Below are 55356 nucleotides of genomic sequence, written 5' to 3' on the forward strand. Positions count from 1 at the left end.
ACGCAAAAAGGGTTAGGGTTAAATTTAAAAACTGTACTTTTGAGTTAAAATATATATTTATAATTTTAATAAATGACAAATTAAAAAGGCATGAAAAAAATTTTTGTATCGAAAAAATATCGAACCGTGACACCAAAGTATCGAACCGAACCGTGAATTTTGTGTATCGTTGCACCCCTACTGTTTACCTATGTGAAAGACTGACCTATTTGTCTTGTATGTGGAGCTAATGTGGCTATAACCAAGGAGTACATTAGACGACACTATGAAACGACACACCAAGACAAGAACCTGGACAATGTCCAGGTTCTTGAACCTGGACATGATTCAAAGGCGTCGGAAAACAGAAGAGATGAAAAGAAGTTTTGTTTGAAAACAGACTATGTTCAAAAAAGCCATATCACAAAGTGAGGCTGCTGTAAAGGCTAGTTTTATTGTGGTAGCAGAGATCGCAAAATCAGCCCGGCCCTTCAATGAGGGAGAGTTTGTGAAAAGGCGAATGATCAAAGTTTGTGACCTTGTGTGCCCAGAGAAAAAAGCAAACATTTTCAAATGTGAGCCTGAGCAAAAACACAGTAGCTGATTGCACACGTGAACTTGCCACCAATCTATATAACCAGCTGATGGAGAAGGGAAACCATTTCGTTGCATTCTCTCTCGCTGTGGATGAGAGCAGTGACGCCTCTGATACTGCCCAGCTTTCAGTCTTCATCCGTGGGGTGGACTCAAATCTCTGTGTTATGGAGGAACTTCTAGGATTAAAATCAATGCATTGCACAACCACAGGGAAGGAAATATTTGAAGAGGTTTCCAAATGTGTAACTGAAATTAAGTTGCCATGGGAAAACCTTGTGGGGCTAATGACAGATGGTGCACCAGCGATGTGGAGTCAACGGAGTGGACTGGTGGGCAGGGTACGGGAGAAGATGCGAGCGGAGAACTGTGCAGGTGAGCTAAATGTTTATCACTGCATCTAGTGCTGGGCGATATGACGATATATATCGTTTGGACGATAGAAAAGTGTCTATCGTGCCATTTGTCTTCTATCGTTTCTAACCTAATTTTATAAATTATGACATAAAATATATCATTAACCCTTTAAAACCGGTCGGAGCGGGCATGCTCCGTTTTGCCTAATTATTTTTAAATCCCTGTAGAACTGGAACCATGTAAGCTAGCGCAATAATTATTTTTTTTGCATAGGAAACTGGAGGAGTTGTACTTACATCTCATGCCATCAGCTTGTCCTAGGTCACAGTTTCTTTCCACATATAGCTTTGCAAAAATTGCATAAAAAGCACTTGCAGCAACAAAAACATAATATTCCAGAATCACGCTTTGCCGATCTGATCAGCTATTCATAACACTTCCTATGTTGGAAGTGTTGTTGTTGGTCAGCGTGAACTATTCCTTGTCCGCCATTACCTGCCCGAAACCAGAAGTGACGTCATTTTTGCAGAAAATTTCGTTTTTTACCTTCAGGGCCTTATAAGCCTATGCTGGTGTTTTTAAAAGTTATGTTTGACTTTATGCTTTTCTGTATCATTTCTGGGATGCTTAGAACTCAAATTACACTGTTGGAAATAGTTTATTTTGATGCACATGCTGTTTCTTTGCAGCAAGTTGGGAAAAGAAAAACTATAGCCAGCCGAAGATACAGCAGTCTTTCATACAAGGCTCTTATGAGAAAACGTCCCAGCGCCATAAACAAACCACAGCGAGCCATCTCGCGTTACATTTGTAAAGGCATGGCCCCTGTTTATGTAGTTGAGAAGGACAGCTTTCGTGACCTCGTCAAAGTCCTTGATCCGAGGTACGTTATGCCCAGTCGTAAGCACTTCAGGAAAGTTGAGTTGCCTCGCTTATATGACGCATGCCAGACCAAAGTAGAGAAGGATGTTTGCAGTGTTGTGCACTATGCCTTGACGACTGACCTATGGACGAGCGGAGATACGCAGCCCTACATGAGTGTAACCATCCATTTCATTAACAAAGACTCCACCCGCTGCGCTTGCTGTTCACAGACAGCGTACTTTCCAGATGACCACAGGTCAGGTGGTATATCGTTATATATATCGTTATCGTGATATAAAATAATTCATATCGTGATAAATATTTTTTTCCATATCACCCAGCACTAACTGCATCAAACATCAAGAATCGCATTGTGGCACAGCCCTAAAGATGGATTATGTTATGACCCCAGTAACACGAGTAGTTAACTTTATGAGAGCCAAAGGTCCGAATCAGCACCAGTTCAAATCTTTTTTTGAGGAGTGTGGTTTGGAATACGCAGATGTGCCGTATCACACAGAGGTGAGATGGTTAAGTCGAGGAAAAGTACTGAACAGGTATTTCGAGCTACGTGAGGAAATATTTCAGTTTCTGGAAAGCAAAGGGCAAGACACCGCTGAGCTCAGGAAGCAAGAGTTTCTGTGTGAGCTGGCCTTTATGTGTGACATCACAAACCATCTCGATGCGCTGAACCTACAGCTTCAGGGACGGGGGCGTATCATCACGTGTACACTGCAGTGAGGGCTTTTAAAACTAAATTGTGCCTGTGGCAGAATCCGATGCTACAAGGAAACCTGGACCATTTTCCCTGCTGCCACACGATGAACATGCAGATCTGCTGTGCTCCCATGTGCACAGTTTGCTGAAAAACTCTGTGTACTCAGTGCTGAGTTTACCCAGCGATTTGCCGACTCTGATGCCCAGAAATGTCAATTTGAACTGCTCAGTAATCCTTTTGCATGCATCAAGATGGTTGCAAACGCACCAACAAACTTCCAAATGGAGCTGATTGAACTTCACACGCTGAAGTCAAAGTATGATCCCTGACACAGTGTCTGACCGATGAACACCTTCACTCGATCCTGATGATTTCCTCAGCTCAGAGCCTGAGCCCAGAAATTGAGGATGTGTCTAAGCCAGATAATTAACATGTTTTGTGCACATTTTCTTACTACTCCCAGACATGGGCTTGAATGGTTTCACGTTCAATGATACTTTTATTATTTAATTGCTTTTTAAAAATTTTTTTTTTATATTTACTATTAGCCTGTGGAAAAAGTTTACTGTTAAAATTTAATTCAGAAGGCTGCAAATACAATTTTTATTTAAGAAATGAATTCCACTGATGTGGAGTCAAAGGAGTGGACTGGTGGGCAGGGTACGGGAGAAATTTAAGTGGAATTTCGGTTTTACATGTGTGCAATATTAAGTTATATATATGTTTATATAAGTTATATATAGTTTAGTATTAAGCTTTACTTGTTCTACATTGAGTTTTCAGCAAAACTTGTTTGAGTCCATAAGAAAAGATTCATTCTTATATCTGGAGGAAGATTTTTTTTCAATAAATATTAATGTTAGCCCACGACTTTGTTCCAGTTTTGAATTTTGGCCCACTGTGTATTTGAGTTCGACACCCCTGCCTTAAGACATCTATAATAATTGTAAAAAATGAAGTTGGCTACTTCACGGATTTCACCTGTCTCAGGTTATTTTTAGAATGTAACTTTCGCGAAATACGAGGGACCACTGTATCGAGAAACGGCCTAACAGTCTGCAGTGAACTAACCACACCTAACACCAGCTAACAATGTTAGCTCGGTGGAGAGTATCCTTCATTAATAGTAATAAAAATCACACAGCAATAGTACATACTGAAGTTTCGCACATTACATTCTTCTTATGAAGTGGTGTCGGAAATGCATTCCTGCCTGTGGACTGCTGGCTCTGGGTCCATTATGTAAATGACGCCACCAGCATTAACAGGACCCTTACATTACAGCCTCTAATTACGTGTTTTGTTTGGGTTTCCAGCAATTAGAATCAGAGAAACTGCATTAATCCCAGATAGAAATTGAGTAAAAAAAAAATTTAAAAAAAACAAAAACACTACTCGAACGTGGCCCGCTCTCAGCCAAGCAATATATGACTACATTATGGGTAGAACTTTGTGCATATTGAAAGAATGTCTCATCCTAGGAGGTCTGTAACATTCTAGGGTGTTCACCCCCACATATAGGAGCATGAGAGAGGTCGTAGCTTGTCTTATTGTTTTACGGTAGGATTAACGTAGCTATGTCAGTTTTAGTTTAAGTGCCTTCTTTACATATGGATGAACTGTTGGATTTTCCAGACCAGCAGGTTAAGGGAAGTCGTTTATGGGGCCACACTCTGACCCCCCCCCCCCCCCCCCCCACACACACACACACGTACACCTCCACATTCCAATGTAAGGAACAAATGCTTACTGAAGTATAAATAAAGACCGGGGCAGTTTCTCAGCGCGAGTCTCAGTTCTGGAGGCTGCCCTTGCTAGCAAGAAGTTCTGTGTGTTTCTCTTCTCTGAGTCTTTACTGAAGAAGTGTTTTAGAGTATATTTCTTGACAATGTGTAAAAACAAATGGATTTACGCAGGTATTTTAGTTCTGCTGAGCCAAAAAAGACAGGTCAGGATGAAGAAGGGACAGGCAAAGAAAGGCCTACCACAAAGCGGAAAAGTTACGACAAATCAGACTACGAGGCAAAAAGAAAGCGCAGTTTTTTGGTTTCATGGACAAAAGAATTTCTGTGGCTGGAATATGACAAGGTGAATAACATGATGTTCTGCCGGGTGTGTTGGGACCAGTAATTTTAGGAAAGACCCCATCAGAACCCATGAGAAATTTCTGCATCACAAGAAATGCATTGGTGCTCAGTCTGCAGCATCTTTCCCAGAACAAACACCCATTGCAAAAAACATGCTAAAAATAAACCAAGCACAACAAGAAGTCCTGAAAAAGCTGTTTAGAACTGCGTACTATGTGGTAAAGAGTGAACTACCATTGGCAAAATTTAGCAGTCTTTGCAAACTTCAAATAGCAAATGGCCTAGATCTTGGTTCCACAATGACCATGCTTGCAGAGAGTTTATTGGAGCAGTAGCACAAACTTCAAGAGACTAGAATAAAAAGGAAATTCAAGAAAGCAGGTTCTTATCCATTCTTGCAGATGGCAGTACAGACACTGGTATAATAGAACAGGAGTTGGTTCATGTCAGGTATGTGAGAGATAATAGTGACATAGCTACATACATGATCAAATTTCAGCCAGTCAAGAGTACAAATGCTGCAGGTATTTTAGAGGCTATTGAGAAGCAGTGAACACCATGGGTATCACAGAAGACACGTGGAAAAAGAAAGTAGTGTGTGCAAATGTTGATGGTGCTGCAGTGATGATGGGTGAGAAAACAGAAGTAGCTGGGAGACTGAAACAGAGGATACCCCACATCATAACAATCCACTGTGTGGCACACAAACTAGAGCTAGCTGTGCTGGGTAGCGTGAAAAGCTGTGACTGTCTGGTAAAATTTGAAGTTACACTGAAAACCATCTTAAAGGTGTACTACTATTCCCCAAAGAAGCGAAGAGAGCTGACAGAAATAAGTGAACTGCTAAATGAGAAGCTGCCACATTTCAATGGCCTGAAGAGCACACAGTGGGTTCCAAGCTGGCTGAGATGCCTGAAGGCTGTGGAAAAAAAATTACACTCCCACTGTTGTTCATATGGAGAACATGGCAGAAGGAAGTGATGTCAAAGCCGAGGATGCAGCCAAGGATAAGGGGGTGGTGCAGAAAATGAAGACTGTTTCTGCATTCTGCATTCCTGCATTTCATGTTGGACTACAGTACCATCTTATCCAAGTGCTGTACTGATTTTCAGCATGAAAACCTAACACCCCCCCCCCCCCCCCCAAAACAAAAAAAACAAAAACCTAAACATTACACCTAAACAAATCAGTTAGTTGAGAGCACCACATCACGCTTACTCAGCCTGAAAACAAAACCAGGAGAATATCAGAAACCCTTGGACACAAAGTTCACAGCGAACCAGGATGGTAGCATTTGCTACTGTGGAACTCAGCTAACAAAAAGTCAGCGACCTACTAGAAGAGGTGAGGGCACAGACAGAGACACCTTTGGTGCAGAGATTCAGAAGATTATTGACAACACAGTCAAGTACATGGACAACAGATTTAAAAATCTGCGTGGAAAAACCTCTCTCTAGTTTCAAGGTTTTTGACCCTCCCACTCTTCCCTACCCTAGAAAAGAGTTGGCGAATTATGGGGATGAAGAGGTGGATTATCTTGTCACACATTTTGCCTGTTTGCTAGATGCAGAATAGAAAGAGAAAATTCCACAAGAGCAGATGGATCTAAAAATGTGGCTTGCAGAACACCGGGGTAGCAAAGTATATTGCTTGTACAGAGATCTCCTCTCTGAGAATCCAGAACACCTCTCTCATATCTTGTTGCTGTTGAAATTAATGCTGACACTTAGTCCATCAACAGCCATCTGTGAGAGAGGACTTTCTTGCATGAACCGAGTGAAGAAAACACATCTCTACACCCTGAAACACTGAATGACTGCATGCAAGTCTCCATTAATGGGGAAACAGTTGAATCTTTTTGCCCTGACAAGTCGATTCATGTCTGGATGCTTTCTGGAAAAGGTTCAAGACACCTGGATCATCAAGGAAAGGAAAAAAGAAGAAAAAAAAGACAAATGAATTCTGAAGTCTTAATCCAGCTCCAGCTCAAGATGCTATAGATTCCTGACAGTAACACGTTCGGTCCACTGGTAAAACGTAGTTCTATTAACCTGTGCTCGATTGCTCTGGAACAGGTGTTGTGTCAAAAAGTGATCGCCTGCCAAAAACTGATTTCTAATGTTTCCATGTGTTTTTATGTCTTTTTAATTATTTACCAACATACGTAAAGATGACTTCGGTGAACATGGTTTACAAAGGGGTTATATATAAAATTTAAAAATGACCTGTTTTTCAACTATCTTTATAACTCTGTTATTGTACTTACATTATAACCAATCCGGTCCTTTTTGTCCACTTAAAATATATTTACAGAATGATTGTAATATTTGTTGCAATTTCTGCTTTCTTCTTGGCCAGTTTACTCTCACAAAAGACATTTTTAATGTCAACGAGACATTCTTTTAACTGCATAAATAAAATATATACAAAAGTCACTGCCAAAAACTGATTGCAGCTTTAGCAGTTTAAATACGAGCAATCAGTTTTTGGCACAACACCGGAACCAGATGTAAGTCCCAAAAAAACTGAATTTTGGAACTGAAATTGAATTTTAGAAATGAAACTGAATGGTGAGAAGTGAAACTGAAATTATTTGAAAGCTACATTTTTAAAGGATAAAATACAGTTTCAAAGCAAATGAATTCATTTTCTAAATATAAAATTCAATTTCAATTTAGTGACAATCATTTTCAAACCAATATATTAAATTTCAAATTAGGCTAATTCAAATTTAGTTTTAAAAAGCATTTATTCAAGTTACAATTCAGATTCAATCTGAGCAATTCAAATTCGAATTTAACTTATTCAAATTCAGTTTCTGGTGGCACAAAGTTCTACCCACCACTACTACATGCTCACCCAACTAAGCTAAACTTACGCCCGACCACATTAATCACCAAGGGGATAGCCTAACATATGAAACAGGAAATGACCGCCGTGTATTCCATTTATTCCAACAAAGCAACTGTATTCTGATTACCACCTATTTAAACTGCAACGGAATACAGTTACTCATATTTTGTATGTTAAATATGTAACCCCGGTACATGTATTTCATTACTCCCGCTTCACGGGGAATTGAAGCCTGGAGTTCCCCACCCCTGCTCTAAGTACTCACGGCATCACTCCGAGTCAGGCTCAGTGCCTTTGATACCCTCTGCTAGATTTGTTTAGCAGGTAATAAAACAGAGGCCTAGAAGCTCGTTCAGCACATCTAGCTATCTTTCTGTTACGCCTGTTCACAGGTAGTTTTTTGTAGCTCACCTTGTGCGCATACTTTTTCACGCTCAACAAGCTCGCTGAGCAGCTGCGACACGTTCTGGTTCAGCTCGGAGATTCCGCGTATCAAAGAGCTAAGGTCTGTTTCTACCTGCACGCTGACCGTCTGCCTCTGCCCATCTCTGAGTCTCAGCTCTGTCCGCAGCGACGCCATCTTCCTCGATGACGTCATCGCGGACATCTACTACTTTCAGGTTCGCTTTATGATTTATTTATCAAAAAATCCTCGTCATGTGGAACTCTGATCTACACACCGGAACTGAGTAATAGTTTACAATAACGGGCTTTAAAGTTTCAGGGGTCAAACTTTGCTGATGAGTCATGTTTGGAATGAAAGCTGCGCTTTAATCAGTTGTAGGAGGACATTCGTTAAACACGTGAACGCGACACAGCGCTTAGCTTATTTTTTATTTTATTTATCAGGTAATTATTATAAACTTTATTAATATTCAGACTCAGTATATAATATTTATATTGTACGAACGTGATCCTATATTTTACGAACGTGATAATTATGTATATTGTAATAACGTGATATTATGTTGTTCAAACGTGAAAAGTATATTGTACAAACATGATAGTATATTGTACAAACAGGAAAAGTATCTTGTTAGAACAATAAACCTTTCACGTTATAACGTGATACACTTGTATTTTTCTTTTGCCTGGGTGGCAGCATACGCTTCCGTACAGTGGAGCTTGACCTGTTTACTAATTTTATTTGTGTTTTTGTTCCGGTGACGTCTCGCCTCACCGTCCCGCCAAATACGATCTGAAGAAGTGAACCGGAAGTTGTCATTGGTTAATGGTAGCTAGCAGCTCGATGACACACATCAGAACATCGGACTTGATTATTTATTCTTGGTGCTTCATCGACTAGTTCACAGTCAAGCGGAGCAATCTGACCCTAGATCGGTGAGTGTTTTTGTTCTCAGAGCGAGCAGCCTTAGCATTAAGCACGCTGCCCGTTCGTATTTACCGAGGATGCGGGCTGGTGCTAACTGGCGCTAACCGTTAACATGCTTATTGATTGTCGCCGGTGTTCCAGATCTACTGGCGTTTAGATCAACTGGCGTTGGTCGAACAGATGTGTGGCAGTCTTGCGTTTCAGGAGCTGCTACCGACAAACCAGCAAAAAAACGCCAAATGTGTCACCTGTGACACTTGTGAGGTTATCTCAAACACACTCCGTCAGTCTTGATGCTGTTGAACAACAAAATGTTTAAAAATGTGGCGAGTTTATCTGGTGATATCCTCATTCGCGACACGATCGCGAAAACAGCAAACAATTAATACCACGCCGATGTTGTTCACAGGACAGCAAGAGTAAACGATCGGGAGACTCTTGTCGTCGTTATCGTTCCCCTCGCACGTTTTATTTCTCCGGTTTCAGCGTTTTTGCTTCACAACTAAAGCGAGCAGTTTACTTTGTGCACTAACATGGAGTCGAGTCAACCAGCGCCACCTCTGGCCAAGTGCCACAGCCTACAGCCAGATCAACCTGTGACACACATCTGCACCACGTTTGATTTCGTTTCTTGCACAACACATTTGTACCTTTCAATTGTGTCTGTTTGTGCGTCATGCAAATAAACCTTTGAAATGAATAAAATGATATCATATATTCCTTATTGGCCTACATTTGTACAAAATTCCAAATTATATACACAAAGTCATAGAAATCACCACTCCAATTGGTCATCATGATTTTGATATTCTCTTTTCCCATAACAATGAAATACACCTTGGACAAATATGACACATCAATATTTCATTAGTGTTGTCACATCACATCATGTAAGCATCGTCTGCCTGTGTCCTTTCCCTGGAAATTAATATTTCCAGCCAATATACGCAATTCATCAACATGGCTGGAGAGTTGGTAGTTATATATAAAGTCAGTGACTCAGGTGTGTCGCTTGGTTTGTCATCTGTTTGTGAGACTGGAGGAGACGTAGAAATCTTTTGTTTTAAATCTTAGTTGGGAAGATTCCTGTTTTAAAACAAGCACTTTTTGTGAGAAATGCAAGAAGTACATCTGCAGAAAGCACACAGTTACATTCTGTCCATCATGTGGACAAAATCGAAAATGTTGAGCATTGAAAAACTGAGAACGTTGGGCAAGTTCAAAATACGTGTTTGTAAGAACGAAAAACCAAATTGTTCCTAAAATAGTTATGTTGTATGTCTGTGTTCTACATGTTTATCTGATGGGAAATAAAGTTGCTATTGTTTTATTGCAGTTTTTGGATAATTCTGAGTGGATTTACACAGTACGGATCTAAATGACCCGCAATAAAATCAATGTCAATTGTTTGTTCTTCAACATAATACAAGGGTTAATTTCCAAAACTTGCTTATGATCTTCAATTTGTAGCAGATCCACTATCACGCAGCAGCTGGAGCAGTTTCAAATGGAGCTCAGTCCACTACTGCCATAGCCTACTACTAGATTAACTTGTGACACATCTGCACCTGCTGCTATGATCACATTGAGTAGAGGCTGAGTGGCTGCACTAACCCCTGGTACATCCAAATCTACCAACAAACATGTTGAAAGATGCAATGCCAGCAATGTGGATTGTCAACACTGAAAACAATCAGTAAGCAAAGACAACAGGGATCATTTTTTTCTGTTTATTTAGCACCCACAACATTTGTAGTCGCCTTCTGCACAGGGGAAGTCCACACACACTGTGTGGTACCACTTTCCACAGAAGGTGCATTCATTCTGCAAGACTGAATGAGATTGTCAGAGTCATTGTCTGACTGTTTATTACTAATCACCTGCTGTACATTCACAGTAACTGCCATCTCCTTACAAATGTTTATTAGATTGACCACACTTATGCAGACTGTATATCACAACCAACTCTTACATGTTCGTTTGCAGAGGGAAGACACAGGCAGACTATGCTAACGACATGTGATGTTACAACACTGGTGAAATGTTAGTGTGTCATATATTTGTTCACCACATTTTTCTTATGGGCCAAAGTATTGATATCAGGATGGTGATTCTTATGACTATGTGTATGTCATTTGGCATTTTGTACAAATGTAGGCTGATAATAAATACATGATATCATTTCATTAATTTCAAAGGTTTATTTGCATGACGCACAAACAGACACAATTGAAAGGTACAAATGTGCATGACACGAATTCAAACGTGCTGCAGATGTGTGTCACCAGTTGATCTGGCTGTAGGCTGTGGCACTTGGCCAGAGGTGGCGCTGGTTGACTCGACTCCATGTTAGTGCACAAAGTAAACTGCACGCTGTAGTTATGAAGCAAAAACGCTGAATTCGGAGAAATAAACCGTGCCAGGAGAACGATAATGACGACAAGAGTCTCCCGATCGTTTACTCTTGCTGTCCTGTGAACAACATCGGCGTGGTGTTAATTGTTTGCTGTTTTCGCGATCGCGTCGCGCGTGAGGATATCACCAGGTAAACTCGCCACATTTTTAAACATTTTGTTGTTCAACAGCATCAAGACTGACGGAGTGTGTTTGAGATAACCTCACAAGTGTCACAGGTGACACATTTGGCGTTTTTTTTGCTGGTTTGTCGGTAGCAGCTCCTGAAACGCAAGACTGCCACACATCTGTTCGACCAACGCCAGTTGATCTAAACGCCAGTAGATCTGGAACACCGTACGCTTCGTAGTACGCGCACTTCGCTGACTACGTACAGAGGCAGCAATATAACATAGCTAACATTAACAGTGCAGTGAATCCTGCTTGTGCCGTGACATTCAGGACTGCAAACCAAGCAGCATTCACTGACTTTCAGCTAGTTGTGTTTGTGGATATATTACTGACTGTATATTGATCTGTGTCTAGCCAGTAATTCTTACTGCTCTGCCCCTCACCATGGTGACCTATTTGTGTACCTGAGCAGAGGAGGATGTGTGAGGAACAGACGGTGTCTCTGGTTGATGTTCTGGAGGAAGATGAGGAGCTAGAGGAAGAAGCTTCAGCTGTGCTGGCAGGAAGTGACTCTGACCACTGCTCCTATCCTCAGGTGAGTAAAACGTCTGGCAAAACATCCCCACAGACTGATAAACCTATCTCCACTAAGGTTGGGCATATGTAAAAATTTTCCAGCCGACAATCTTCAGTCCAATAGGTGATATATTTGCGGAGACTTTTTGCTGGGTGGTGCAATATAATCATTCACAGTAGGGCTGCCACAAATGATTATTTTGATAATCAACTAGTCACTGCATTACAGTATACAATATTATTGTCACTGCTACATTTCCGTAACGTATACCAGAAATTATTTCCACTACTAATTAATTACCGTTGGGCTCAAAGGTCCTATTAATAAACTGTTAACAAATGTGTATTTATGAAGACGATTTGTGAGACTGGTAAACTTATGATATGTACGATGGTCTTTCGTTCTACACGGTGCATTTCAAGGTCCTGTACCCATCCTTCGGTAAACTGTACCTGGGCTTGTTGCAGTGACCTGAAGTTACTAAAAACTTCATGAGTGTATGCACTCACTCCAAGAACTGTATAATTATAAATCTGAGCATGGTGAAAGTTGGGCAGCACGCTAACGTCTTTTGTCCACTCTGTGTGCTCATAAGGGTCTAACCCTTTCACTCCTTTGATTTTTTTCCTCGTATCTTTTTTTGACTTTTCATCAAGTCTGTCTTTGTACGGACCGGCATTGTTCTCCTTCGTTTTGTACATACCTTTTTGGGGGCCAAAGAAAAAGCAAGAATGTATTGGAACCGGAGAATGAACGTTTCGCGGTGCTGCAAATGCTTGCATTTGATGCGGTACTTGGATTGTTTTGCCACGAGTTCCCGGCATGCAATGCGCGAAAGTCACGTGGTCTGTCAGCCTCTATAAGTGCTACCTCCGAAGGATGTGGCCCCTGAATTTGGACACAAATACCGGAATTTGGACATACGATACCGAAGACTGCTGCTTCTTCTTCTTCTTTGGCGTTTAATGGCAGCTGGCATCCTTGTAGATGGACTGCTGCCATCTTCTGTCCGTTATTACACTCTTAAATCCTACTACTTATTCCTGCGTCTTTCAGGATATTGCCAAGCTTCAAACGACGCCTCGACTATTAAATAACCTGTAAACATGGTTATAGTTTCTCCTTGTTTCCCTCCCCATCACTGTTTTTTTTTTTGTTTGTTTGTTTGTTTTTTTATGTAAATAAAGTGTTTGGGGCTTTTTTCTGAACATAGGCTACTTGCCTTTCTTTCTTTCTGTTATGAGTTTCAGTAAATGAATTGTTGCATTTTGGCGCAGCTGGAAGAGGGTGCTGTTAAAAACAGCTATTATTTTTCAGTTAACTGCTTCTCTTAGCTTCAACCAATATTATTAGCAAACTTACTGTGGGAGGACTCGACTTAAGCGGTCAAAGAAGTGCAGGAGATGATGCTGTCCAGTGTAGCAAGTGATTTATTCACCATTTTGTGACCCAAACAATATTTACAAAGAAACAAATAAGAAACTCAACTCTATAATTAACTCAGTTCAAATAAACATAACTGAACTTAAATCAATGGAAATTAAGGTCAAACTGCACACAGCTACACTGACCTGAACCTTTCTTTTGAAACACCTGAGTTCTTCTGCTTAAATACTCCACATAACCAAACAATTTGTCCTCTGGACTATTCCATTCAGTAGGTAGATAAGATCAACATGATTATATTCAAACCTCTACTACTCCTCTTTACTGGCAACATGAACTCAGTGGTGTAATCAATACATATTACAACAATAAATCTATTTCTTCATAAACCCTCTAAAATCAACTTTATTAAATTATAAGAGTTCTTCCCCGTCTGCACTTGGTCTCTTCCTGTGACCTCAGATGAACCCAGAAGGTATAAAGGAGGAATTAAAACTACATTTCCTCCTTTTGTTTCTGGAAGACAGGTAGGTAAGGTAAGTTCTAAACAATACAAATTAACAGTTGAAATAAAGAACATGTTAACTTAACAAACTTGTAGGAATTGATTTAAACCAAGATGTTATATTATATAATCTGTAAAAGTGCAAAACATAAACAAAGCCGGGATAGTAGATGTTTGCCTATTGCAGACTATATATGAAATATGGTTAAATCAAAACAATAATGTTGACTAAGAATATAGACAAATGGTCTTCTCACCCACTTTGTCACACTTACTCTTGGGCAAATAAATAAATAAATCTCTCTTGTAAAAATGATCGATGATAGGGTCAGTCTATCATCTACTGCTGATTATGGGTTTGAGGGTAAAGGTTTGATGCATTCTCAATCATCCAGGTAAGTAAATCTCCAAAAGTTGATTCTGTTCATCTGGACGTAGCGTCCAGATGAACAGAATCAACTTTTGAAGAGGGTAAAGGTTAAATAGAATTCAAACATAGCCTGTGTACAGATCTGATTTGAAGTCAGCAGGTACAGTGTAGGTGTTCTGTTTTAGGATCAGATATAAATTAATTAATGAACAATGAAACTGTTCGAAAATTGTTTGCTGCTAACAGAGAAAATTAAAATAAAAAATAGAGTTCCATCTATTATTTATTATCTATTTACTGATGCTCATTAGAAAAACACAAAGACGTTACATAATACGTCCGGAGGCAGCCGACAGGTATCAACAGGCCAAGCGGAATGCGGCTCGGGCAGTGGCTGAAGCAAAAACTCGGGTGTGGGAGGAGTTCGGAGAGGCCATGGAAAAAGACTTTCGGACTGCCTCGAAGAGATTCTGGCAAACCGTCAGACGTCTCAGGAGGGGAAAGCGTTGCTCTACCTGCACTGTGTATAGTGCTGGCGGAGCGCTGCTGACGTCGACTGAGAAAATTGTCAGGCGGTGGAAGGAATACTTCGAGGACCTCCTTAATCCCACTGACACGTCTTCCGAGGAGGAAGCAGAGTCTGGGGATGAGGGGAATGACCCGCCAATTTCCGGGGGCGAGGTCACTGAGGCAGTTAAACAACTCCTTGGTGGCAGAGCCCCTGGTGTTGATGAGGTCCGCCCCGAGTTCCTGAAGGCTCTGGATGTTGTAGGGCTGTCCTGGTTGACACGCCTCTGCAATGTTGCGTGGAGATCAGGGGCAGTACCTGTGGACTGGCAGACCGGGGTGGTGGTCCCCATCTTTAAGAAAGGGGACCGGAGGGTGTGTTCCAACTACAGGGGGATCATACTCCTCAGCCTCCCTGGGAAAGTCTATGCCAGGGTGCTGGAAAGGAGAGTTCGTCCGTTAGTCGAACCTCGGATACAGGAGGAACAATGCGGTTTTCGTCCTGGTCGCGGAACACTGGACCAGCTCTTTATCCTCTCCAGGATACTTGAGGGTGCATGGGAGTTTGCCCAACCAGTCTACATGTGTTTTGTGGACTTGGAGAAGGCATTCAACCGTGTCCCTCGGGGTGTCCTGTGGGAGGTGTTGCGGGAATATGGGGTGTCTGGCCCATTGCTACGGGCCATTCGATCCCTATACAACCGTTGCAAGAGCTTGGTTCGCATTGCCGGCAATAAGTCGGACTCGTTCCCGGTGGGTGATGGGCTTCGCCAGGGCTGCCCTTTGTCTCCGGTTCTGTTCATAATTTTTATGGACAGGATTTCTAGGCGCAGCCAAGTGGCGGAGGGCTTTCGCTTTGGTGGCCTCAGAATCTCATCTCTGATTTTTGCAGATGATGTGGTTCTGTTGGCCTCATCGGGTGAGGGCCTCCAGCTCGCACTGGAACGGTTCGCAGCCGAGTGTGAAGCAGCGGGAATGAGGATCAGCACCTCCAAATCTGAGGCCATGGTTCTCAGCCGGAAAAGGGTGGAGTGCCCACTCTGGGTCGGGGATGAGTTCCTGCCACAAGTGGAGGAGTTCAAGTATCTCGGGGTCTTGTTCGCGAGTGATGGGAGAAGGGAGCCGGAGATCGACAGACGGATTGGGGCTGCAGCTGCAGTAATGCGGACGCTGCACCGGTCCGTCGTGGTGAAGAGGGAGCTGAGTGTAAAAGCGAAGCTCTCAATTTACCGGTCGGTCTATGTCCCTACCCTCATCTATGGCCACGAGCTGTGGGTAGTGACCGAAAGAACGAGATCGCGGATACAAGCGGCAGAAATGAGCTTCCTCCGAAGGGTGGCTGGCCTCTCCCTTAGAGATAGGGTGAGAAGTTCGGCCATCCGGGAGGGGCTCAGAGTAGAGCAGCTGCTGCTCCACATCGAAAGGAGCCAGCTGAGGTGGTTCGGGCATCTGACAAGGATGCCCCCTGGGCGCCTCCTGGGTGAGGTGTTCCAGGCATGTCCCACCGGGAGGAGGCCCCGGGGCAGACCCAGGACACGCTGGAGAGATTATATCTCTCGGCTGGCCTGGGAACGCCTTGGTATTCCCCCGGATAAGCTGGAGGAGGTGGCTGGGGAGAGGGAGGTCTGGGCCTCTTTGCTTAGGCTGCTGCCCCCGCGACCCGGCCCCGGACAAAGCGGATGAAGATGGATGGATGGACGTTACATAATATATAAAAAGCTTAGGAATCTTCTAGCAATAGTGATGCTATTTTCCAGAGATCCAATCGGTCAGTAAGTGGTGATGTCATAGCTGTTAATCTCTAATCTGTAAATTAGCATCTGTAAATACGTAAATTTAAAAAAAAAAGAAAAAAGTAAAAGTTGGTTCAACTTAAGAATAAGTGAACCATCTTTATAGTACAGAAGATTCAGGGTTATCTCTGAAGTTACCTGGACTGGAATAAATCCTTCCTTGTAGTGCAGACCTCAGGTGACCATGTGACCAGACATCTCTCTCTCTCTCAGGGCTATGTGAAGCGGCAGGCTCTGTATGCCTGTAACACCTGCACGCCAAAGGGCAGCGAGGCGGCCGGCATCTGTTTGGCGTGCTCCTACAAATGTCACGAAGGTCATGACCTCTTTGAACTGTACACTAAGAGGTGATCAATGCTTTTATTGATAAGTTAGTGACTGACCAGAAACTACTGGTCAGTTTCTGCAGTTATCAGTTCACACGGTGAGGTGGTCAATACAACTGTCTCTTATTCTGGTGCAGGAACTTCCGCTGTGACTGTGGAAACGGGAAGTTCTCGGAGCTGCAGTGTAAACTCCATCCGGTGAGTCCTCATTGACCTGAGTCACTAGCAGGAGGTACCTCAGAGCACAGACATTTGTGTTTACCTGACAGATCACCATGATAACTGATGCTGATCACTTGGTTGGGAGCGTGTCTGATTCTGTGTGTGTGTGTGTGTGTGTGTGTGTGTGTGTGTGTGTTCCAGGACAAAGATGAGGTAAACAGTCTGAATAAATACAGTCAGAATTTCTTTGGAGTTTACTGCACCTGCGGCCGACCGTACCCGGACCCAGAGGATCAGGTAACCTCTCTCACCTGAGAAATCAGACCACTACTGACCCTTATACACAGATCTATAACCCAGTATGAGCACGTTTCAGTGACCTAAGGCTTTTGCACACCAAACGCAAATCCATGTGAATATTTTGCTTGTTGAAAATATTGTTTGGACTCGTACTTTTTTTTTTTTTACCCTCTTTTTTTTATGTAAATAAATGGTTCTGACCAATCAGACTATTTGGAAACCACTGCTATTATAGCTGGATCAAACTAGAAGTGTTGCTGTCTGCTCCTGAAATTCAGATAAACCATGCTTCATGTCCACTTCATTTCTTTCATAGTCCATTCTTTTAAAGGGAAAACTTTTCCAAAAAACGCAACACCTTAAGTGTGTACATGTGTCACATGAGAAATTCAAATCCAAAAAATTATTTTTGTCATTTTTTTTTTTCTCAGCGCAGTCGGTTTTAAAGGCCTTTAGAAATTTAGAAATAAAGACTGTTAATGACATAAAGAAGAAGGAAGTGCCTCGGTGGAGAATGAGAGAATAATGTCTGGTGATAAACTTCACCCTGATGATGTCCTTCACAAAACCTTAACCCATCCTCAGACAGTAAAACAAATCAGTACTTTACTGATCTGGGCCTGTTCCAGGAAGCAGGTTCGGCAAACTCTGAGTTTAAAAATACATTCTGAGTTTCATTTTCAGAACTTGATCAGAGTCCATTAACAACTGGCTATGCCGACTCTTGAGTTACGCATGTGTGTGAGTAGAAACAGCCATCATCAATGAATCCCTCAAATGATTCACTATGGTAAAGGATAAATAGAGAGCAGAGCTGCTATTTCAGTCCAGCAGACAAAGGAATTTGAACATGTGTCAGTGCTGACTCATATTTATTTATAAAAACGGGATGGGGGAAAAAAGGGTCATTTTAATCAGTTTGGGCAACTCTCATCATATCAGTGGAACAAAGTTGGTTATAAAATATATAATTTTATTATAATGTTCTTGTTCATTAATTTGACCTTAACAACTTGAGGTTTTATTAGATGAGCGTGAATCCTAACTTTACATCTGGTTTTAAATCAAATAATTAAACTGTAATGTGACAGATCACTGATGTACCTGTGAGATTAGTTACCCATGACAATAGACTACAGAGTGGATCTGCCCTCAAGTCTGTTTATGCCCATTTCATTATTTCAGTAATTCCAACAATAATAGTAATGCTAATAAAGAGTTACATTATTTCTGCCATTATTAGATAAAAATGCTTTAAAAATTCTTCAAACGCAAATGAAACTGACTAAAGAGAGGTTCAGGTGCTCCTGGGCTAATCAGATTTTTCAGTCGGCATTCTGGAGAATGTCAACTGAAAAATCTGATTAGCCCAAGTGGCTATATTGATCCGAAGAACAGTCCCATTTAGACATGAGCCCACGGTTAGTGATCAGAATGGTCGATTTGTTCTGGTGATGGGCCATATTCATGCAACCCATGTTACTTTATTGAATTTATATGGTCCTAATTTTGATAGCCCAGCTTTCTTTCAACAAATATTTTATTTATTACCTAGTCTCGCTGATACTCATGTAATTTTAGGAGGCAATTTTAATTGTGTACTTGATAAACACTTGGATAGATCTACTCAAACCTCCCAGTTGTTTAACGCTTCGACTGTTCTGAATAATATGTTGAGTTCTACTAACCTAGTTGATGTTTGGAGACTGTGTAATCCTACTGGTAGAGATTACTCTTATTTTTCACAAGTGCACAAATCGTACTCCAGAATAGATTTTTTTTTTTTTTTTGCTTGATTCTAAATTGATGTCTAACGTTGTATGCTCAACTTATCACAACATCTTGATCTCCAACCTCTTTAGTCCTGGACTTCTGTGGTACGAAACAACAGGGTAACTGGCGTTTTTACCCGTCAGTCCTGTCTGAGACATCCTTTTGCCAATTTATGACAACTAAAATATCAGAATTCTTGGAAACTAATGATAAACAAGACGTTTCTGATTCGATTTTATGGGAATCCTTTAAAATGGTAATGCGAGGAGAAATTATTTCTTTTGAATCTTCATTAAAAAAAGAACGCCGGAAATGCCTGTTAGAAATAGAAACTGAATTAACACAGTTAGAACAGGACCACAAGGCCTCCTCTTGTCCCTCTTTGTTTCAAGACATCATTAAAAGGAAGTTTGAGTATAACACAATTTTATCTAGTCAAGTAACAGATCAGCTATTTAGGATCAGACAGAAGCATTTAGAGTTTGGAGATAAGCCCCATAAGCTTCTTTCTCGGTAGCTGAGAGGCCTACAGGCCAGTAGGGCTATACACAAAATTAAGTCAAGATCAGGCGAAATTTTAATCAGCCCTAAAGCTATTAATGAGCAATATAGAGAATATTATGAAGATTATGTCGAAATCTTGGGGCAATATTTCTGATTGGTTAGGGAAGCTGGATCTCCCGAAAATGAATGACGCTGCTCGAGAGGCTTTAAACCCAGATATTACTATTGAAGAAGTTTCGAAAGCTATTAAGTCATTCCCCCATGGAAAGTCCCCAGGCCCAGATAGGTTTGGCATTGAATTGTATAAGAAATACTCTGAAAAGGTGGCCCCGCTTTTATTGAGAATGTTTAAGCATTCTTTCCATACTCAAGCATTTCCCCGTACGCTATATAAAGCTAATATTTCGTTGTTATTGAAAGAAGGAAAGGATGAAACAGAATGTTCCTCTTATTGACCTATTGCTTTGTTGAATTTGGATATGAAAATTTTCACTAAAATTTCGTCACTCAAAATAAGCGTCACACTCGCGGAAGCTGGTGTACCCGCCGAAACGCCGTGCATTTACTGAGACTTTCAGCCCCAGATAGGCCAATTATGGATTTTTGGATCCACATTATGTCAGCAGCTCCACCACGAACCATGTTAAAAGCAAACACCGCTCACGCCTCACAGATGACGGCTTACAGTCCTGCGTAAAGCTGAAAGTGACTTCACTGTGCGCAGAGGTTCAGGAGCAGAAGTTCCATTGTAAACATATCACGGCAGACCCGACGATGTTTCCATGAACATGCTTTTCAGCATCTCTTTATTGACCACTTTTCACACACGGTTGCTGTACACATACAGCCGGCTGTAGCTTTTCAGCTCACAGCCCGACAACACAACAGCAAAGAGAGCACAGACTTTAAGGGGGCGAGGCGTGATTGCGGGTGCCGCTCAGGTGCGTCCGACTCGCATGGGAGTCGGGTTTTGGTAATCGATTAAAATCGATTCTGGCTTGGATAACGTGATATCGATTCATTAAAATCCTGAATCGATTTTTAAATATAAATTTATTTTGCCCGAAATGCCAGAATCTCAGGTGAAACCTCACAAAATTTCGACAACCACCAAACAGCTAAAACAGTGGGGGCGGGCCCCACACTTTGGGAAGGTCTGGGTTATACAATTAATTGGCAGAAGAGTGAGTTTGTGGCCTTAACTGCAAACTTGGATGTTGATTTTTTTTTTTTTTTAAATTTTGCCTTTTAAAATTACAGACAGATTGAAATACTTGGGTGTTATTTTGCCTAAGGATCCTAAATTGATCTTTAAGTTGAATTATCTTGAACAAGTTGAAAAATTGAAACGGGACATTGAGAAATGGAGGGCTCTTCCTATTTCCATGGTAGGTCGCATTAATGTAATCAAAATGGTTTCCCTTCTTAAATTTCTATATTTATTTTTAAACTTACCTGTTTTTTTGAATAAGCAATTTTTTAAAGTGATCGACTCAGTAGTATTACCATTTGTTTGGAGCTTTAAAACTGACAGGACATCAAAAGTTTATCTATGTAAGTCTAAACTTAAGGGTGGATTTGGTCTGCCACTGTTTCAGTTTTATTATTGGGCTGCAAATGCTAGAACTCTTGCTAGACAGGAAGGGTACAAAAAGGTCATGTCTGCCGATACCCCCCCTGGGTGGTCATAGAGAGTGGTGGGGTTGAGAATGGTTTCCTCCCTGCACTTCTTTTTTCGTCCTCTAATCCGTGAACCAAGGTCAATAATTTTATAGTTTCGAACTGCGTTAAAATCTTTAGTCAGATCAAAAAAGGTTGTGCTCTACCAGACACTTCGACCCATACTCCAATATATTGTATATATTTCCACCCTCATGTTTAGATGCCTCTTTTGAGGTCTGGACACAGAAAGCTATTGTTACTCTCAAAGACGTATATATTGACAGGCAGTTTTTGTCGTTGCAGCGTAATCTTTTGCCTTATTTGTGTGTTTTTTGCCCTTGCTGTTGTGCTGTTTGTTGTTGGTTTTTTTTGTTTTTGTTTTTTTGTGTGTGTCTTTTGTGTCTTTTTTTCCCCTCTTATATCAAAAAATCTCAATAAACATACTTAAAAAAAAACAAAAAAAAAAAACTCTTCAAATTACAATTGCTGTGTAAGCAATTGTAATTTGAAGAGTTTTTTTTTTTTTTGTGGAACATTAAAGCCGAACATTGATCTCATATCAGTCTTTACTGATAGATGACACATTTTCATCTTAAAGGCAAACATATTAGAAATCTTTTAACTTTTACGTATTTTGGATATTTCAGGGTAGTTTTCAGCAACCTATTTTTATTCCCTGGCTTTTAACTCTGTGGGTAACTGACATTTTTATTTTATTTTTATTTTTTATTTTTTTTATTTTTTATTTATTTTTTAATTGTTTTTTTTAAACTTTATTGCTATGTCTGATTTTATTACTATGTGCATATTAGTATTGTACAGCACTTTGGTCTACCAGGTGTGTTTTTAAAGTGCTATATAAATAAATAAATGATGATGATGATGATGAATATGGCTCATAAATGCAAAATAGGATGAATCCAGGTGGGATGAGCTGGGAAATGACCGGAGCCAGTCTGGGACTGAATCTAAAATGTGATCCGGTTGATGTGTGCCTGGGTTGACCCGCTCAGCCTGATTTAAAAGACAACACATCCTCACTAATGCTGTCTGATATTAAATGACTGAACCGCAATCAGTGAACACATTTCAACGTAAAGCGTAATCAGATTACAATCAGACTCTCTGCAGTCTACATTTTAAATGTTACTTAAAACACATTTGGTTCAGTTTCAGTCTTAAAATCATTTCAGCCTCAACATGAATATTTGAGTGAAGTTATCTGCAAGATCCAAATGTGACACATTTTTTCCATCAGTATGATTGATTATAATAAGACAAACAATTGGTCATTGATCAGTGTGTAACATACTAGGGCTGGGTATCGTCACTGATTTCTAGAATCGATTCAATTCCGATTCACAAGGTCCCGAATCGATTCGGTCCACGATTCGATTTAATTCGATTCGAATCTGGGAAATTTTGACAGTCAGAAATATTATAATTCAGATCAGTACATTTACATATTTTTGTATCTATTAAAAGGAAGCTGACACACGCAAGACTTTATCAAAGGTGTGAGCATCACAGCAGAGGCCTTTGTGTCAAAGTAGCTGAAGATAAAACACAGAAAAACATGAAGGTGATTTTCCTGGCCTGGGATTTTATAAAAATAATCTGCAGTACATCACAAACGAAAGAAAACCATTAATCAACACATGAACATTACCTCTGAAGTTACAGCGGTTTTATTAGAGACACGGCTAAGCGTTTTGCATTTTGCTTAATTTTAAAAAGTTTAAATTTGTTCAATATTGAACGGCAGAAATTAGGTTTACTTTTCGGAAGTAAGTAAAAGGGGGAAAAAAAACGTCTGCCGACAGCGCTGTAAACAACGGTAGACTTGTGCGTAACAAGCAAGCGAATAATGCAGAAGAGAGAGAGAGAGAGAGAGAGCTGTGCATGAAGTGTGATTTTTATCCTGAAAAGTCAGCAGAAGTCAGAGGGAATTCATGACGATGTTTATGTGAAGCGTAGTTTGGATCTTCTTTTGCTGCTGGTTCGGTCAATATTGTTTGGAGAGAGATAAAACTAAGAGCCATATGATCAGCGCAAAAAGGGCATAAACACACAGCGCGGACCCGCGGATCAGAATCAGCGAGCTGTCGGCTTTCAGCCCCGACCATCAGGTGAGAAAGGCGACATCTCACTGATTCTGATCCGCGGGTCCACGCTGTGTGTTTACGTCTTTGTGCAGAAGCCGTGTACCTGCTCTCATTTTACTGTCTTAGCTGTTTGGTGGTTGTTGAAATTTTGTGATCTTTCACCTGGGATTCTGGCATTTCGGGCAAAATAAATTAATATTAAAAAAATCGATTCAGGATTTTAATGAATCAATTTTACGTTATCCAAGCCAGAATCGATTTTAATAAAAACCCACCCCTATAACATACCATAAATATTTACATAGCAAAGGAACTGGGATTCTGACAGCATCACTATCCACAAAGTCAAGTTGGAGGCTATAGATCAGCAGTCCCCAACCTTTTTTGTGCTGCCACGGACCGGTTTATTCCCGACAATGTTTTCATGGACCGGCCTTTAAGGTGTCGCGGATAAATACAACAAAATAAAACTAGTACCGGTACCGAAAAAAAGGAGGTTTATTCATAACACACGTGAAAAGACCCAGGAAAACCGAGTAAACGATAAAAACGATAACAAAATAACGCTGAAAACCGATTAAAAACCCTGAAAACTATACATTTCACACCTGGGCCTCAACTCTCGCGGCCCGGTACCAAACGACTCACGGACCGGTACCGGTCCGAGGCCCGGGGGTTGGGGACCGCTGCTATAGATTTTATTCTGAGCTGATAATAAATCTGTTAATGTTCATCTTTAGTACACAAATGTGGTTACAGATTTTGCAAGAACATGAACGAAAAACGTGAAGTTAACGTAAGTTAATTTCTTTTTGCACTTTGACAGCTTTTACTATCTGTAAGGAAATGACTCAGTGTCAGTCAGCTGGTTTAGGTGCAGCAAGAAGGGAGGAGTTGGAACTCAGAGTTTGTTGAAGAAAACCTGCTAGCGAGTGGGTTTAGTTCACTGTTATCATGGTAACTGACTCAGAGTTAACGTCGATGCTTTGTCTGGAACAAAAAAATCAGAGTTTCTCTTATCTTGGGATTAACAAACTCAGATATGTTAGCTAAACCTGCTTCTCGGAATAGTTCCCTGCGCTGGCAGGTATTCTTGTAAACAACTAAACTACTCCTGTTAATGTCTCACCTGATGGTTTTAGCTCCTCCTCCTGTGCTGGTTTCGCTTTACTTAAGCTGTTTGTGTCTGCAGGTGGAGGATGAGATGATTCAGTGTGTGGTGTGTGAGGACTGGCTGCACGGCCGGGTGAGTCATCAGTTTACCTGTTCCTGCACTTGTCTGGTGTGCCTCTCCTGACTCTTCTCCAAAAGTTGATTCTGTTCATCTGGTTTCAGTCATTATGCAAATGTATTTGTAGCACTTACGTGGAGTTACATAAAGTACCAATGGATAATTACCAAAGTAATGAGTAATTTGGGCTAGTGTCAGAAGACTGAGAACGACTCTTAGAGCTCTGGTACACGAATGACAGAGAAACCAGACAAACACAGTTGTGTGGCTTTTAAAAATACTTTAGTGATGTTAAGCCTTGTAAAATAAATTTGTAAACAACACAGTATCACAACAGGTTTTAACAGAATGTCAAGTATAAAAATTTTTCCCCAAAGTAGCAAAAATCTACAATCCTACAATCCTACAATCTACAATCCTCTACTTGTTACAGTAGAGGATTGTAGTCCATCAATGTGAAAATGAGTGTGCGTGTATATGTATTTCGTCTCCTAGGATCTTGGGTTGGCTCGCCATCCAGTGAACACTGGAACACTCTGGGTTCTGGAATCGCTGACCTGGTCTTTGGATTCGTCCCATATAAAAACCTGACCTATAAACAATGGCCAAATATATGTCACGTGCCCTTTAAGGATAACTTTCACAAATTAAACTAAAGTAGTGTCACAGTGCAGTAACAACTATTCAGATCAGCTATCATCAATTCAATCATCATCAGTTCAGTCACGTTGTACAACATTAAAATATCAAATTTCAAAGTTCAAAGTATCAATATCCAAAATTTCACAGTATCAAGGTTCAATTATTTGTAACCTGCAGTAACATTAAAGATTATCTACAAGGTTTTAAACATTCAGGAATTATAGTCACCATATAATTCACTTTCATTGTAAACATTAATTACATCCATCAAAAAAACTCACTGTACATATATATCCAATCACAAATAAATAAGTATATTACCCCTTTTAAGAAATGGAATAATATGCAAATGCTTATCAGAAATTGAACAAAGTGCAAATAATCACTTTCAATAACACGTAAACACAAGGGCTCAGTCCACAAATAGGAGTACTAAAATAGACGTGCTTAATCCCGCTTGTACCATAGGCCTACTAGTACAGGTGGAAATACACTAAAAATTACCTCCAAGTGTTCAATACTGAGTATTGTAAAACAACCGATTGACATCAAAATTTAAACAGGAAGTAGGATAAAGTCTGCTTACAATTATCTCTCATAAAGTTATTTTTAGCTGCTTTAACCATTTACAGCTTTTCACATGTTAATGACTTAGTTAATGATCTAACTAGCATAACAACAGTGCGTTTCAGAGACATGCAACAACTGTACCCACACTCCGCACATCACGTGTCTGATTAGCCACATTTAGCTTACCGCCGTCGAGTGGATGCTCAGCGTTTATGTGAAGCCACAGCTCAGTAAACCTTCCGGTTTCGCTCTGCCCTTGACGACAACAAGTGCAAATACATAATTTGTGAAAAATATCAGTTTAGATGGTATTTTTTTTTAACTCGTTAGAGATTAATTTCTCCAGCTTACCGATAACAAAAGTTTTAGTCCGTCTGCTCTGTTCGGCTGTAGAAGCAAGAGACTGAAAACTTGGGAGCTGGTACTAAGGAGGGATAAGAGCTGCCTAGAGCTTCACCGATTGGGTGACATGCGAGGAGTGGAGTAAAACAATAGGCTCTCATCAGAGCTCATCAATCCTCTGAAAAAACTTAACCCTTGTTTGACCAGAGCATATCATATATAATCTGCGTCCCTTCTACGTTTAAATAAATATTTTGATCTCATTTCACTTTCATTAACAGGGACAGTAAGAACAGAACAATGAACATTAAATGTTTTAATTTTTCTTCTCTTTTTGTTTGAGATGATTTTAGGAACTGGGTTACATATTGTTTATAAGATTGGGGAAAACTGCAGTCAACTGAGACTGAAGAAGTCACTTGGATGAGTGACAAAACGTTTCTCCCACAAAACGCTACGTCCAGATGAACAGAATTTACTTTTGGAGATTTACTTTCCTGGATGATTGAGAATGCATCAAGATCTCCTGACTCTTGTACCTGTATATTGTTGCAGCACCTGGGCTGTGTGGTTCCAGACTGCGTGGAGCTTCAGGAGATGATCTGCGAGTCCTGTATGAAAACACACTCGTTTCTCTGGACCTACGCTTCGCACCTAGCAGGTAAAGCGTCCTGTTATCTTACAGTACTAACCTGGCACAAACATACTGTCATACACATGTTGTGCACTTCCTGTGTGTCTATGTTTGTGTGTGTGATGCACTTCCTGTTTTAGTACCGGGTGGAGCAGCGGAGGTGAAGGAGGAAACGGCAAAAGAGCCCACCATTCCCATCAAAGAAGAAGAGGTGAGGGGGTCACAGCAGTTTGCATCACACTCACTGATCAGGGTTGATTAATCAATAATCCAAAATCTGGCAGGTTGATGATGCCATTGAGCCTAGCTGCAAGCGGAGCCATGAGGAAGTGGAGCCGAGGTGCAGACTGAAGGAGCTGCAGGTAATTGGTCAGAAAAGAGTCCAATCAGGAGCTGTGTTCTGGCCTTCACCGTGGCGTTCCAAACTCTGCTCCTGCAGAATTTGCCAGGTACTGTGTCTGTGTTTAGTGTGTCTGAGCATGCTCTGATTGATATATAATGAGATTTTACTGAAGAGATTTATTTATTAATTTCCCCCAGGGATCAATAAAGTATTCTGATTCTGATTATTTATTTATTTTATTTTATTTTTTTTTTACTCGCCTGGCGGACCGACCTGTGTGCTTAGCTGCGCCTGCTTGAAGCTGGTCTGTCCTTCCTGTTGGACGAGTCAGACACAGTCCTCGCCTACGAAAACAAAGGAAAGAACAGTGAGCAGAGACGACAGGAAGACGACCCTCTGATGTCAGCGCTCGACAACCTGAACCACGTGCAGCAGCTCGAGATCATCCATGGTACTGATACTACTACTACTACTACTTATGATTGTAATATTACACACGCGAAGTTGTAATAATTTGGTAAAAAAAAAGAAGTGTGAGAAACTGAGTCCAGTCATTCAGGACCAATAAGTTTGAGTGATGATTTGCTGTGTGACTTTCTTATTCTCTCACATCACTGAGGAGAAAGTTTGGTCCACACTTGTTTACAGTATTACTTCAGTTCATTTAGTTTTGCAGCATTCATTTATGCACAGCTCTCTAAATGTCCCACCACAGTCTCAGTCAGGCAGCACCTTGATACATTTCTTTTTCGGTCGTTCTGTTTGAGCTTTGCTGCTGTGCTTGGCGGGACAATTGTGCCGGTGTGTGTGGCTCGCCATCTGCCCCTGTCAGCTCTACTTGTGGGTTTTCTTTTCTTTCTTCTTCTTCTTCTTTTTTTTTTTTTTTTTTTGCCTGTCCTGTTCGGCACTGTAGCAATCGCAATTAATGCCTGAAGGCCAAGAAAAATGCCCAATGGATATACTGTATTTTTTCCAAGTAGATCATTATTGGTCCACTTTATTCATCTTTGTTATTGTTTTTTATTTATTTATTTTTTGTTTAACTTTTAAGTCATTGTTGGGTCTGTGTTTCCACAAGCCCCGCTAATTCTAGAGACTTATTCATCATGAAGAAAACAAGACAGTCTTGTTGTTCGATTATTTGCGCAAGGGAGGCCTCGTTTGTGTCCACCACGAGAATGACCCCGACTCTGACCTCCTCCTGCTGCCTTTTTATTGAGAGACAGTTCACACAAAACACGTCATAGGAAAGCAACGCCCACTTGGTTCTAAGACAAGGCATTGTTTGTATATGTGTGAACTTCTGTATCTAGGTAAGTGTGTGTGTGTGTGTGTGTGTGTGTGTGTGTGTGTGTGTGTGTGTGTGTGTGTGTGTGTGTGTGTGTGTGTGTGTGTGTGTGTGTGTGTGTGTGTGTGTGTGTGAGAGACCTCCTGCTGACCAAAGGGTCATAAACGCAGAAAGCTTACATCAAAAAGAAGCAGATCTTCCAGATAGGATGTATCTGCAATAAAACATTACAGCCCCCCACCCAGAACCTTGAGAATCTGGGGGGAAGGACAGTGGAATCCTTTTCATCAGAGTTGGCAAGCATAGAAATGACAACATTTAACAATTCACTCTAATAGTTATTACAAATGGAACAGACTTGACTGGAGGATAGGAAAGGGAAAGACGTAGACCAGAGAAGTTAATGAAAAACAGAGGGAAAGAGGGAGTGAGAAAAGATATTAAAAAGTCCACTGAATCACCTACTGGAAGAAAAAAAAAACAAGCAGAAGGAGAACAACACAGTAGGGAGACTACAGCAACAACCTAGATAAGTAAAAGTAAATAATAAATATTGAATGTTCTTGAGCAGGACACAAGCCTGACAACGCACGGTATGCTTTGAGACAGCAGCCAAGGAAGATATAGTGTGTATCTGTGCACGCCTGTGAGCACGAGCATGCTTGTATTCAAAAGGTTTCCCCATGTAACTATCTGATGAAGCAAGCACGGAGGAGATCCGGGCGCCAGAGCAGTCTGAGCCCCGGACCCAGAGGCCCGAGGCCCGAGGGCACCCAAATTTCCGGAAGGGGCCCGACCGATCAATGGGTGCCAGGCCTCTGCCAAGCAACCACCAGAAGTGAGTCAGTGCATACCTGAGTGCCCAGCCCCGAACATCGAGAAACACCAATGCACCGATGGTTGAGGGTATCTGAGATGTTCCCAGAGAGGTGAAGTCTAATGGTGTGTTCACACCGAACACGATAGACGCGAGCGAAAACGCCCCAAACGCCCCTAATTTGACGCGTGCACATTCACGTGTCCAAGAAAACTCCATCGCGCCTCAGAAATGCATATTTTGACGTGCGTGAACCGGAAATGTAGGAGGAATGTGGGAAGAAGTTGTGCCAGACCGGTATCTTTGCTAGATGGCAGCTGTCGAGCTAGTGTTTGAAGAGAGAGTCTCCCTTCTCTATTTACTGTGGAGAGCAGAGCAGCGGCGTTAAGGACGTCCTCGCCGTACCTGGGTTCATCAGTGCTTCCTGTACATCTGATGCTACAATTACATACCTGTGGGTGCAGCAGCAGGAGCTCAGGGACTGGGAGCCCGGAGAAGCAACAGGGGATGCTCTGCTGCAGAATCAGTTGGTTCTATCAAGACGGTATTAAATGTTAACAGGTTGAAAACAATAGTCATATTGTCAGAGAAAGTATATATAGTGGTCCCTCATTTATTGCAGCAGGGGTTCTCAGAATAACTAGCCCCCCCCAGGTCAGCGGCTTCCCCACTGACCCAGGTCAGTGAAAACTTTCAAAAGAGAAATGAATGAACTTACCAGGTTGCCCGATCTCTTCACATATCTTCCTCCACTTTATACACTGTTTTCCCCACACACATGAACATTAGTCACAGTTCTCACAAGTTGATTCTCAAAGTGCAAACCTTTGTAGATTGCAAAACGTAAAAGTATTATTATGCCGTGTTTTGTCTTCATCTGCCCGCCACTTTCGTGCGCCTTTTTCCCTCGCGGTGCAGGTGTCTATTTCTGAATGAGGGTCATAGTTATGGGTGTTTTTGTGCTGTTTTTTCTATTGAACGTGATGGTTATCAAAACCAAACGTGATAAATTTGGCAAGCGCAGGAGACACAGCACAGAAGAGATTTGTCAATCAGGCTACATAATGCAATGCTGCACTCCAATAAAAAAAAATCAGCAAAAAAGCAAAGCAGTGACGGATGAACAGCGGGACCACTGTGTGCTGTTTATTAATAAACAATAAAATATATTCCTATATGACAAGATGCATAAAAGCAGAACTGTATTTGTACGTCAGTGGGAAAATAGCGGTGGCTTGCTAGCTTTTGTGCGGCTTCCCCAGGTCAGTGAAAACTTTCAAAAGAGAAATGAATGAACTTACCAGGTTGCCCGATCTCTTCACATATCTTCCTCCAAGCTCGGTCCTTTTTATTCCTGTCTCGGTACAGAAAGCAGCTGGTGTCGTACAGCTCCGGGTTGTTTGCTACGGCGTTGATTAGCCTTCCCTCCATTGAAGAATGAAGGGCTCTGACTGGATCTGCCCCTTTGACCTAGGTCACAGCCACGTCACCAGGCTCCTGATTGGTTGTCGTGGCGCGATTTGACGCTGGAGTTCAGATTTTTCCAACTCGAGCGGTAGACACGAAACGCGCGTATGCACAAAATGCAACACAAAAACTCATGCGCTTGGTTTTTTTCGCGAGTCAAACGCGCCAGACGCGCTACACTGACGCGCGTTTCACGCGTTTTGGCGACGCAAATCTGCTTCTGAATTTTCACGGGACCTACAATCGCGTGTCATCGCGCTTTTCCATTGACTTTACATGTAAACTTGACGCTCTGTTCGCATCTATCGCGTTCGGTGTGAACACACCGTAAGACCCGACCTTCACCGAGAGGTGAAGTCTAAGACATAGACAAACAGGCACACACAGACACAAACATGCATTCCTGCCCTCATGCACACATATACCAATACTCAACACTCGCCCACCATTGAGACAAACAGAAATTAACTTTGTACACACACTCCCCAAACATACTCTATACCCTCAGTTCCAGGTGCCATCACACCCAGAGGGGCAATCTATCCCTAGACCCAGGAGATGTTGCCCTTTGCCCTGGGAAGGAGGCAAACAGACTGCTTAAAGTGTATATATTAGGGCTGTCAGTCGATGAAAATATTTAGTCGCGATTAATCGCGTACTTATCAATGGTTAACTCAAGATTCATCCCAAATTAATCACGGACTTTTAAAAAATTTGTTCTAAAGGAACTTAGAATACTTAGATGCTTTTCATGCTTCTAATACCCTTAACAGTATGGGAGTGAACAAATATACTTGCTTTATGCAAATATGTTTATTTTTATTGCAACAATTCAAAACAATCAAAAGTCCAAAATATTCTTTAGAAAAACCTCAAAGGTACTGAATGCTCAAAAATATGCTGAAAGGAAACTTAAGCATACACTCCCACACAATATAACTGTTTAATTTACCATTAGACAGTTAAGGCTCACAAAACATATTTCCATCTAAGTGTGGGAGACACAGTACACATTAAAAATACAATAAATAAAATGCATATGTAATAATACTTAATACTTACAGTGTCTTTGACTAAAACAGTTTGGCTGTACTTGTTGCTCTCCAGTTGCATTTAGCAGAAGCTGAACAATGCAAGCTTCTTCCTTTTTCAGTTTTCCTAACAAAACATGAACATGGAAACACCACAAAGGAGAAAGGGAAGAAAGAACTAAAAAAATACAGTGCATGGGTGTCCCTATTACTTTTGTTTCTTTGCACTGAACCAGTTGCTCAAACAGACAAGCATTTTGACATTTTCAGATGACATGCCCAGAAAGTGTGACCCACCTGACCCCAACGCAGGAAACTACACCCACCCATAACCCCTCACATGGTATGGATGTGGCAGGTATTGCCAAGTACTTGCATGCAAGGTATGCCATCTCACTGTGTGCCCCTTCATGCTTGGGCCACCATTTCTGGGGACAGTCCTCTATGTCAACAGTTGGCTCTGCCCAGTATCACTCCACACATTTCTCAATGCAATCCTCTTCTTCATCAGATGAAGACTGAAGCAAGCACGAGAGCTGATCTTTTCTTAGATGGCTCAAATGTTACTGGTTGTTCAAGCTGCGCAGGCCTCTGCCTCTCCCTCAGCAATGCACTGATCAAGCGCCACACCTCAGCCCTGTCAGGTCTGCTCAGACACTTAAGATCCTTAAACCTAGGATCCACATGATGTTAGCTTTTTCCTTGCGCTTCTCCATTTCTGTTTTGAAGGTCACCCTTGAACTTAACCATGTAAGCTGGATCGTCCTCAGAGACCTCCATCACTCGCAACTGGTGACACAAAACTGGCAACACCACTGAGCAGGAAACAAACTTCTCCCCTCCCTCCATAGAGAAATACACTTCATTAAGAATTTGTTACATTCACTCACATAAGGTTAAAATATTTTACACACACACACACACACACACACACACACACACACACACACACACACACACACACACACACACACACACACAAACATTCCTATGTCAAAAGTGGTAAGAGGAAATATTAATAAATTACCTGCAGTGTTCCAGCAGTCTCCAGCTTCTTCAGTTGTTGTTGATGGCATTGTGACATTGGTTGCATGTAGTGCCAGTGCATTTCTTCAGTGGTTCTCGATCTCTTAGAACACACTTGATCATTTCCAAGGTTCTGTTCCGTCTTGTTGATACGTCCTGTGTAAGTGACTCTTTCTTATGAAAATTTGCAATTTGCTGTTGTTCGATTCCCCACTGTCTAGCCACCGGCATAAAGTGCTTAGCGCACGTGTCAGCAAAGTGCCTCTCCTCCGTCTTCATAACAGTCACAGCATTCAACTGAAGTTCCCACTCTGGTGAAAAATAATGCGCTGTTACCCCTATGTTTACTTAGAGAAGTCCAATAGTCTCTGGTGAGTGCAACCGTGTTGGTCAGCCCCAAAGCCTCCACGACTTTGGCTTACACAACTTGTATGAAGATGAGAATCTTTGTCCATCTTAGAGTGGTGGCTCTCAAAGGGAATTCATACGTGCAGTTGTTGGATGCTATGCTATGTGGAGGATGCTCATCCTCCACAATGTTAATCGACCTGCAAGCTGTAGCCACCCATTTTGCTATGGCTGTTGAAAGTTTGTTGGTTGTAGAATTGTCCAGACGTCTCCTTTGAAAGGTATCCAGCGTGGTCTGCCTTTGGTGAGAGGGAGGAGGGCTCTCTGCGTTAGCTGTGTGCTTGGCTAGCAAGTGGTATTTGAGACTGGACGTAGTACGTCCAGGGAACGGGGGTGCCTAACTCAGTTCAGCCACCACCGTTTCTTGGAAACCAATTAAGGCCAGGGTGCCTGGGCCCATCCAGACCGGGGCCCCCCACTGTAGTAGCACCATCAACCGCAGGATGTAACAACCTCCCCGCCAGCTGAAGTGGCCCCCAGTTCTGTCAATGTACCAGGGCTGGCACGTACCCACCCACAACCCCAGCGACACCAACCAGAACCCAAGCCCCCGAGGCCTAGCCCGGAAGCGGAGCACCCCAGAACCCTAAGCCTGCCCCGGAATCACACCGCGGCAGCCAAGCTACCAGGCCAGTAACCCTCTTCTGCCAGCACAGACCCTCCCCCAGCTCTGCTGCACGTAGCCACCAGGAAAACACTACCCAAGAGCCACCAGAGCCCCAACAAGGTCATGACCACAGCCCCTGGGTTGAGCCCTCCAGGAAAAATGTCCCTAGGGAGTCCCCAGATGCCCCAAGCACGCACCTACTCCTACATCAACCACAATTGCAAAGGCGGGACAAAACCATGACTGGGATTTCTAATCACTTGAAAGGTTTTTAAGCATACCTGAGAGCAGAAGTTTTGGTCTAAGCCGACTGATAAATCTGCTTTCCACTTTGCAGAAGGGATGTTGATTGATCTATGTTGTGTATTCTAAGGAGCTTGGAAAGAAAAGTGTCAACTTTTGGATTACTTAGAACCTTCACAGATATATTTTGTGTATTTTAGACAGTAATTTGGGTTTAAGATTAAGACATTGTACCACACTTGATTGTGTTTGTAATAACTAGTACCGTATTTTCACGACCATAAGGCGCACTTAAAAGTCTTAGATTTTCTTCAAAAAGTACGGCGCGCCCTATAGCGCAGTGCGCCCTGTGTGTTGTAATGAGGACGTAGTAGAGAACACCATGAGAACGCTAAAGGGTGAAGTGTGGCCGAGTTGGAGGAAAGACTCGAGCGGTGGATCATTGAGCAAAGAACGAGCGGGAGAAGCGTTTCGACGGTCACCATTTGGCTAAAAGCAGTTTCACTTTCACTTTTTATGAAACGGTGCCATTTTTCCATCAGGACCGGGACTACGGTAGCGGAGCAACTTCCAGCGGATTATAATGAAAAGCTGGCCATCTTCCGCTCCTACTACAGCAAACACATCGGCGACAAAAACATCCAGCCCAGCCACATCACTAACATGGACGAGGTCCCGCTCACTTTTGACATCCCGGTGAGTCACACTGTGGAGAAGAAGGGGACCAGCACGGTAGCGATACGCACAACGGGGTATGAAAAGTCGTCTTTTACTGTTGTGCTTGGCTGCCATGCTAATGGACAGAAACTGCCGCCTATGGTGATTTTTAAGCGAAAGACTTTGCCTAAAGAGAAGTTTCCAGCAGGAATCATCATTAAGGCAAATGAAAAGGGCTGGATGGATGAGGAAATGATGAAAGACTGGCTGAGGGAGGTGTATGTAAGGAGACTAGAGATGGACCGATCCGATATTACGTATCGGTATCGGTCCGATACTGACCTAAATTACTGGATCGGATATCGGAGAAAAATAAAAAATGTAATCCGATCCATTAAATATCACAAAAGCACCTCACAAAACTTGCAACACACCGTAACTCACCTCAGAACGTTAGCAGTCGGAGCAGTATGCATCACGTGATAGAGCGGCTGTGGCATGCGGGACCTGTGGTCTGGATAGCATGTGGAGCTTCGCTAGCAACCCGGCATTTCATCTCCGACAAAGTTATCCCGAGAGAAGTAAAGCAAGTGTGTAAGTCCATCTCTGAATGTTTGTAAAGCATTCCTGCGTTAAGCTTAACAAGCGACTGCCTCTTCTTGCTGCTACTTCAATCATGAAACTGCTTAACGATCAGCTGATCGGCTTTTCTGCCGCAAGTCCGTGTCTCTAGTTTGCTTTTGGCCCACGTTGCACCAGAAAGAGGAAACCAGCGGCTGAACAACAGCAGCACGTTTAAGCTTGATCAGCTGCTGTTAGAATTTATTTATTATTACTTTCTACTCGAGGATCTTTTTCTACGTAGCTGACGCTGGTAACTGTGCAGGGGCGGATCTAGCAAAGTTTAGCCAGGGGGGCCGATAGGGCATTAACAGGGAAAAGGGGGCACAAAGACATACTTTTCTTTCTTATTCTCATTTAAAATGTCTAGCTTTTAATAAATAATTATCTGACAGCCAAAGTTTTAATTTGATGCAAAATGTATAGAAGTCCATTACTGTATATAGTAACTATTAAGTCTAATATATATACCCTAGTAAGCTATAGTACTTTTTCCTTTGGGAAGGTACCATCTGTGCAGTCTGCAATTTTGTTGAAGAAAGATGTTGAATCTATTTAATATTTCTTGAAAAATAATTGATTTCTGTGCATTTTTTTTTCACACTGCATCAAATTAAGGTTGATTACGTCGATTAAGCATCATGAGGTGGAGTGTGAGGGGTGGTTCCCTATTTTTTTATTTTTTTATTTTTGTTGTTGCTGGGAGTTGGAACCCTATTAGTTAGGTTGCTTAATATTTATGCTAAGTACTCTTTAAAATACCAGAATAGGGAGGATGGTGTAGGTTTAAGTTTATTAGATTGATCAGTATTGCTGTACTATGAAATATTTTTTTTTGCATACAGGTATAACAGAATAGCTTTAGTGTAGTTGTTGTTTTAAACTTGAGTATGAACTTATACAAAATGCAGCAAGATATTTAAAAAACAGTTTTGTTGATTAAAAAACACTATATCGGATTCATATCGGTATCGGCAGATATCCAAATTTATGATATCGGTATCGGTATCGGACATAAAAAAGTGGTATCGTGCCATCTCTAAAGGAGACCAGGTGGTTTTTTTCCACGCATCACCATCGCTCTTAATCTGTGACTCTATGCGTGCCCATCTCGCAGCCGATGTAAAAAAAACTAGTGAAACAAATGAACTGTGAGCTATAATGGTTGTATTGATGTATAGCAACTTGAAATGCTCCCAAAAATGGCACTACAGCATGTAAAAATATAATATAAGCTCTGGCGGACTTGGTTCTATGGTATGGAGCGCCAGGACTGCCATAATGAATTAATTAAATACACCATTAAATAATTAATTAAATGTGTCAATAATTAATTAAAATTGGAATTAATTAATTAAATAAATAGTTGACACATGTAATTAATTAATTATTGACACATTTAATTAATTATTTATGTATTTCACATTTTAATTAATTATTGACACATTTTAATTAATTATTGACACATTTAATTAATTAATTATTGACACAATTAATTATTTATGTATTTCACTTTTTAATTAATTATTGACACATTTAATTAATTATTGACACATTTAATTAATTATTTAATGATATATTTATTTATTTCATTTTGGCAGTCCTGGCGCCTGGCTCTCATCATGAAATAATTTTATCTGTCAGCCTCACCCATCAAACTCAGGGGGCGGGGTTAACGCTGCCCATGCAGCTTCTCTAACATTTGATTGGTTGCCGTGCAAAGTAAGTCAAAACAGGTCGATCCTAGATAATCGATTGCTTGTGTAGACTTGGGGCAGCCAGGTATCGCAGAATGCAGATCAAATCACAGGCAGCAATGGTGGTGGTGTAGTTTTAAAATACCCCGTTTTTCTGTCACCAGCTACACTTTTAACAGTGTTTTAGCCGCGAATGTCGCGACGTATGTCTGGTCAGGTTGTCAACATAGAACATGTTTGCAAAAGTGCTCAGATGTTTTCAGAGATTTCACTAGCTCTGCTAACAATTAGCATTCAGAGTGCATCCAGGGGGTTACGTTAACTGGTTTGTTTACATATTCCACTCTCCGTGTTCCACATGTTGCATTCGCAGATTCTCATTTTCACCGAACGATCGTCTCTTTCCGCCTGGTCTTGTGTCTCTGTGCTTCTGTAACATAAAGAACGAGCTGACATTTTTCTCACGAAACCAGCGATCAGCTCAACAGACCCTCAGTTTACCTGCATGCATCCTCCTCCTCATCTGTCAGCTGTTTTAACACCTGCTGCTAATTCAAGAAACACGCCTACGTTACCTGGTGATAGTCAGGTAACGTAGGCGTGATAGTTACCTGGTGATAGCCCAGTTAAACTGTGATAGTCACAGTTTAACTGGGCAGCCGGTGCTCGATATGAAGCAATGTCAGCGCATTTTTCTGCACAAGATGAGTAAATATAGTGTTTTCCCCGAGCGCTGTTTTATTTACAACTGAGCAAATCGGTTTGGCTGAGGTTAAAGTTACGTTTCATAACTGCATAGTTTCACAGACGTTTTTTAATAGTTATTCAACTGTATTCTAAGCACCAGCTGTCTGTTAGAATGTGATTTTTTTTTCTCTCTCTGTTGGCAGAGGTATAAAAATGTGCAGGAAAATCTTATGTCAACACTCTCTCTCTCTTTTTTTTTTTTTTTTTTTTTTTGGCTTTTTCGGTCATGTTATGTTTACCTGTCAAAGGCTTGTTACAAACTATGAAACACATCGTGCAGACTTCTGGATGTTAGAAGAAAACTAATACTGCTCATGAAGGAGACTAAAGGCAGGAAGGTGTCCTTTAAAACTAAACATGTTAATAGGACCTCCCTATTTATATCATAGTCTATGATATAGCACGTGTATTTCAGTAATAGCCTGCTGATTTCAGTGTAGTGGTGAACAGTCGCACAGCTCACGTAGGCGTTATCTGTGATTCTCCTTAACTATAATTTATCCAAGTTAACTTCAGTTAACCATTCAGACAGTTCTTTTGCAATGAAAAACATAAACACCCATGCTGCCGGTAGGTTTCCTCAGTGCCAGCTGTTAACATTATAGCTGCTTATGCAGTAACCATGGTAACCACGGACTCTGAGCGGCTGGATCGACGGAGGTCAGACAACAATTTTACATGTATGATCTTAAAACAGGACACAGCCACTATACGTGCTGGCCTCATATAAAATGTGAAGGCAGACTAAATCTATGTTTGACGTTTGTTTATATCTAATCTTCCTTTTCAAACATTTAAACAGCAGCGAGTCTGCAGCTGAGGGAATACAAACTTAACATAACTCAAATTATCGGAACAGGTTTGCTCCTTTCTTGGATTCATTTGGTGATTTATTAAATGTATAACTGTTATTCTAATCTGCTGCTGAGTCTCTTACACTTTTCTTTATGCTGTATATTTTCACGTCTCTGGAATAGTTGGAAGTTAGATAGTCAGCTGGGAAACTTTGTGTTAACTCATGGAGCTGTGGATATGCTGACCTCGCTGCGTGGTGTACAGAGCGAGGTCAGCATGATTAATATTCACAATAAAAATATTAGCCGAACATCATGAAGTCTGTATGTGTTTCATAGTGTCGAACAACCTTTGTACAGTTAAAGCCAGCAGTTACTACATGACAGAATCACCAACGCTATCTCTTTTATGCGTTTATACACAGGTCACGCTGATTACTGAACAAAAACCCAAAGATCAGATGTTAAACAGATTTATTTGCTCTCTCTCCTCCTTAAACATGTTTTTAATGTTAGTTATAATTCAGAATTGGCGACTGAAACACGTAGGACACATAAGAACATCAGGAAATAAAACACCGATAAATATAACCTCAGTAAAAGAAGTCAGCGGGGGTTACTACAGCTGTGTACCGGGGCCTGCGCTTTGTCGGTGGGATTGCTTGCGAGGCGAGCGGGTCTATCCCACGCTTTGCCATGAGACTGGGCAGACATCTCCGAAATCATCGAAGCACTTTTGCAAAGAGGCTGTATCTTGACAAACCGACCAGACACATGAAGATTAAACCACTACATTCTCGGCTAAAAAAAAATATTAAAACGGTATTTGGTGACACACAAACAGGGTTTTTCAAAGTTCAGTCCTGTTAGCTTCCACATGCCGGTTGTTGTGTGCTAGAAACAATGGCCACCAGGCCAAAGCAATGGTTTTGACTCGATCAGCATTAACCCCGCCCCCTGAGTTTGATGGGTGAGGCTGACAGATAAAATTATTTCAAGATGAGAGCCAGGCGCCAGGACTGCCAAAATGAAATAAATAAATATATCATTAAATAATTAATTAAATGTGTCAATAATTAATTAAATGTGTCAATAATTAATTAAAATGTGAAATACATAATTAATTAATTACATGTGTCAATAATTAATTAATTACATGTGTCATAACTATTTATTTAATTAATTCCAATTTTAATTAATTATTGACACATTTAATTAATTATTTAATGGTGTATTTAATTAATTCATTATGGCAGTCCTGGCGCTCCATACTATGGTAGGTCTTAATGGGTTAAATGAGAATAAGAAAGAAACGTATTTCTTTGTGCCCCCCTTTCCCTGTTAATGCCCTACCCCTGCACACTTACCAGCTGTCAGCTACCATTCATAACTTCCGTTCAACTCATTCATGTCACCTAAAAGGTAAACCTGTTTCTCCATCACCTGTTCAACAGTGGTGGTATCGCGCATCGCAGTTTTTTCCCCCCTCAGTACTCTTTTAACGCACACGTGAAATCTTTGCTTTTATGCAGGTGCTCACACTAACTTAACAATTCTGTAAGTGGACTCTGTAAGAAGAATGTTTGAACCTGCAGAAAGTCTATGAACAGATTAAATAGTCCTGATTATTTTTCTTGCAGGATACAATGACATGAAAACTGAGCTGAAGGACTTCCTGCAGAGATTTGCAGCTGAAGGAAAAGTGAGTCTTCCACCTGATAGGTCAAGTGTCTTGTGACTGTTCTGATAGGTTAACTGATATAATTTAACTATTCTATGATAGGTTGTGACATCTGATGACATTCGTCAGTTCTTCGAGCAGCAGAGTCGTAAAAGACGCAGAGTTGATGCCGGAGAGTTCTACTGCACCTGATCCCCCCTGACCTCGCCTCCATCTGCTGATCTTTCATCCCTGATTAAATGGAACCTGTTGTGTGTTTCCTGTTTTAACTTTTCTATAAAATCTGTCTGACATGTTGAACAACCTCTTTGTTTCTCAGTATTGTTTCCTTTTTAAACAATCTAATAAAACAATCTGAACATGGCAACATTTGGAGTTACTTCATGATCAGTCAACTGATTAGTCAATCAATTCTGCCAACTAATCCTCTTATGAATCAGCTGATAGAATGATTGAAAACTGAAAAACAGCTCAGAGACAATAAATACTTAAGAAACAAAGTTTCAGTTAAAGAAAAAAAAGCTAAATGTGTGAATGTGAAAGAGTAAAGAACCAGAAAATATGAAAAACCAAACTACAGAGGCCAAATCAATAACAAAACTATTCAGGTGGGTTTTTAAGCGATCAATAATATTCAGATGTTATTTTTAAAACTTAGTTTATTTTAATGATCTGATTGATGTTATCTAAGATGAGGCTAACGCAGCTGGCGCTGTCATCTCATTGGATGGCCACTTAAACATCCACAAATATTTTGAAAAATGTAGTGTTTTTCTTTATTTTAAAAAGACAAAACTGTGAAAGTAAGCACAATTTTTTTCCCTCACTCTTACTTAACTGAAGCCTTTCATTGAACTACTAATTAAACAAATTGGTACTCTCTGGCCAGGCATGTGGCAGCACTTCTTCTATCATTCTGTTCATATTTAACAAAAATGCTGCCATAAGGGTACACATTAGTTTTTGACTGCTAGTGAAAATGGTTTTCATTACAAATATCTCTAACTGAAAACCACATGCAGGATAATTGGGTTTATCAGCACTATTAACAGTGTAAGAATCACACACCAGTAGAGCTTTGGACACATCCCATTTGAGCCAACAGATTACATTTTCTCTGATATATTTGTTGTCAGGTGCAGTTGCAGCTACAGTTACTGTTGCTATGATGAGAGGAGCTCCGTAGCCTAGAGAGAATCCAATGGCCAGCATAGATGCTTTAGACAACCCCCCAAAGACATTAGTTGTACGGTAGAGCAGCAACAAAGCTGAGGCAAACATCCAGAAAAACAGAGCTAGGTAGAAAAATGGATTAAAAAAAAGGTAGCTGCAGTGCACGCTGGGTTTTTTTTTTTTTTTTTTGAACTTTTGCATCTGAAATGGCCGCTCCAATTATAAACCAAATGTTTGCAATCAGGAGGGACAGTAATGTTGACTATGGCAACATGACGCACGTAAGAGGTTTCAGTCGTTATTTTTCTCCATATGAGTCCTTCAATGATGAGACATATGACCAAGGAAATCATGGACAGGCCAACTCCAATGTAGGTTATAATGTCTAAACAGAGTTTCTTTGGAATGTTTGGTGACATGAGGATGGAGAATGAGGTCAGGTGGTTGCAGTTGCAGGTAACAGTTCTGTTAGAGAATTGTGGATCATTATGGTTGTCATTGTGCAAGATGATTAGATCTTTAGCATGAATGTTCACCTCTGTTTTCTACACAGACGCACACTCACGTTTCACTGATCACATCACATGCTCACAGACACATTCACACACACACACACATCACATGTTCACTGTTGCAGACACACACGACACATGTTTATATGTATTTTATCTATCGCATGATTAATGAGATGTTTGTGTAAACACTGAGTTAATAAAAGAACTGCAAGAGGGGGCCAGAGTTGGAGTCGTCTGAGGTTTGGGTGCAGAGCTCACAGCTCTGAGATTCTGACTGGGCTCCCCTTGCGCAACTTAAAACCAATTGATCTCTGTTCGTCTGGCTTTGTTCACGGGACTAAGTCTCTGAGTCAGCGAGGCCTGCAAGCACAGACCTAACATTTATTTGGTCCTTCGGAGCCGGACTCCAACAAATGGCCTTTCATTGAGGAGGGGGTAGGACATACCGAAGTCTGTGGACAGCCAGGACACTAGGATGCCCGAAGAAAGCCCTGGAATGTGAATTTGTGGCCAGGCCGGTGAGATAGCGTCTGAACTCCCCTTGGTTGGATGGTGATTGACGGGATCCTGAGACCCTCCCCGTGAACGAGAAGCAGCACAACAGTAAGTAAACAGAGCGCCTCTATAACTGTGCGAATGATCGTAGGGTCCGAGATAGAAACGTGTCACCGTGACTGTGTGCATTTAAGCAGGAGTGCTGGTCGCGCGAGTGCATGCGATAATTGGTGTGTGGATCGATATTGAAATATCGATTCTTCCGATCCCAGTAATTTATGTTCTAGAATCGATTCTCATATTAAAATATCGATATTTTAGTATTTTGGAGTAAATTTGTAGTTTTTCATTAACAGGAACACAATGGAAAGAAACTATATCATTTGGATCGTCTAAATTGGAAGAAACTACTTCCTCTTACGCCTTTCATAGTCATATGCGAAATACGGCTGTATAAATGTGTCGCAGCCCCTGGCCAGTGTTGCCAACTCCTCAGCAAGAAAAATCACTTTTGGCTATTCTAAAAGTCTCTAGAAGTCGCTAAACGACGTCATCGCCTAATTTGCATGAATTTGCAATCCTACAAATCCTACAACATTGTAACCCATGTTGTAGGAGAGAAAAAAAGAAGAAACAAAGTGAGTAAAAAAACGTCCTAAATGCATTTAGAATTTATTTAGAACGTCATATTAAATTTCTTTTAGCGATTATTGTTTTTTTTAATGCCACAATTCCAACCTTACTCCTTTATCTGCGCTTGGACCTGCAAAAGTGACTCGAAATAGGCACTCTGGTGGAGTTACTTTGTGTGTGTGTGTGTGTGTGTGTGTGTGTGTTTAAGTAGTTTTAAACCTTGTGATCCACAAAACAACATAACAGTAAAAGAAGAACTGAACTGATTGCGTTACTGTCAGTGCGGGAGCAGAGGCTTCACTCATACGTGATTCATTTGCAGTTTGGACGCATAGGTGGGAACATCTCCTGCCCTGATAGCAGCTGGGGGTGGACTATCCTCTGCCCGTGAGCGCTTTGGTATGGAACGCCAGGACTGCCATAATGAATTAATTAAATACACCATTAAATAATTAATTAAATGTGTCGATAATTAATTAAAAATTGAATTAATTAATTACTTAAATAAATAGTTATGACACATGTAATTAATTAATTATTGACACATTTAATTAATTATTTATGTATTTCACATTTTAATTAATTATTGACACATTTAATTAATTATTTAATGATATATTTATTTATTTCATTTTGGCAGTCCTGGCTCTTTTGTCCTGGCATTTTGGCAGTCTCATCATGAAACTAGAAAAATTTGCATTTCCTGCGAAAATGCTGTGTGGATGCCTTAACGCTGAAGATGTCTGCTGAAAAAAGTTGAAAAAACAAACAAAAAAATGTTGCCCTGAGCAGGATTCGAACCTGGCACTTCTGGTACTCAAGGCAGGTTCTCATCTCACTGCGCCAAACTCTTTCTCACAAAGAAGAGGTGGAGAGACTGACAATTGTGCTGAAATGAGCAGAAGAGGCTGAGAATTGTGCTGATAAGAGGTGAAAAGGCTGAAAATATTTCAGAAAAGAGGTGAATCAGAAGAATATCTGCTGAAAAGAGGTAAAGAAGCAAAAAGATGAGCTGAAAAGAGGTGTAGAAGCAGAAGTGCTTGCTGAAGATGGCTGTATGTGTAATGACACACTGGAGAGTGTCAAGAAAGCAGAGCGCATGCAAGCAGGGAACATGTGTAGCAACTCTCACAGGATTCGAGCCTCTGCCACCGGGTCTCACGGCAGCTGCCCTACCCTCTGAGCCAAATGAGTTCTGGTCACAAGCAAAGATATGATGAGAGGGAAAATGTGCACTGTGGAGCAGAAGCTCAAATTAGCAGAAAAGAGGTGAAGAGGAAGAACTTTGTTGTGAAATGAGGTAAAGAAACTGAAATTTGTGCTTAAAACAAGTGGAAAAGCTGAACTCTGAAATCCTGCTAAAACAGCAGAAGAGGCGGATATTTTTCAGCTACTCATTGAGCCAAACTGGTTCTCACGTAACTGAAAAAAGGTGGAAAAGCTTAAAATTCTAATGAAAACAGCAGAAGAGGCTGAGATTTGTGCTGATAAGAGGTGAAAATGCTGAACCAATCAGAGGTACTGCTTCTGTCTGCTTCATCAGGCTGTGTACTTGTATGTATTTCTGCCACAGAGAATCTGAGGTCCATATTAGAAAAGCTGGTAAAATCATAAAACTTTTCAGAATTGTAATAAATTATCAATACGAATTACCGGTCTGTGATAGTGTATAAATTTGTAGTTAAAAAAAACATGTTGACCAAGGTGGAATCGAACCCAGGACCTTTGGTCTGAAGAGCCGTGTCATTATCAATCGCGCCACCTGAAAAGGGGGCGGGGCGCCTTAAAAATCAGGGTGATCAGCAGTCAGAATTTGATCGCGGTGAGCGGTGAAAAACGCCGTTTTTTGGAGTTACAAAACGTCGTGTAACTCAAAAACTAGGTGGGATAGAAGCATAATTCTTGCACTGTTTTAAATGCTGTTGGAGATGCATCAGGACTTTCGATTGGTCTTAGGCGTGGCGATGCTGGAAGGTTGAGCCCTTGTTCAACAGCAGACTGAAGGTGAGCTATGCCAGAAGCTGAGAGGACTGACAGATCAATGGAAACAAAAGGTATTTGCCTTGTGTTTGGTGTGTAAAGTTTGCAGTACTGGGAGGAACACTTTCTTGTGAAGTGAACACTTGGATTTTCAGTCATTGTTTTTTGAATTACTGTGGACACATGGCACTGTGCATCAACACGATGAACACCAGTCTTCAACTGAACAGGGCAGAATATTGAGCTCAGCACCTCTGCCCTCAATGAATAGGCATGTTCAGTGACACCCTTTGAAGCAAGGGATTTCACAAGCTGGAATACTTTGTTCTCCTCTGAACTATTCAACATGTTTTGAGCAGTACGACTGTCACAGTAAGCGCAGCACAGACTTTGACAGAAGGCATCAAAGGCACAGGTGTTCATGACACAGTATTGTCCTTTGCCAAGTTTTACTGCACTGTAAACCCCAACAGTCTACCTGACTTATAAAGTTTGTGGATATAACAATTGAAATTCCTCAAAGTTGAAACAACTTAAAACTTTTGTTCTGTTAACGATTCAAACAGTTATAATTGTACATGGCTTAGAAGTTAAGAGTAAATACTGCTTTCTTAATTATGATTTAATTATGGTTTTTTTCCGAGCTCCGCATGTGTATGTCAACTACGTCATGACGTTTTCTCTCTAACCTGAACGACGTTGACAGAAAATTCTGTTCAATATGGCTGCCCTTCTCGAGCGACTGGAGAGCACATTTGGAGAAACTTGTAAGTAAAACGGAACCTTCGTTATGTTTATTTTTTCCGTAAAAAAGCAAGTATATGTTGCAGGCAAGAACTTCTATTTCGAATGCGCTGTTGTGTTAAAAAGCACAGACCCAGGTGGTGAATAGTGGTTCGCTGTTGTTCGCGCTCTTTTTCAAACATAGATTATGTCGTCAGTTTTAACCGATTAAAACAGTTTTACTAAGAATTACATAAAAAGACAGGGTCTTAATGATATTTTAACGACCACTTGCCAACGCAAGAAAGTTGGCGTTTTTACAACAGCAGCCTCATTGTTCGGCAGGTTTTTTTTTCTTCTTCTCATTAGCATGATTCAAAACTGACTTAGCTAGCAGTGGCAACTTCGATCTAAAACAATTGAAATATAGCAAGGTTTTGTATATTTAGTGTGCTAATAAGGTTTTCAATATTTTTATTTTTTCCTTCCAAGGCTGAAGACTGAAGACAAAAGGACAGAAGAAAGAAAAAACTTCAGACTGCAATTAATTTCAGGTGGAGACAGTAAACACAGGTGAGTTGAAAGATCTATTGAAGAGTCCTTTCTTCATGGCCATTAAAACATTTTTAGGTTAAAAGACCCGTGTCATGAATCGCTGTGCGGCAGGCAGGAGTTGGACCCAATTCAATTCAATTTTATTTATATAGCGCCAAATCACAACATAAGTCGCCTCAAGGCGCTTCATAGATACAGAGAAAAACCCAACAATCATATGACCCCCTATGAGCAAGCACTTTGGCGACAGTGGGAAGGAAAAACTCCTTTTTAACAGGAAGAAACCTCCGGCAGAACCAGGCTCAGGGAGGGGCGGCCATCTGCTGCGACCGGTTGGGGTGAGAGAAGGAAGACAGGATAAAAGACATGCTGTGGAAGAGAGACAGAGGTTAATAACAGATATAATTCAATGCAGAGAGGTCTGTTAACACATAGTGAGTGAGAAAGGTGACTGGAAAGGAAAAACTCAATGCATCATGGGAATCCTCCGGCAGCCTATGTCTATTGCAGCATAACTAAGGGAGGATTCAGGGTCACCTGGTCCAGCCCTAACTATATGCTTTAGCAAAAAGGAAAGTTTTAAGCCTAATCTTGAAAGTAGAGATAGTGTCTGTCTCCTGAATCCAAACTGGAAGCTGGTTCCACAGAAGAGGGGCCTGAAAACTGAAGGCTCTCCCTCCCATTCTACTTTTAAATACTCTAGGAACAACAAGTAGGCCTGCAGAGCGAGAGCGAAGTGCTCTAATGGGGTGATATGGTACTACAAGGTCATTAAGATAAGATGGGGCCTGATATTTTAAGACCTTGTATGTGAGGAGCAGGATTTTGAATTCAATTCTGGATTTAACAGGAAGCCAATGAAGGGAAGCCAAAACAGGAGAAATATGCTCTCTCTTTCTAGTCCCTGTCAGTACTCTTGCTGCAGCATTTTGGATTAGTTGAAGGCTTTTCAGTGAGTTTTTTGGACATCCTGATAATAATGAATTACAGTAGTCCAGCCTGGAAGTAATAAATGCGTGAACTAGTTTTTCAGCGTCACTCTGAGACAGGATATTTCTAATTTTAGAGATGTTGCGCAAATGGAAGAACGCAGTCTTACATATTTGTTTAATACGTGCGTTGAAGGAGATATCCTGGTCAAAAATTACTCCAAGGTTCCTCACAGCGTTACTGGAGGCCAAGGTAATGCCATCCAGAGTAAGAATCTGGTTAGATACCATATTTCTAAGCTTTTCAGGGCCGAGTACAATAACCTCAGTTTTATCTGAATTAAGAAGCAGAAAGTTAGCGGCCATCCAGGTCTTTATGTCTTTAAGACATTCCTGCAGTTTAAGTAATTGGTGTGTGTTATCTGGCTTCATGGACAGATAGAGCTGGGTGTCATCTGCATAGCAGTGAAAATGTATGCTATGTCTTCTAATGATGCTGCCTAAGGGAAGCATGTATAATGTAAACAGAATTGGTCCCAGCACTGAACCCTGTGGAACTCCATAATTAATCTCAGTGTGTGAAGAGGACTCTCCATTTACATGAACAAACTGGAGTCTATTAGATAGATATGATACAAACCACTGCAGTGCAGTACCTGTAATACCTACAGCATGTTCTAATCGCTCTAATAGGATATTAAATGGTAAAATGGCCTGCATTTGTATAGCGCTTTACTAGTCCCTAAGGACCCCAAAGCGCTTTACACTACATTCAGTCATTCACCCATTCACACACACATTCACACACTGGCAATGGCAAGCTACATTGTAGCCACAGCTGCCCTGGGGCGCACTGACAGAGGCGAGGCTGCCGGACACTGGCGCCACCGGGCCCTCTGACCACCACCAGTAGGCAAACATGGGGTTAGTATCTTGCCCAAGGATATTTGGCATGCAGCCAGGAGGCAGCCTGGGATCGAACCACCGACCTTCTGATTAGTGGCTGACCTGCTCTGCCACCTGAGCTACAGCCACCCAGTATCGAATGCTGCACTAAGGTCTAGCAGGACAAGCACAGAGATGAGTCCACTGTCAGTGGCCATAAGAAGATCATTTGTAACCTTCACTAAAGCTGTTTCTGTGCTGTGATGAGCTCTGAAACCTGACTGAAACTCTTCAAATAAACCATTCCTCTGCAGATGATCTGTTAGCTGTTTGACAACTACTCTTTCAAGGATTTTTGATATGAAAGGAAGGTTGGAGATTGGCCTATAATTAGTTTCATCAGTTGTTCAGTTCTTATAAAATGTTGTATAATTGTACCAAATCACTGAGGATACATCCAATGTGTAAATCACAATCAACAATTTTACTGTGATATTCGCTCGTGTTTAGAGAATCTCCATTATCTTTGTTACTGAGTTTCCATTTTTGTAGGGCCAAATTTGTATTAAAAATTAATATTTTCATATGATGTGAAATGACTCAATCATTCCTAATTTTTAGAAGAAACCATTCATTAAGTCCCTTAAGGTGAAGATTTCATATATTGATAATGATAAAATTAACACAAATTAAAGGTTTCACTGATAAACACACAATTTTTCCTTGCTTTGAACCCCATGTTCTATATAGATTACAGCTCTGATCTGGAGAACACTATTTTAAAATACTGTGTAGGGTTTTTGTCAAATGATTAAGAAACAGACTCTCTGTCACAAGAGACAGAAAGGTTGTATCTTAAAAGAAAAGTCTCCAAAATTTGGTAGAGTCTGATGTCATGCAGTTTCATAAACATGTATTCTCCCCAAAGAATGACACCTGAAAACTTTGCGTTAAATGAACTTTTCTTTTCCCTTTTTAGGAGGCGCCTGATATCAACGTGAAACGCACTGCAGTACTTCGTGCCCTTCCTCTATGTCTATGTCTGTGTCAATTTTGGGCTCCTGAGAGGGGTTATCATCCACTTCCTGCTCCACAAAGGCTTTGTGTGGATACTGACGCTTCACTGTACCATCCTGTCTGGCAACCTCTGCTTCTTTTCGTATTTGTTTTGCAGAACAGATCCGCATGTTCCCTTCAATAAAACCAAGATGACGTGCAATGAATTTATCTATCCTTATAGGGAGATTTTCATGCTTGAACAGACCATGTTTAATGTTCTTGAACTCTGCTTCAACATTAGCTGAAGTTGCAGTGAGTTTTTCGCTCTGAAATAGGGGAACCATTTCTCCAGTCCAGAGTGGTAGGTATCCTCCCAATCTAATTAGGTGTGGGACGAGCTCAGGTAGATAGTGCATATTGTCTCGATCACCATGATCTTCAGCATGGCACCTGCTCCTCTCACAAATATCTGCCACCCACTGCCTTAAGTCGGTGTTTATTTCTGTGCATGGATCCAATCTAATGTCTTCTTCTTCCTTGTCATCAGAAACAGACAGTCTCATCTGCAATTTTTCTTTTCAGATTTGATTTGGACACTTCTGACATAATGGGGTTTCCAAAACTGTCACAGCCTTCTGTCTCACTTAATGCCACAATAGCAATGCTGCGTATTAGGACCTTTGCTTCTTCCAAGGATTGGGACTTGACAAGTTGACAAGTTGATCGCACGTAGAAATCCCTCACCCGATGAGGCTTTTTTCTCAAACAGTCCCACTGGCAAATCATTTTGATTAAGTGTGCCACACCCACTCTAATGAAACATTCAATTCAATTCAATTTTATTTATATAGCGCCAAATCACAACATAAGTCGCCTCAAGGCGCTTCATAGATACAGAGAAAAACCCAACAATCATATGACCCCCTATGAGCAAGCACTTTGGCGACAGTGGGAAGGAAAAACTCCCTTTTAACAGGAAGAAACCTCCGGCAGAACCAGGCTCAGGGAGGGGCGGCCATCTGCTGCGACCGGTTGGGGTGAGAGAAGGAAGACAGGATAAAAGACATGCTGTGGAAGAGAGACAGAGGTTAATAACAGATATAATTCAATGCAGAGAGGTCTGTTAACACATAGTGAGTGAGAAAGGTGACTGGAAAGGAAAAACTCAATGCATCATGGGAATCCTCCGGCAGCCTATGTCTATTGCAGCATAACTAAGGGAGGATTCAGGGTCACCTGGTCCAGCCCTAACTATATGCTTTAGCAAAAAGGAAAGTTTTAAGCCTAATCTTGAAAGTAGAGATAGTGTCTGTCTCCTGAATCCAAACTGGAAGCTGGTTCCACAGAAGAGGGGCCTGAAAACTGAAGGCTCTCCCTCCCATTCTACTTTTAAATACTCTAGGAACAACAAGTAGGCCTGCAGAGCGAGAGCGAAGTGCTCTAATGGGGTGATATGGTACTACAAGGTCATTAAGATAAGATGGGGCCTGATATTTTAAGACCTTGTATGTGAGGAGCAGGATTTTGAATTCAATTCTGGATTTAACAGGAAGCCAATGAAGGGAAGCCAAAACAGGAGAAATATGCTCTCTCTTTCTAGTCCCTGTCAGTACTCTTGCTGCAGCATTTTGGATTAGTTGAAGGCTTTTCAGTGAGTTTTTTGGACATCCTGATAATAATGAATTACAGTAGTCCAGCCTGGAAGTAATAAATGCGTGAACTAGTTTTTCAGCGTCACTCTGAGACAGGATATTTCTAATTTTAGAGATGTTGCGCAAATGGAAGAACGCAGTCTTACATATTTGTTTAATACGTGCGTTGAAGGAGATATCCTGGTCAAAAATTACTCCAAGGTTCCTCACAGCGTTACTGGAGGCCAAGGTAATGCCATCCAGAGTAAGAATCTGGTTAGATACCATATTTCTAAGCTTTTCAGGGCCGAGTACAATAACCTCAGTTTTATCTGAATTAAGAAGCAGAAAGTTAGCGGCCATCCAGGTCTTTATGTCTTTAAGACATTCCTGCAGTTTAAGTAATTGGTGTGTGTTATCTGGCTTCATGGACAGATAGAGCTGGGTGTCATCTGCATAGCAGTGAAAATGTATGCTATGTCTTCTAATGATGCTGCCTAAGGGAAGCATGTATAATGTAAACAGAATTGGTCCCAGCACTGAACCCTGTGGAACTCCATAATTAATCTCAGTGTGTGAAGAGGACTCTCCATTTACATGAACAAACTGGAGTCTATTAGATAGATATGATACAAACCACTGCAGTGCAGTACCTGTAATACCTACAGCATGTTCTAATCGCTCTAATAGGATATTAAATGGTAAAATGGCCTGCATTTGTATAGCGCTTTACTAGTCCCTAAGGACCCCAAAGCGCTTTACACTACATTCAGTCATTCACCCATTCACACACACATTCACACACTGGCAATGGCAAGCTACATTGTAGCCACAGCTGCCCTGGGGCGCACTGACAGAGGCGAGGCTGCCGGACACTGGCGCCACCGGGCCCTCTGACCACCACCAGTAGGCAAACATGGGGTTAGTATCTTGCCCAAGGATATTTGGCATGCAGCCAGGAGGCAGCCTGGGATCGAACCACCGACCTTCTGATTAGTGGCTGACCTGCTCTGCCACCTGAGCTACAGCCACCCAGTATCGAATGCTGCACTAAGGTCTAGCAGGACAAGCACAGAGATGAGTCCACTGTCAGTGGCCATAAGAAGATCATTTGTAACCTTCACTAAAGCTGTTTCTGTGCTGTGATGAGCTCTGAAACCTGACTGAAACTCTTCAAATAAACCATTCCTCTGCAGATGATCTGTTAGCTGTTTGACAACTACTCTTTCAAGGATTTTTGATATGAAAGGAAGGTTGGAGATTGGCCTATAATTAGTTTCATCAGTTGTTCAGTTCTTATAAAATGTTGTATAATTGTACCAAATCACTGAGGATACATCCAATGTGTAAATCACAATCAACAATTTTACTGTGATATTCGCTCGTGTTTAGAGAATCTCCATTATCTTTGTTACTGAGTTTCCATTTTTGTAGGGCCAAATTTGTATTAAAAATTAATATTTTCATATGATGTGAAATGACTCAATCATTCCTAATTTTTAGAAGAAACCATTCATTAAGTCCCTTAAGGTGAAGATTTCATATATTGATAATGATAAAATTAACACAAATTAAAGGTTTCACTGATAAACACACAATTTTTCCTTGCTTTGAACCCCATGTTCTATATAGATTACAGCTCTGATCTGGAGAACACTATTTTAAAATACTGTGTAGGGTTTTTGTCAAATGATTAAGAAACAGACTCTCTGTCACAAGAGACAGAAAGGTTGTATCTTAAAAGAAAAGTCTCCAAAATTTGGTAGAGTCTGATGTCATGCAGTTTCATAAACATGTATTCTCCCCAAAGAATGACACCTGAAAACTTTGCGTTAAATGAACTTTTCTTTTCCCTTTTTAGGAGGCGCCTGATATCAACGTGAAACGCACTGCAGTACTTCGTGCCCTTCCTCTATGTCTATGTCTGTGTCAATTTTGGGCTCCTGAGAGGGGTTATCATCCACTTCCTGCTCCACAAAGGCTTTGTGTGGATACTGACGCTTCACTGTACCATCCTGTCTGGCAACCTCTGCTTCTTTTCGTATTTGTTTTGCAGAACAGATCCGCATGTTCCCTTCAATAAAACCAAGATGACGTGCAATGAATTTATCTATCCTTATAGGGAGATTTTCATGCTTGAACAGACCATGTTTAATGTTCTTGAACTCTGCTTCAACATTAGCTGAAGTTGCAGTGAGTTTTTCGCTCTGAAATAGGGGAACCATTTCTCCAGTCCAGAGTGGTAGGTATCCTCCCAATCTAATTAGGTGTGGGACGAGCTCAGGTAGATAGTGCATATTGTCTCGATCACCATGATCTTCAGCATGGCACCTGCTCCTCTCACAAATATCTGCCACCCACTGCCTTAAGTCGGTGTTTATTTCTGTGCATGGATCCAATCTAATGTCTTCTTCTTCCTTGTCATCAGAAACAGACAGTCTCATCTGCAATTTTTCTTTTCAGATTTGATTTGGACACTTCTGACATAATGGGGTTTCCAAAACTGTCACAGCCTTCTGTCTCACTTAATGCCACAATAGCAATGCTGCGTATTAGGACCTTTGCTTCTTCCAAGGATTGGGACTTGACAAGTTGACAAGTTGATCGCACGTAGAAATCCCTCACCCGATGAGGCTTTTTTCTCAAACAGTCCCACTGGCAAATCATTTTGATTAAGTGTGCCACACCCACTCTAATGAAACATTCAATTCAATTCAATTTTATTTATATAGCGCCAAATCACAACATAAGTCGCCTCAAGGCGCTTCATAGATACAGAGAAAAACCCAACAATCATATGACCCCCTATGAGCAAGCACTTTGGCGACAGTGGGAAGGAAAAACTCCCTTTTAACAGGAAGAAACCTCCGGCAGAACCAGGCTCAGGGAGGGGCGGCCATCTGCTGCGACCGGTTGGGGTGAGAGAAGGAAGACAGGATAAAAGACATGCTGTGGAAGAGAGACAGAGGTTAATAACAGATATAATTCAATGCAGAGAGGTCTGTTAACACATAGTGAGTGAGAAAGGTGACTGGAAAGGAAAAACTCAATGCATCATGGGAATCCTCCGGCAGCCTATGTCTATTGCAGCATAACTAAGGGAGGATTTCAGGGTCACCTGGTCCAGCCCTAACTATATGCTTTAGCAAAAAGGAAAGTTTTAAGCCTAATCTTGAAAGTAGAGATAGTGTCCGTCTCCTGAATCCAAACTGGAAGCTGGTTCCACAGAAGAGGGGCCTGAAAACTGAAGGCTTTTATTCAATTCCATTACTGTGGGGGGGCTGGTTGACCTTTTGACCTTTACATTTTCATTAATATCTTTAAAATAGATGCAGCACAAACGACAATTTTTGCAGCACATACCAGCACAAACGTAGCACAGTTGATTGACACCAGTTTTGTTTGATTCCATTAATGTGGGGGGGGGGGCTGGTTGACCTCTGATGACCTCTACAAATTTTCTTGAATATCCTTAAAATGATAGCGGCACAAACGTAAATTTTTGCAGCACAAACGTAGCACAAATGTTTGACATCAATTTTGTTCGATTCCATTAATGTGGGGGGGCTGGTTGACCTTTTGACCTTTACATTTTCATTAATATCTTTAAAACAGAGGCAGCACAAACCAGCACAAACGTAGCACAGTTGATTGACACCAGTTTTGTTTCATTCCATTAATGTGGGGGGGCTGGTTGACCTTTTGACCTTTACATTTTTATTAATATCTTTAAAACAGAGGCAGCACAAATGTAAATTTTTGCAGCACAAACCAGCACAAACGTAGCACAAATGTTTGACATCAATTTTGTTCGATTCCATTAATGTGGGGGGGCTGGTTGACCTTTTGACCTTTACATTTTCATTAATATCTTTAAAACAGAGGCAGCACAAACGACAATTTTAGCAGCACAAACCAGCACAAACGTTTGACATCAATTTTGTTCGATCCCATTAATGTGGGGGCACTGGTTGACCTTTTGACCTTTACATTTTCATTAATATCTTTAAAACAGAGGCAGCACAAACCAGCACAAACGTAGCACAGTTGATTGACACCAGTTTTGTTTGATTCCATTAATGTGGGGGGGGGGGCTGGTTGACCTCTGATGACCTCTACAAATTTTCTTGAATATCTTTAAAATGATAGCGGCACAAACGTAAATTTTTGCAGCACAAACGTAGCACAAATGTTTGACATCAATTTTGTTCGATTCCATTAATGTGGGGGGGCTGGTTGACCTTTTGACCTTTACATTTTCATTAATATCTTTAAAACAGAGGCAGCACAAACCAGCACAAACGTAGCACAGTTGATTGACACCAGTTTTGTTTCATTCCATTAATGTGGGGGGGCTGGTTGACCTTTTGACCTTTACATTTTTATTAATATCTTTAAAACAGAGGCAGCACAAATGTAAATTTTTGCAGCACAAACCAGCACAAACGTAGCACAAATGTTTGACATCAATTTTGTTCGATTCCATTAATGTGGGGGGGCTGGTTGACCTTTTGACCTTTACATTTTCATTAATATCTTTAAAACAGAGGCAGCACAAACGACAATTTTAGCAGCACAAACCAGCACAAACGTTTGACATCAATTTTGTTCGATCCCATTAATGTGGGGGCACTGGTTGACCTTTTGACCTTTACATTTTCATTAATATCTTTAAAACAGAGGCAGCACAAACCAGCACAAACGTAGCACA

General features: G+C 41.1%; 1 protein-coding gene and 2 long non-coding RNA genes across 6 annotated transcripts; 2 read left to right on the forward strand and 1 right to left on the reverse strand.

Moving 5' to 3' along the window:
- Positions 1-7813: 7813 nt before the first annotated feature.
- Positions 7814-40494, forward strand: ubr7 (ubiquitin protein ligase E3 component n-recognin 7). Of its 4 annotated transcripts, none has more exons than XM_004573168.5 (13): positions 7815-8072; positions 8657-8793; positions 11730-11906; positions 16663-16796; positions 16913-16973; positions 17139-17234; positions 24474-24527; positions 26622-26727; positions 26841-26911; positions 26985-27149; positions 27329-27494; positions 40087-40148; positions 40230-40494. In XM_004573168.5, the coding sequence occupies exons 3-13, from the start codon at positions 11790-11792 to the stop codon at positions 40317-40319; spliced, it is 1122 nt and encodes a 373-aa protein (XP_004573225.1). In that variant the 5' UTR covers positions 7815-8072; positions 8657-8793; positions 11730-11789; the 3' UTR covers positions 40320-40494. The 4 variants fall into 4 exon arrangements, with proteins under 4 accessions (XP_004573226.1, XP_004573225.1, XP_004573224.1 ...); XM_004573167.5 differs by having other exon boundaries at positions 7816-8072; positions 11726-11906; XM_004573166.5 differs by having other exon boundaries at positions 7822-8072; positions 11784-11906.
- LOC106676009 (uncharacterized) lies at positions 24794-26112 on the reverse strand. Its single transcript, XR_001342157.3, has 3 exons — positions 26076-26112; positions 25911-25979; positions 24794-25104 (listed from the first exon to the last, which is right to left on the reverse strand). It is a non-coding gene; the product is annotated as an uncharacterized LOC106676009 (long non-coding RNA).
- A 4411-nt stretch (positions 40495-44905) lies between the features above and the next one.
- On the forward strand, positions 44906-49486 carry LOC143412703 (uncharacterized). Its single transcript, XR_013093232.1, has 3 exons — positions 44906-45690; positions 46139-46219; positions 48995-49486. It is a non-coding gene; the product is annotated as an uncharacterized LOC143412703 (long non-coding RNA).
- Positions 49487-55356: the final 5870 nt, after the last annotated feature.

Source organism: Maylandia zebra, linkage group LG15, assembly GCF_041146795.1.
Source record: "Maylandia zebra isolate NMK-2024a linkage group LG15, Mzebra_GT3a, whole genome shotgun sequence".
NCBI classification, from domain to species: Eukaryota; Metazoa; Chordata; class Actinopteri; order Cichliformes; family Cichlidae; genus Maylandia; species Maylandia zebra.

Bases quoted from the DNA above. Each gene is read 5' to 3' on its own strand.
- ubr7 (XM_004573169.4), top strand. From the start codon at position 11,790: ATGTGTGAGGAACAGACGGTGTCTCTGGTTGATGTTCTGGAGGAAGAT. The intron at 17,235-24,473 runs GTAACCTCTCTC...TTGTGTCTGCAG, and splicing joins ACCCGGACCCAGAGGATCAG to GTGGAGGATGAGATGATTCA. The intron at 27,495-40,086 runs GTACTGATACTA...TTTTTCTTGCAG, and splicing joins GCAGCTCGAGATCATCCATG to GATACAATGACATGAAAACT.